The sequence below is a fragment of the Marmota monax genome, unplaced genomic scaffold (genome assembly GCF_021218885.2).
Source record: "Marmota monax isolate L192 unplaced genomic scaffold, Marmota_monax_Labrador192_F-V1.1 WCK01_AAM20220418_F8-fsc00007, whole genome shotgun sequence".
NCBI classification, from domain to species: domain Eukaryota; kingdom Metazoa; phylum Chordata; class Mammalia; order Rodentia; family Sciuridae; genus Marmota; species Marmota monax.
This window is the reverse complement of record NW_026692781.1, coordinates 1,149,123-1,221,211: the sequence shown is the minus strand read 5'-3', so window position 1 is coordinate 1,221,211 and position 72,089 is coordinate 1,149,123. Positions and strand designations below refer to the sequence as shown.

At 37.0% G+C, this 72,089-nt stretch overlaps 1 protein-coding gene across 2 annotated transcripts; it reads left to right on the top strand.

Moving 5' to 3' along the window:
* The first annotated feature begins 31,986 nt into the window (after positions 1-31,986).
* Galnt3 (polypeptide N-acetylgalactosaminyltransferase 3) lies at positions 31,987-68,732 on the top strand. Of its 2 annotated transcripts, XM_058580145.1 has the most exons (12): positions 31,987-32,776; positions 47,541-47,569; positions 48,122-48,745; positions 52,997-53,169; positions 57,208-57,357; positions 59,278-59,512; positions 59,958-60,075; positions 61,555-61,755; positions 63,679-63,810; positions 64,008-64,109; positions 66,581-66,733; positions 67,651-68,732. In XM_058580145.1, exons 3-12 carry the CDS (start codon positions 48,231-48,233, stop codon positions 67,771-67,773), a joined length of 1,902 nt encoding a protein of 633 aa, XP_058436128.1. In that variant the 5' UTR covers positions 31,987-32,776; positions 47,541-47,569; positions 48,122-48,230; the 3' UTR covers positions 67,774-68,732. The 2 variants fall into 2 exon arrangements, with proteins under 2 accessions (XP_058436128.1, XP_046303567.1); XM_046447611.2 differs by lacking the exon at positions 47,541-47,569.
* Positions 68,733-72,089: the final 3,357 nt, after the last annotated feature.

The following is a 72,089-nucleotide window of genomic DNA, read 5'->3' as shown; positions in this document are numbered from 1 at the left end:
TTATGTGATGTTGGCAATTAATACAGACATTTACCAGCTGCCTCCACTTTTACCAATATCATGTGTGAAGAGCCTTTAAAAAAAAGTAAGAATTAGTATATTCCATTTAAATTTTGAAAACATTTGGCTGAATTCTGATTTCAGATTTCTTATTTCTAATTAATCATCCCCCTTCTCCCTTTGTGAACTTGTGTAACTATTCTAATTTGATTGTTTTGGAGTGCTTCCCTTACTATTAATTTCTACTGACATTACTTTTCAGGATTAGTTCAGTAATCTTTACTTTCTTAATTTTATAAAACCCTAAGTTTTGCATTTTTCTTTTTTTTCTTTTTTTTTTAAGAGAGAGAGAGAGAGAGAGAGAGAGAATTTTTTTTTTAATATTTATTTTTAGTTTTTGGCAGACACAACATCTTTGTTTGTATGTGGTGCTGAGGATCGAACCTGGGCCGCAGGCATGCCAGGCGAGCGCGCTACCGCTTGAGCCACATCCCCAGTCCTAGCTTTGCATTTTTCAGCCTTTGAAAAAGCTTTAGTGAAAGCAAATCTTACCCACAGTTTTTGTTGTTTTTTTTGTGTGTGTGTTTATATAGGCATTTGATCATAGCTGGGCAGTTTATATACATTTCCTATTGACTGCTTTTAAAACTGGCCTTCCTATATTTTAATAATTGTATAGTCCTCAATTTCTAATTAATTTTCCAATTCAAATAATATTTTGTGAGTTGCTGAGAGCTGAGAGGATTCAGAGCTACCTTCAGATGTACCAAAAACATCCTTTATATGTTTAGTTAACAGTTTGGATTGTGCAACTAATTAATATGCAAAAGTGTTTGTCTATCTGAAATTTGTCAGACAGAATTCTGACATGTCTTAAATAAACAAACAACCATTTTATATATTTATTTATTGGAGCTGAGATTTCAACCCAGGGCTATATGCATGCTAAGCACACACTGTAGAATTGAGCTCCACATCCAGCCCCCAAAAAGCAATTTTAACATTGATATAGATACATTTTATCAAGCATCTTTATCAGAAATCTGTCAAGGAAATATTTTGCATATCTGTGAAAATACCCTACTAATTTCAGATAACATAAATTATGTTTTTAAAAAATAAATATCACTATATAACACTAAAGTAATTTTAAAAGAGTAATAGAATCTAAAATTATTCTTAAATAAAAATACTCTAAATTTATTTTTAAATTATTTTATAATAAAATGCTTATTTAAAAAAATAATAAGCTAGACATGCTGTTACATGCCTGTAATCCCAGCTACCCAGGAAGCTGAGGCAGGAAGATTGCAAGTTTCAGGCTAGCCTGGGCAACTTGGCAAGACTTTGTCTCAAAATAAATAAAATAAAGACCAGACTAAGACACATCAAGAAAAGAACACTAAAGAAAAATATTCCTTATGAACATAGATGCAAAAATTCTTAATAAACTATTAGAAAACCACTTTCAAAAACACATTAAGCCGATTGCAGTGGGACACGCCTGTAATCCCAGCAACTCTGGAGGCTGAGGCAGGAGGATCATGAGTTCAAACCCAGCCTCAGCAAAAAAGCGAGGTGCTAAGCAACTCAGTGAGACCCTGACTCTAAATAAATACAAAATAGGGCTGGGGAGGTGGCTCCATGGTGGAGTGCCAAATAACTAAGGAATTCAATACCTTTAGCCATAGGAATCAGGAAAGAGAAAGAAATCAAAGAGATACACATAGGAAAAGAAGTCAAATTATCTCTGGTGATGACATAGCCCTATATCTAGAAAACTATAAAACTCTATCAGAAGACTTTTAGAGCTGATAAACAAATTCATCAAAGCAAGATATGATATCAATATGCAAAATCAGTAGCTTTCCTATATTCCAGTAATGTATTTGCTTGGAAAGAAATCAGGAAAACTATCCTATAAACTCAGAAAAAATAATTTGGGGAAACCCATCTAACCAAGGAGGTGAAAGGCCTTTACAATAAAAACTATGGAACACTGAGGAAAGAAATTGAAGAAGACCTTAGAAGATGAAAAGACCTCCCATGTTTTTAGATAGTCAGACTTAATATTGTCAAAATGGCTTTATTACCCCAAAATACTATAAAGATATAATGCAATTCCTGTAAAAATACCAATGGCATTTTTTACAGAACTAGAAAATAAATCAATTTTAAAATTCACTTGGAATAATAAAAGACCCAGAATAGTCAAAGCAATATTGAGTGAGAAGAGTGATGCTGGAGGCATCAATACCTGATCTCAAATTATTCTACAGAGCTACAGTAACAAAAAATATAATGGTATTGGCATTAAAAAAAAAAAAAAAACGTGAAGACCAATAGAATAGAAGACATAGGGCCAAACTCACATAGTAGATGGAGCCTTCTGATACTTGAGAAAGGTGCCAAAAACATGTTGGAGAAAATATAGCCTTTTAAAAAACGGTGCTGGGAAAACTGGATATCCATATGTAGAAGAAGATCCTTATCTCTCACCCTGCATAAAAGTTAAATCACAGTGGACCTAGGAATTAAACCAGGAACTCTGCAACTGCTAGAAGAAAGCGTATGGTCATTACTCCAATATATTGTTGCAGAAACATTCATCCTTAACAAGACCCCTAAAACTCACAAAACAAAACCAAGAATCAATGAGTGTGATAACATCAAGTTAAAAGTCATCTGCACAGCAAAGGAATAATTAAAAGTGTGAAGAGAGAGCCCACAGAATGGGAGAAAATCTTCCCCAGCTGGGAAAGGGGATGAATACGTAGAATATACAAAGAATTTTAAAAATTAGCATCAAAAAATCAATAAATGGGTGAACAAACTAAGCAGACATTTCTAAAAAGAAGAAATACAAATGACCAACAAATATGTGAAAAAATATTCAACATACCTATCGATCAGGAAAACATAAATCAAAACAACATTGAGATTTCACCTTACTCCAGTAAGAATGGCAATCATCAAGATTACAAATAATAATCAATGCTGGACAGAACATGGGGGAAAAGATATACATTATTAGAGTGACTGCAGAGTAGTAAAACTTCTTTGGAAAGCAGTATGGAAATACCTCAAAAAACTAGAAATGGAACCATCCTGTAACCCAGCTATCTTACTCCCTAGTATTTATCCAAAAGCACTAAAATCTGCATACTATAGTAATACAGCCACATCAATATTTGTAGCAGTGCAATTCACAATGGCCTAGTGTGGAACCAGCACTAGTTGAATGCATGATGGAATTTTGGCATATAAACACAATGAACTTTTATTCCACCATAAAAAAAGAATAAAGGTATGACATTTTCTGGTAAATGAATGGAACCAGAGACTATCATGCTAAGTGAAATAAGCTAGACTCAGAAAGTCAAAGGTCAAATGTTTCCTCTCATATGTGGAAGCAAGAGCAAAATAAGGCTAATAAAGAAGGATCCCTTTATTTTATTTTATTATTTATTAATTTATATATTTGTGGTGGTGCTGAGGTTTGAACCCAGAGCCTTGTGCATGCAAGGCAAACACTCCACCAACTGAGCTACCACATGACTGCAGTTATCTTATATTAGGCAAAGGCACACACAAAAAAATGTACATTGGAGAAAAGATAAGCTCTTCAACAAATGGTGCTGGGAAAACTGGAAATCCACATGTAACAAAATGAAATTAAACCTCTATCTCTCACCATGCACAAAACTCAACTCAAGTGGATCAAGGACCTAGGAATTAAACCAGAGACCCTGTGCTTAATCGAAGAAAAAGTAGGTGCAAATCTCCATTATGTCGGATTAGACCCCAACTTACTTAAAAAGATTCATGTAGCATAAGGATTAATATCAAGAATCAATAAATGGGATGGTCCCAAACTAAAAAGCTACTTCTCAGCAAAAGAAACAATCACTGAGGTAAATAGAGAGCCTACAGAATGGGAGCAAATCTTTACCACAAGCACATCAGATAGAGCACTAATCTGTAGGATATATAAAGCACTCAAAAGCCTTAACACCAAAGTAATAATAATAATAATAACCCAATCAATAAATGGGCTAATGAACTGAACAGACACTTCTCAGAAGAACATATACAATCAATCAACAAATATATGGAAAAACATGCAACATCTCTAGCAATTAGAGAGACGCAAATCGAAACTACTCTAAGATTTCATCTCTCTCCAGTCAGAATGGCAGCTATTAAGAGTGCAAACAACAATAAGTGTTGGTGAGGATGTGGGGAAAAAGGCACAATCATATATTGCTGGTGGGACTCAAATGGTTCAGCCAATCTGGAAAGCAGTATGAAGATTCCTTGGAAAACTTGGAATGGAACCACCATTTGACCCAAAGGACTTCAAAACTTAAATACAGGGACACAGCCACATCAATATTTATGGCAGAACAATTCACAAGAGCTAAATTGTGGAACCAACCCAGATGCCCTTCAGTAGATGAATAGATAAGTAAACTTTGATATACATACACAATGGAACATTACTCAGCATTAAAAGAGAATAAATTCATGGCATTTGCAGGTAAATGGATCAAGTTGGAGAAAATAATGCTAAGTGAAGTAAGCCAATCCCCAAAACACAGAGGCCGAATGTTTTCTTTGATATAAGGATTCTGACTCATAATGGCAATGGAGAGGGAACATGGGAGGAATGGAGGAACTTTAGATAGGGCAAAGGGGAGGGAGGGAAAAGGAGGGGACAAAGGGGTTGGAATGTACTGAAAGGGGTAGGAATGACTTAGATGTCATTACACCAAGTACATGTAACATGTATGAAGACACGAATGGTGTGAAAATACTTTGTGTATAGTGACTTGAAAAATTGTGCTCTATATGTGTAATATGAAATGGATTGCATTCATGTATAACATTGCCATCATGTATAACAAATTAGAATAAATAAATAATTAAAATGTTGTATGAAATACTATATATAATGGAAAATAAAATACTGGCTTTTGAATGCTGTGACCAAAAACAAAAGGAAGGATCCCATGAAAATAGAAGGGATATCAGCAGAGTAGAGAAAGGGGATAGAAGAGTATGGAGCAGGGATGGGAAAATGGAGAATCCCCAGAACAGAATGGACCAAATAATGCTATGTACATATATGAATACACCACAGTGAACTTCACGTTTATGTATACCTATAAGTACCATTTTCTAAAAAGCAATAAATAAATGGAAGATCAGTAGAGTGGAGTAAGGGAAACATGGGGAGGGAAGAAAGGAGGGAAAGAGGAAGTGCTTAGGACTAAAGCGGAGTAAATTCCATGCATGTATAATTATATCAAAATGAACCCCATTGTAAAGTATAACTATAATGTGCTAATAAAAAAACATTTTAAAATAAAAAATAAAATGACAAGGGTTAGGGTTGTAGCCCAGTGGTAGAGTGCTTGCCTAGCATGTGTGAAGCCCTTGTGCACAACCCCTGTAATATACACATGAAAAAAGTGATGGAAGAAACATAAACGAAAGCACCAAAGTCCCTTTCTACTCAGGTTTTGCTCTTGCTTCATAAACAACAATGACTTTCTCATTCATATTGAAAACTTCTTTTTCTCCATCAGCTGGTAAGAGAAATGAGGAAAGGAAATAGACTGTTGTTCACTTAAATATTTCTAGCATCTATCACAGTTCCTGGCACACACTGATACCCCATAAATATTTGTTAAATAAATGGTACCACTCCCTACTTCCAAGCCCACAGTGGTTCCCCACTGTCTAAATGGCAAGATTCTTGCCTCCAGAATCTAAGTTTTCATTATCCAAACCCTGTCCCAAACCAACTAGAACAAAACAGGTCATGCCTGCAATACTTTATGCTTTTTGGCTGCAGATCATGGCCTTTGCAACACTCTGACTTTCCACTTCATTTTCCCCCCAAAGATTTATATCATCTTCTTTACAAAGATTCTTCTTGTTTCTCTAGACAACAGGACTTCTTTCCTTTGTACAGTGATACTGTATGTCTCTGATGGCACTTGCCATATTTTGCTTTCAACTCTTTGTATTTGTGTTCATGTATTATTCCCCACTCTACATTGTAAACTCCATGGGACAAAGGATAGAGAGCAAATCCTGATATTACTTCCCATGGCACAGTACACAGAATAATGAGTATATATATCTAATGCTTAGTGTTTGGACTGTGAAACTTCATTGATGTGAGAAGGAAGGTACTAATGGAAGACACATTCGATTAGAGTTGCAAGTTGTAATGAAAGACACAATCTTTTACATCAGTCTGCAGGGAATGACTGCTGCTCAATAGTTTTGCAATCTTGAGTAACTCACATAATCCTCTAAGACTCAATCTCCTCATTTGTAACGTGTTAGTAAGATTACCTACCTCAAAGACCATTTGTGAAAATTAATTAAGACTAGGTTTACAAAATGCTTAGGACTCATTAAAATTATTCATAAATATTCACTTAATATCATTATCATTTGAGCTTTAAATGTTTGATTTTTTTAATGGCTGATATGTTTGCTTTGCAATACTAGGTTGTAGGTTAAAAGCCATCTCTGTTCTGAGTAGGTCTCCAACACAAAGTGAAAACAATAACCAAATAATTTAAAATAACCAGATAATTTACACTTGGCTTGGAAAACTCAGAAAATTTCTGTGATTCTCCATGTAATTTTCAGTAGAGTCTATAATACGTTCTTTATCATATTATTTAATATCTAATAAATTCCTTCTTTGGATAATAGTAATAAGTACCTCTGGTTGCTTAGTATTTAAAAAGCATATTAGTAAAAGCACTGCCCCACTGAATTGAACATATGAAGAGATACATAAGCCACTGCATTTTAATTGCAACATAGAGTTTTGCAGCTTTCTGATTCTAATGTAGTATACCATCAGGGCACACACATAGATCAGCAGAGCACAAGATCTGGGGGCATCAATCAAGGAACGTTCAAGATAATATTAACATTTACCAGATTCTAATTTAGAGTTCTCATAACATTGGGAAGCTTTGAAAAGTAGTATGTTTACATGAAGGGAGTATAATAGATTTTTTTTTGCATTATGCAAAATGTTTCTCTAAAGAATGACACATTCTATGTGCCTGCACTGATTAAAAAAAAAAAACTTTATTATATAAAAATGAGAATTATTTTGGTGGTATTGTACTCAGAGGATTTTAGTCAAGTGAAGTCTAAACCTATAGAGTATTTAAAATATGTCTAGTTGAACAGTTAAGAGGTCTCCTGCAATTTAAAATTTGTAATTATTATAAGAAAAAAAAATGCACCAAAAAAGTTATGGAGGAGATAAAAATATATTAAACTTTTCCAGTGTCCACATTCTGATGACTTTTAGGGCTTATAGCTGAAGAAATACACTCCATTCCTGAAATTGGATTCTTGCACAATGCATTATTTTAAATGTCACCCATCAACCCTGGGACATCTTTAGAACAACCAATATTGAAACTGGAGTGAATGACGATTTAGTCCCTAAAATAAAGACACCAACCATGTAATAGAAGGCAAGTGAAAGGTAAATACACTTGTTTTTACATCTATTAAGACACATCTAAAACATTCTTCCCATTTTTTCCTTAATATTTTGTTTCCTGGCAACAAATAACAAAAATTCCCAATCAACCACAACTCCCACAATCCTTGGATTTTTGAAAAAGCAGCACTAATAATGTCGTTTAGATTTCTGGTATATAAAATTCCTTTCAGAAAAGGAAATGATACACAATAGAACACCAAATATAAACACACACACACACACATTCCCTCACTAATCTGTATATGTAATAGATTAGTAAAGAACTATGCCATTAAGACCATGAGAATGTGTTATATAACCACATTGGAAAACAATTGGGCAATATGGTAAATTTGCTATCCCTTTTCAATTTCACACCTAGGAATTCATCCAAGAAAAACTTTTCCATATACTTTTTCACCAGAAGACAAGTTTAAGAAAATGTTCTCATTTATTTATTTTTGTGGTACTGGGATTAAGCCCAGGGGTGCTATAGCACTGAGCTACATCTCCAGTCCTTTCTGTTTCTTATTTTGAGAAAGGGCCTAACTAAGTTTCTGAGGCTGGCCTTGAATTTGCCATCCTCCTGCCTCAGCCTCCTAAATTGATGGGGTTGTAGGCATGCACAATTATACGGGCTCAAGTATGAGAAGATTCTGTTGGTAATCTCTCTCTCACACATTGCACTGAGAAATTTTTAAAGGTTCATGAAGAACAAAATGGGTAAGCCTAATACAGTGTGCAAATTAACTAACTGGAGCTACATGTAACAAGATGTATAAATCATATGTACAAAATTTTGAGCAAAAAAATCAAAGAGCAATATATACGATACATTTATTAATATATAAATTTCAAAATTTACAAAGTTGATATTTTCTTTATACTTATAAATGTATATGGCAAAATTCTAAAGCAAAGCAAGGGAAATGATAAACATAAATTCAGAATTTGGAGTTGGTAGGACTGAGACTGTCTCACGGTAGATAACAAAATTATATTCTTTTTCTTTAAGTACATTTTAAGTTCTTAGTTTTTCACTGCATCATGATTCTTTGTATATTGCATTTATTTACCAACTGTTCCTTTGACACTGCTTGTTATTCAGTCAAAACCATTTTAAAAGAGTGCTAAACAATTATTGTCACTATTATACCTAAGCAAAATATACTGAAAGTACCTCAACCTTTTAATGACCTGCAAGGTCATTTTCTGATTATGAGATTATGGCAATATTTACTTACTGTTAAGGAAAAAAAAATGAGAAGATGGCAAAACTGGTAAGTCCAGTTTATCCTGGTATGTGAAGCTGCAAAAGGTCAAATTCCATAAAACCAATGGAAAGGTTGAATCATAACTTTTGTTTTTGAAATTTTTAGAAATGAAATATTATCTTGAAATATCTCTCTTGAAAAAAATTGCAAAATATATTTATATACAAGGATTCTTAATTTTGTCAAGAGATAATTTTTATATTACATAATTCTAGAATAATTCCCTAAATGCAATCTAGTCTCTGAAATTCTCTCTCTCTCTCTCTCTCTCTCTCTCTATATATATATATATATATATATATATATATGTGTGTGTGTGTGTGTGTGTGTGTGTGTGCTCCAGTATGATTAAATTATAAAGCTCAAAATTCCATTTTTATATAATAAACTTAACAGTATCTTCTCCTTTCACATTTTTGCTTCTGTCAAGAAATTAGTTAAGAGAAGAGGGGAGGGGAGGGGAGGGGAGGGGGGATAGTAGAGGATAGGAAAGGCAGCAGAACACAACAGACACTACTATGGCAATATGTAAATCAATGGATGTGTAACTGATGTAATTCTGCAATCTGTATATGGGGTAAAAATGGGAGCTCATAACCCACTTGAATCATAGTGTGAAATATGATATATCAAGAACTATGTAATGTTTTGAACAGCCAACAATAAAAAATTAAAAAAAAAAATAAAAACCGCAAAAGTAAAAAAAAAAAAGAAAAAAAGAAATTAATTAAGAATAATTGGTTCCAAAGTCATTCACTTTTAATAATAGTTTATGTATTATTTAAAAGACAAACCCTTATTTTTACATCAAAATGTCAATTTGAGTGTATTTTATTTATATTTTTCTAATTATAACTAAATGTCCAAATTATACCATTAAATATTGTAAAGCATTACTAAGGAGCATTTTGATGTATTTGAAAATACTATTACGAAGGGGAAGGAAGATGGCGGCGAGGGGAATGCATTACCCCCGTGTGCTGCTTCACTGTGTGGGAGTATGACAAGTCAGGACGGCTAAAGGATATCTTGTTAGGAATTTCCAGCAATAGTGGGGTGCGCCGGAACCTGGAGGAAGGATTTCCATCGCAGGAGGATCGGCTACCGGGACTCAAACGCGAGAGGTTTGTCGCACGGAGGGTAAAACTGCTTATTCAGCAAATCGCCCCGCGGCTAGAGTCTGCAACGCGCGCTGGGATAGAGACGCAGGGTTACAGTGCTGCAGTTTCTGCCAGCCGCGCAAGCACCGCACTCAGGGCTGAATTCTGGGTTCGAGACGGGGGAAGGAAGCGGTCCATCTTGGTTCTCCACACGGGTCAGACCACAGAGGAGGCCAGCAGCCACCATGTTGGTAAACTGACGTCACCACACCTGTTTTCGACTGACCGCAGCTCATTCAGCCATAGAACAGGTAATTTCAGGCTGCAATTCGCCTGCGGCTTGCAGACAGATTGCTAGGGTTCAGAGCCTGGGTGCTTCTTAAAATCTGATCTTATCGGAGTGAACACCGAGCGCGGGGCGGCCGAGTTCCGGCTCCCGGAACCGTCCCGGAACCGCCCTGGCTCGGGGCTGCGGAGCCTGCGGAGGCTGCTTCTTGGACCCTGCTACTATCAGAGCATACACCAAGCACTAAGCAGCCGAATTCTGGCTCCCGGAACTGAGCCCGTGGGGGCTGCTTCTTGGAGCTTACACTTATAGGAGCTTACACCGAGCACGGAGCGGCCGAGTTCCGGCTCCCGGAACCGTCCTGGCTCAGGGCTGCGGAGCCTGCGGAGGCTGCTTCTTGGACCCTGCTACTATCAGAGCATACACCAAGCACTAAGCAGCCGAATTCCGACTCCCGGAACTGAGCCCGCGGGGGCTGCTTCTTGGAGCTTACACTTATAGGAGCTTACACCGAGCACGGAGCGGCTGAGTTCCGGCTCCCGGAACCGTCCTGGCTCAGGGCTGCGGAGCCTGCGGAGGCTGCTTCTTGGACCCTGCTACTATCAGAGCATACACCAAGCACTAAGCAGCCGAATTCCGACTCCCGGAACTGAGCCCGCGGGGGCTGCTTCTTGGAGCTTACACTTATAGGAGCTTACACCGAGCACGGAGCGGCCGAGTTCCGGCTCCCGGAACCGTCCCAGAACCGCCCTGGCTCAGGGCTGCAGAGCCTGCGGAGGCTGCTTCTTGGACCCTGCTACTATCAGAGCAAACACCAAGCACTAAGAAGCCGAATTCCGGCTCCCGGAACTGAGCCCGCGGGGACTGCTTCTTGGAGCTTACACTTATAGGAGCTTACACTGAGCACGGAGCGGCCGAGTTCCGGCTCCCGGAACCGTCCCGGAACCGCCCTGGCTCAGGGCTGTGGAGCCTGCGGAGGCTGCTTCTTGGACCCTGCTACTATCAGAGCAAACACCAAGCACTAAGAAGCCGAATTCCGGCTCCCGGAACTGAGCCCGCGGGGACTGCTTCTTGGAGCTTACACTTATAGGAGCTTACACTGAGCACGGAGCGGCCGAGTTCCGGCTCCCGGAACCGTCCCGGAACCGCCCTGGCTCAGGGCTGTGGAGCCTGCGGAGGCTGCTTCTTGGACCCTGCTACTATCAGAGCAAACACCAAGCACTAAGCAGCAGAATTCCGGCTCCCGGAACTGAGCCCACGGGGACTGCTTCTTGGAGCTTACACTTATAGGAGCTTACACCGAGCACAGAGCGGCCGAGTTCCGGCTCCCGGAACTTCCCTGGACCGGGGCTAGGAGCCCGCGGAAACTGCATCTCGGTCCGGGTCCTGCTGAGGGCCGGTCAGGACTCACCTGTTGCTTGGGTTGCCCAGCAAGGGGAACGAAATGCTGCCATTCGCATAGGATACCAACATGGCAGAGATCTGATGTCAGCAGAAAGCGGTGGAGGAGAGATCTTCATCAATACCAGCGGTGACATAAGCAGTTGGTCTCCTGGTAAGGGGGGTGAGGCTCAGTCACCCGAGTCTCCTCAATTTGTCCTCGAGCCAGAGGGAAGGAGCCGGGCCGCCGCCAGCCCCCGGAGCAGGCCCTGCGGCTCGCCAGCGTGGTGACCGCGTGACCCCAATTGGAGAGGGGTCGGAGCGGAGCCGCCACCCACACCCGCCAGGTGGGCAGACCCACGACCCAGTAGTACATGGGCATGGTAGGAGGGGCAGGGCAGAGCCGCCCTTCACGCTTGCAAGGTAAACAGACCTGTGACAGCCTGGCGGGTCAGGCCCAGTGGCCTGCCAGTGTGGTACACACATCATCCCAACTCGAGTAGGGGCAGAGCAGATCCTTCTCCCACGCCCGGATCAGGCCCTGCCAGTGTGGTGGTCACGTGACCCCAATTGGAGTGGGGGCGGAGCGGAACCGCCACCCATGCCCGCAGGGTGAGCAGACCAGTGATCAACCTGCAGATCAGGCCCAGGGGTCCGCAGGCGTGGTAGGAGGGGCAGGGAAGATCTGCCGCCCACGCCTTCAAGGTAGGCAGACCTACAACAGACCAGCGGATCAGGCCCAGGAGCCTGCCGGTGTGGTACAAACACCACCCTAATTGGAGTAGTGACAGAGCAGAGTCACCTCCCTTGCCAGGAACAGGCCCACCGTCCTGCAGGCGGGGTAGTCACGACACCCCAATTGGAGTAGGGGCAGAGCAGAGCCTCCACCCGTGCCCGAAAGGTGGGCAGATCTGCGACCGACCAGCGGGACAGGCCCAGGGGCCTGCCGGTACGACAGACACGTCACCCCATTTGGAGTAGGGGCAGAGTAGAGCTGCCGCCCGCGCCTGCAGGGTAGGCAAACCTGCAACCGACCGGCGGATCAGGCCCGGTGGCCTGCCGGCGTGGTACACTCGTCACCCCAATTGGAGTAGGGGCAGAACAGAGCCGCCACCAGCTCCCAGAACAGGCCCAGTGACCTGCTGGCGTGGTAGCCACGACACCCCAATTGGAATAAGGAGAGAGCAGAGCCGCCGCCTGCACCTGTAGGAAAGATACGCAAGCAGTATGAAAAGACAAGGAAAGAAAGGACCACAAGCAATGCAGGTCAACGCAACTTTAGAAGAGGTAACAGCTGCAGCAGATGGAATGTCAGATAAAGAATTCAGGATATACATGCTTCAGATGATCTGGAGTATCAAGGAAGACATTAAACAGCAAAATCAGACAATGAAAGATCACTTCGACAACGAATTACGCAAACAAATCCAGGAAGCAAAGGATCAACTATACAGGGAGATAGAGGTTATAAAAAACAAGCAATCAGAAATCTTAGAAATGCAGGAAGCAATAAACCAACTTAAAAACTCAATGGAGAATACTACCAGCAGAGTAGAACACTTAGAAGATAGAACATCAGACAATGAAGACAAAGTATTTCAACTTGAAAAGAACATAGACAGCTCAGCAAGACTGTTAAGAAACCATGAGCAGAACATCCAAGAAATATGGGATAACATTAAGAGACCAAACTTAAGAGTCATTGGGATACAGGAAGGTACAGAGCTCCAAACCAAAGGAATGAGCAGTCTATTCAATGAAATAATACAAGAAAACTTCCCAGACTTGAAGAATGAGACAGAATCCCAAATCCTAGAAGCCTACAGGACGCCGAATGTGCAAAATCATAAGAGATCCACACCTAGACACATTATAATGAAGATGCCCAACATACAGAATGAGGAGAGAATTTTAAAAGCTACAAGAGAAAGGAAGCAGATTACATTTAGGGGTAAGCCAATCAGGATAACAGCTGATCTTTCAACACAGACTCTGAAAGCTAGAAGATCCTGGAATAACATATTTCAAACACTGAAAGAAAATGGGTTCCAACCAAGAATTGTGTATCCAGTGAAATTAAGCTTCAGGATGGAGGATGAAATTAAAACCTTCCACGATAAACAAAAGTTTAAAGAATTCGCAGCTAGAAAACCATCTCTTCAAAACATCCTTGGCAAAACATTACAGGAAGAGGAAATGGAAAATAACAATGAAAACCAACAGTGGGAGGTAGTACAGTAAAGGGGGGAAAATAATCAAAGAGGAAAACAAACCATGTTTAGTAACATAAATAAACAAATATGGCTGGAAGAACAACCCATATCTCAATAATAACCCTAAATGTTAATGGCTTAAACTCACCAATTAAGAGACACAGGCTAGTAGAATGGATCACAAAACAAGACCCAACAATATGCTGCCTACAGGAGACGCATTTGATAGGAAAAGACATGCATAGGCTGAAGGTGAAAGGTTGGGAAAAATCATATCACTCATATGGACTTCGGAAACAAGCAGGCGTGTCCATACTCATATCAAATAAAATAGATTTCAAGCCAAAGTTAATCAAAAGAGATAAAGAGGGACACTACATACTGCTTAAGGGAACCATACACCAACAAGACATAACAATCATAAATATTTATGCCCCAAACAATGGTGCAGCTATGTTCATCAAACAAACTCTTCTGAAGTTCAAGAGTCTAATAGACCACCACACCATAATCATGGGAGACTTCAATACACCTCTCTTGCCACTGGACAGATCTTCCAAACAAAAGTTGAATAAGGAAACTATAGAACTCAATAACACTATTAATAACCTAGACCTAATTGACATATATAGAGTATACCACCCAACATCAAGCAGTTACACTTTTTTCTCAGCAGCACATGGATCCTTCTCAAAAATAGATCATATATTATGTCACAGGGCAACTCTTAGACAATATAAAGGAGTAGAGATAATACCATGCATCTTATCTGATCATAATGGAATGAAACTGAAAATCAACGATAAAAGAAGGAAGGAAAAAGCATACATCAATTGGAGAATGAACAATAGGTTACTGAATGATCAATGGGTTATAGAAGACATCAAGGAGGAAATTAAAAAATTCTTAGAGATAAATGAAAACACAGAAACAACATATCAGAATCTATGGGACACATTGAAAGCAGTTCTAAGAGGAAAATTCATTGCTTGGAGTTCATTCCTTAAAAAAAGAGAAAACCAACAAATAAATGATCTCGTACTTCATCTCAAAATCCTTGAAAAAGAAGAGCAAAACAACAGCAAAAGAAGTAGAAGGCAAGAAATAATGAAAATCAGAGCTGAAATTAATGAAATCGAAACAAAAGAAACAATTGAAAAAATTGACAAAACTAAAAGTTGGTTCTTTGAAAAAATAAACAAAATCGACAGACCCTTAGCGATGCTAGCGAAGAGAAGAAGAGAGAGAACTCAAATTACTAGCATACGGGATGAAAAAGGCAATATCAAAACAGACACTTCAGAAATACAGAAGATAATCAAAAACTATTTTGAATCCTTATACTCCAATAAATTAGAAGATAGTGAAGGCATAGATAAATTTCTTAAGTCATATGATCTGCCCAGATTGAGTCAGGAGGATATAGAAAACCTAAACAGACCAATATCAATTGACGAAATAGAAGAAACCATAAAAAGACTACCAACTAAGAAAAGCCCAGGTCCGGATGGGTATACAGCAGAATTTTACAAAACCTTTAAAGAGGAACTAATACCAATACTTTTCAAGCTACTTCAGGAAATAGAAAAGGAGGGAGAACTTCCAAATTCATTCTATGAGGCCAACATCACCCTGATACCTAAACCAGACAAAGACACTTCAAAGAAAGAAAACTACAGACCAATATCTCTAATGAACCTAGATGCAAAAATCCTCAATAAAATTCTGGCGAATAGGATACAAAAACATATCAAAAAAATTGTACACCATGATCAAGTAGGATTCATCCCTGGGATGCAAGGCTGGTTCAATATACGGAAATCAATAAATGTTATTCACCACATCAATAGATTTAAAAATAAGAACCATATGATCATCTCGATAGATGCAGAAAAAGCATTTGACAAAGTACAGCATCCCTTTATGTTCAAAACTCTAGAAAAACTAGGGATAACAGGAACATACCTCAATATTGTAAAAGCAATCTATGCTAAGCCTCAGGCTAGCATCATTCTGAATGGAGAAAAACTGAAGGCATTCCCTCTAAAATCTGGAACAAGACAGGGATGCCCTCTCTCTCCACTTCTCTTCAACATAGTTCTCGAAACACTGGCCAGAGCAATTAGACAGACGAAAGAAATTAAAGGCATAAAAATAGGAAAAGAAGAACTTAAATTATCACTATTTGCAGATGATATGATTCTATACCTAGCAGACCCAAAAGGCTCTACAAATAAACTATTAGAGCTAATAAATGAATTCAGCAAAGTGGCAGGATTTAAAATCAACACGCATAAATCAAAGGCATTCCTGTATATCAGCGACAAATCCTCTGAAATGGAAATCAGGACAACCACTCCATTCAAAATATCTTCAAAAAAAAAATAAAATACTTGGGAATCAACCTAACAAAAGAGGTGAAAGACTTATACAATGAAAACTACAGAACCCTAAAGAGAGAAATTGAAGAAGATCTTAGAAGATGGAAAAATATACCCTGTTCATGGATAGGCAGAACTAACATCATCAAAATGGCGATATTACCAAATTTCTCTATAGGTTTAATGCAATGCCAATCAAAATCCCAATGGCATTTCTTGTAGAAATAGAGAAAGCAATCATGAAATTCATATGGAAAAACAAAAGACCCAGAATAGCAAAAACAATGCTAAGCAAGAAGTGTGAATCAGGCGGTATAGCGATACCAGACTTCAAACTATACTACAGAGCAATAGTAACAAAAACAGCATGGTACTGGTACCAAAACAGGCGGGTGGACCAATGGTACAGAATAGAGGACACAGAAACCAATCGACAAAACTACAACTATCTTATATTTGATAAAGGGGCTAAAAGCATGCAATGGAGGAAGGATAGCATCTTCAACAAATGGTGCTGGGAAAACTGGAAATCCATATGCAACAAAATGAAACTGAATCCCTTTCTCTCACCATGCACAAAAGTGAATTCAAAATGGATCAAGGAGCTTGATATCAAATCAGAGACACGCCTTCTGATAGAAGAAAAAGGTGGCTACGATTTACAGTCGGTGGGGTCGGGCTCCAAATTCCTCAATAGGACACCCATAGCACAAAAGTTAATAACTAGAATCAACAAATGGGACTTACTCAAACTAAAAAGTTTTTTCTCAGCAAAAGAAACAATAAGAGAGGTAAATAGGGAGCCTACACCCTGGGAACAAATCTTTACTCCTCAAACTTCAGATAGAGCCCTAATATCCAGAGTATACAAAGAACTCCAAAAATTAGACAATAAGAGAACAAACCACCCAATCAACAAATGGGCCAAGGACCTGAACAGACACTTCTCAGAGGAGGACATACAGTCAATCAACAAGTACATGAAAAAATGCTCAACATCTCTAGCTGTCAGAGAAATGCAAATCAAAACCACCCTAAGATACCATCTCACTCCAGTAAGATTGGCAGCCATTAGGAAGTCAAACAACAACAAGTGCTGGCGAGGATGTGGGGAAAAGGGTACACTTGTAGATTGCTGGTGGGACTGCAGATTGGTGCAGCAAATTTGGAAAGAAGTATGGAGATTTCTTGGAAAGCTGGGAATGGAGCCACCATTTGACCCAGCTATTCCCCTTCTTGGTCTATTTCCTAAAGACCTAAAAAGAGCATGCTACAGGGACACTGCTACACCGATGTTCATAGCAGCACAGTTCACAATAGCAAGACTGTGGAACCAACCTAGATGCCCTTCAATAGATGAATGGATAAAAAAATATGGCATTTATACACAATGGAGTATTACTCTGCATTAAAAAATGACAAAATCATAGAATTTACAGGGAAATGGATGGCATTAGAGCAGATTATGCTAAGTGAAGCTAGCCAATCCCTAAAAAACAAATGCCAAATGTCTTCTTTGATATAAGGAAAGTAACTAAGAACAGAGTAGGGACGAAGAGCAGGAGAAGAAGATTAACATTTAACAGGGATGAGAGGTGGGAGGGAAAGGGAGAGAGAAGGGAAATTGCACGGTAATGGAAGGAGACCCTCAGGGTTATACAGTGGAGGGGGTAGAGAGAGAGGAGGGGAGGGGAGGGGAGAGGTGGGGAGGGGGGAGGGTGGAGGATGGAAAGGCAGCGGAGCACAACAGACACTAGTATGGCAATTTGTAAATCAATGGATGTGTAACTGATGTGAATCTGCAATCTGTGTATGGGGTGAAGGTGGGAGTTCATAACCCACTTGAATCAAAGTGTGGAATATGATATGTCAAGAAATTTGTAATGTTTTGAACAAGCCACAATAAAAAATTAAAAAAAAAAAGAAAATACTATTACTAAATTATACCAAAATTGTAGCAACCCATTTTAAAAGTCTCATTATACTTCAGTTATATTCATTTATTTTTATTTTATTTCATTTTTCAAGGCTGGGAATCAAATACAAGACCTTGCACATGCTAGGCAAGTGTTCTGCCACTGAGCCACATCTTCAGCCCTTAACTTATATTTAAAGTAACCAAATGAAAAAACATGCTTTTATTGTTAAACGGAGCATGGAATCAATAGTTTTGTTGTACTGCCATTTATCTCCTTGAGATAATACAGTTTTCTGTTCATCTCTATATTCTTCAATGTTTTTATTGAAAAATTGGTGCTAAATTTACTGTTTTGATGTGACATTGTTTTATAGTATCATATACTTTAAGGAAACTTTGATACAAAATTAGTTATTTTGGTTTAATGCATTTAAAAATGCATTGTAAAATTTCTACGTGAAAACAAAATCTTATGTTACTTAACTTTTCTTCATATTATCATTATATAAATGCAACTGTCCATGAATGCCTAAGGACAAACTAGGGATGATAAGTCATCCACCCTGGGACTAAAAGTAAAATCACTTTACAATTCTTTTTTTTTTTTTAATTTTTATTGTTGGTTGTTCAAAATATTACATAGTTCTTGATATATCATATTTCACACTTTGATTCAGGTGGGTTATGAGCTCCTGTTATGAGCTGGGTCAAATGGTGGTTCCATACACATTGCAGAATCACATCTGTTACACATCCATTGATTTACATATTGCCATACTAGTGTCTGTTGTATTCTGCTGCCTTTCCTATCCTCTACTATCCCCCCTCCCCTCCCCTCCCCTCTTCTCTCTCTACCCCATCTACTGTAATTCATTTCTCCCCCTTGTATTTTTTCCCCTTTCCCCTCACTTCCTCTTGTATGTAATTTTGTATAACCCCGAGGGTCTCCTTCCATTTCCATGCAATTTCCCTTCTCTCTCCCTTTCCCTCCCACCTCTCATCCCTGTTTAATGTTTATCTTCTTCTCATGCTCTTCATCCCTACTGTGTTCTTAGTTACTCTCCTTATATCAAAGAAGACATTTGGCATTTGTTTTTTAGGGATTGGCTAGCTTCACTTAGCATAATCTGCTCTAATGCCATCCATTTCCCTGCAAATTCTATGATTTTGTCATTTTTTAATGCAGAGTAATACTCCATTGTGTATAAATGCCACATTTTTTTTTTTTATCCATTCGTCTATTGAAGGGCATCTAGGTTGGTTCCACAGTCTTGCTATTGTGAATTGTGCTGCTATGAACATCGATGTAGCAGTGTCCCTGTAGCATGCTCTTTTTAGGTCTTTAGGGAATAGACCAAGAAGGGGAATAGCTGGGTCAAATGGTGGTTCCATTACCAGCTTTCCAAGAAATCTCCATACTGCTTTCCAGATTGGCCGCACCAATTTACAGTCCCACCAGCAATGTACAAGTGTACCCTTTTCCCCTCATCCTCGCCAGCACTTGTTGTTGTTTGACTTCCTAATGGCTGCCAATCTTACTGGAGTGAGATGGTATCTTAGGGTGGTTTTGATTTGCATTTCACTGACTGCTAGAGATGGTGAGCATTTTTTCATGTACTTGTTGATTGTATGTCCTCCTCTGAGAAGTGTCTGTTCAGGTCCTTGGCCCATTTGTTGATTGAGTTATTTATTTTCTTATTGTTTAATTTTTTGAGTTCTTTGTATACTCTGGATATTAGGGCTCTATCTGAAGTGTGAGGAGTAAAGATTTGTTCCCTGGATGTAGGCTCCCTATTTACCTCTCTTATTGTTTCTTTTGCTGAGAAAAAACTTTTTAGTTTGAGTAAGTCCCATTTGTTGATTCTAGTTATTAACTCTTTTGCTATGGGTGTCCTATTGAGGAATTTGGAGCCCGACCCCACAGTATGTAGATCGTAGCCAACTTTTTCTTCTATCAGAAGGCGTGTCTCTGATTTGATATCAAGCTCCTTGATCCATTTTGAATTCACTTTTGTGCATGGCGAGAGAAAAGGATTCAGTTTCATTTTGTTGCATATGGATTTCCAGTTTTCCCAGCACCATTTGTTGAAGATGCTATCCTTCCTCCATTGCATGCTTTTAGCCCCTTTATCAAATATAAGATAGTTGTAGTTTTGTCGATTGGTTTCTGTGTCCTCTATTCTGTACCATTGGTCCACCCGCCTGTTTTGGTACCAGTACCATGCTGTTTTTGTTACTATTGCTCTGTAGTATAGTTTGAAGTCTGGTATCGCTATACCGCCTGACTCACACTTCCTGCTTAGCATTGTTTTTGCTATTCTGGGTCTTTTATTTTTCCATATTAATTTCATGATTGCTTTCTCTATTTCTACAAGAAATGCCGTTGGGATTTTGATTGGCATTGCATTAAACCTATAGAGAACTTTTGGTAATATCGCCATTTTGATGATGTTAGTTCTGCCTATCCATGAACAGGGTATATTTTTCCATCTTCTAAGATCTTCTTCTATTTCTCTCTTTAGGGTTCTGTAGTTTTCATTGTATAAGTCTTTCACCTCTTTTGTTAGGTTGATACCCAAGTATTTTATTGTTTTTGAAAATATTGTGAATGGAGTGGTTGTCCTCATTTCCATTTCAGAGGATTTGTCGCTGATATACAGGAATGCCTTTTATTTGTGCATGTTGATTTTAAATCCTGCCACTTTGCTGAATTCATTTATTAGCTCTAATAGTTTATTTGTAGACCCTTTTGGGTCTGCTAGGTATAGAATCATGTCATCTGAAAATAGTAATAATTTAAGTTCTTCTTTTCCTATTTTTATGCCTTTAATTTCTTTCGTCTGTCTAATTGCTCTGGCCAGTGTTTCGAGAACTATGTTGAAGAGAAGTGGAGAGAGAGGGCATCCCTGTCTTGTTCCAGATTTTAGAGGGAATGCCTTCAGTTTTTCTCCATTCAGAATGATGCTAGCCTGAGGCTTAGCATAGATTGTTTTTACAATATTGAGGTATGTTCCTGTTATCCCTAGTTTTTCTAGAGTTTTGAACATAAAGGGATGCTGTACTTTGTCAAATGCTTTTTCTGCATCTATCGAGATGATCATATGGTTCTTATTTTTAAGTCTATTGATGTGGTGAATAACATTTATTGATTTCCGTATATTGAACCAGCCTTGCATCCCATGGATGAATCCTACTTGATCATGGTGCACAATTTTTTTGATATGTTTTTGTATCCTATTCGCCAGAATTTTATTGAGGATTTTTGCATCTAGGTTCATTAGAGATATTTGTCTGTAGTTTTCTTTCTTTGCAGTGTCTTTGTCTGGTTTAGGAATCAGGGTGATGTTGGCCTTGTAGAATGAATTTGGAAGTTCTCCCTCCTTTTCTATTTCCCGAAGTAGCTTGAAAAGTATTGGTATTAGTTCCTCTTTAAAGGTTTTGTAAAACTCTGCTGTATACCCATCCGGTCCTGGGTTTTTCTTAGTTGGTAGTCTTTTGATGGTTTCTTCTATTTCCTCAATTGATATTGGTCTGTTTAGGTTTTCTATATCCTCCTGACTCAATCTGGGCAGATCATATGACTTAAGAAATTTATCTATGCCTTCACTATCTTCTAATTTATTGGAGTATAAGGATTCAAAATAATTTTTGATTATCTTCTGTATTTCTGAAGTGTCTGTTGTGATATTGCCTTTTTCATCCCATATGCTAGTAATTTGAGTTCTCTCTCTTCTTCTCTTCGTTAGCATGGCTAAGGATCTGTAGATTTTATTTATTTTTTCAAAGAACCAACTTTTAGTTTTGTCAATTTTTTCAATTGTTTCTTTTGTTTCAATTTCATTAATTTCAGCTCTGATTTTCATTATTTCTTGCCTTCTACTTCTTTTGCTGTTGTTTTGCTCTTCTTTTTCTAGGATTTTAAGATGAAGTATGAGATCATTTATTTGTTGGTTTTTTCTTTTTTTAAGGAATGAACTCCAAGCAATGAATTTTCCTCTTAGAACTGCTTTCAATGTGTCCCATAGATTCCGATATGTTGTGTCTGTGTTTTCATTTTTCTCTAAGAATTTTTTAATTTCCTCCTTGATGTCTTCTATAACCCATTGATCTATTCAGTAACCTATTGTTCATTCTCCAAGTGATGCATGATTTTTCCTTCCTTCTTTTATCGTTGATTTTCAGTTTCATTCCATTATGATCAGATAAGATGCATGGTATTATCTCTACTCCTTTATATTGTCTAAGAGTTGCCCTGTGACATAATATATGATCTATTTTTGAGAAGGATCCATGTGCTGCTGAGAAAAAAGTGTAACTGCTTGATGTTGGGTGGTATATTCTATATATGTCAATTAATTCTAGGTTATTAATTGTGTGATTGAGTTCTATAGTTTCCTTATTCAACTTTTGTTTGGAAGATCTGTGCAGTGGTGAGATAGGTGTGTTGAAGTCTCCCATGATTTTTGTATGGTGGTCTATTAGACTCTTGAATTTGAGAAGAGTTTGTTTGATGAACATAGCTGCACCATTGTTTGGGGCATATATATTTATGATTGTTATGTCTTGTTGGTGTATGGTTCCCTTGAGCAGTATGTAGTGTCCCTCTTTATCTCTTTTGATTAACTTTGGCTTGAAATCTATTTTATTTGATATGAGTATGGACACTCCTGCTTGTTTCCGAAGACCATATGAGTGATATGATTTTTCCCAACCTTTCACCTTCAGTCTATGTATGTCTTTTCCTATCAAATGCGTCTCCTATAGGCAGCATATTGTTGGGTCTTGTTTTGTGATCCATTCTACTAGCCTGTGTCTCTTAATTGGTGAGTTTAAGCCATTAACATTTAGGGTTATTATTGAGATATGGGTTGTTCTTCCAGCCATATTTGTTTATTTATGTTACTAAACATGGTTTGTTTTCCTCTTTGATTATTTTCCCCCCTTTACTGTACTACCTCCCACTGTTGGTTTTCATTGTTATTTTCCATTTCCTCTTCCTGTAATGTTTTGCCGAGGATGTTTTGAAGAGATGGTTTTCTAGCTGCAAATTCTTTTAACTTTTGTTTATCGTGGAATGTTTTAATTTCATCTTCCATCCTGAAACTTAATTTCACTGGATACACAATTCTTGGTTGGAACCCATTTTCTTTCAGTGTTTGAAATATGTTATTCCAGGATCTTCTAGCTTTCAGAGTCTGTGTTGAAAGATCAGCTGTTATCCTGATTGGTTTACCCCTGAATGTAATCTGCTTCCTTTCTCTTGTAACTTTTAAAATTCTCTCCTCATTCTGTATGTTGGGCATCTTCATTATAATGTGTCTAGGTGTGGATCTCTTATGATTTTGCACATTCGGCGTCCTGTAGGCTTCTAGGATTTGGGATTCTGTCTCATTCTTCAAGTCTGGGAAGTTTTCTCGAATTATTTCATTGAATAGATTGCTCATTCCTTTGGTTTGGACCTCTATAACTTCCTGTATCCCAATGACTCTTAAGTTTGGTCTCTTGATGTTATCCCATATTTCTTGGATGTTCTGCTCATGGTTTCTTAACAGTCTTGCTGAGCTGTCTATGTTCTTTTCAAGTTGAAATACTTTGTCTTCATTGTCTGATGTTCTATCTTCTAAGTGTTCTACTCTGCTGGTAGTATTCTCAATTGAGTTTTTAAGTTGGTTTATTGCTTCCTGCATTTCTAGGATTTCTGTTTGTTTTTTATAACCTCTATCTCCCTGTATAGTTGATCTTTTGCTTCTTGGATTTGTTTATGTAATTCATTGTCGAAGTGATCTTTCATTGTCTGATTTTGCTGTCTAATGTCTTCCTTGAGACTCCAGATCATCTGAAGCATGTATATCCTGAATTCTTTATCTGCTGCAGCTATTACCTCTTCTAAAGTTGAGTTGACCTGCATTGCTTGTGGTCCTTTCTTTCCTTTTCATACTGCTCACGTTTCTTTCTTCTTGGTGAAACTGTTGTGTTATTGAATTTTCCCCCTATATATTTATATTGCTCTTGTATAGTTGAAAAATCTCCCTTGCAGGGGCGGGTGGCGGCTGTGCTCCTCCTCCAATTGGGGTGATCTTTCTACCACGCTGGCGGGCCACTGGGCCTGTTCTGCTGGTCGGTCGCAGGTCTGCCTACCTTGCAGGTGCGGGCAGCGGCTCTGATCTGCCCCTCCTCCAATTGGTGTGACATGTCTACCACGCCCGCTGACCGCTGGACCTGTTCTGCTGGTTGGTCACAGGTCTGCCTACCTTGCAGGCGCGGGAGGTGGCTCTGCTCTGCCCTTACTCCAATTGGGGTGACGTGTCTACCACGCCCGCGGGTCTCTGGGCCTGTTCCGGGTGCGGGCGGCGGCTCTGCTCTGCCCCTACTGCAATTGGTGTGACGTGTCTACCATGCCGGTAGGCCGCTGTGCCTGTTCCGCCGGTCGGTCGGTCGCAGGTCTGCCTACCTTGTGGGCGCGTGCGGCGGCTCTGCTCTGCCCTTACTCCAATTGGGGTGACGTGTCTACCACGCCAGAGGGCCGCTGGGCCTGTTCCGGGTGTGGGCAGAGGCTCTGCTCTGCCCCCTTTCCAATTGGGGTGACGTGTCTACCACGCTGGTGGGCCCCTTGGCCTGTTCTGGTCGGTCGCAGGTCTGCCTACCTTGCGGGCGCGGGCATTGGCTCTGCTCTGCCCCTACTCCAATTGGGGTGACGTGACTACCATGCCGGTGGGTCGCTGGGCCTGTTCCCAGTGCGGGTGGAGGGTGGCTTTGAGGTTCCTGCTATATTAGCTGTTCATATATATGAACTTCTCACTGAGGCTCCTCATCATGGGAATATTGCAGGGATTAAACGAGAAAATGTAGGGATAATTTCTGACAGACAGTTAATACTCAGTAAATGTTCTTCCTGCTTCCACACCCCAGTATGAAGTAGGAAGTAAAATTTTCTCAGAATATGAAGTCATGGCAAAGAATTAGGGGCCACTTCCTTCTCATCCTAAACACTTACCAGTCTTGTAACCACTCCCCTACTGCCTCCTCACACTCACTTCTAGAAGTGCTTCTACTCACCAATCTCTTTTATACTTGGAGTTTGGGCAAGGGAGGGAAATAGTTGTCCCAGGAGGGAAGAGTTGGAGGCAACAACAAGGAGCACTGCTGTCACCACTGGTAACATGAATTGCCAATAATATGCTTCCCACAAGAAATGGGAATGCCATCCGGCAGGCTTTTAAGAGACCAGGGAAAAACTTTGAGGCAGAGCATTCAGCAAGTATTTGTTTTGCATTGATTTTGCATTTATCACTATGGAAGCCTTAAGGTACCTGCTAGTTACTGAGTAAGAAAATTAAGTAACATTATTTTTCTCTATCTATACCTAGAGTTAATTTTCCTCTCAAATCCCTGTTATACCATGTGATAATAACCCATTTTAGTAAAATCAGGGATTCTGCTGTTTCACTAAGGATATATTTACATTCCATAAATTCTCCCTAGTGCAAGAGAGGGGCTGACAGGGGTGGAATGGGTTTATGTAAGACTCTCTCTAGGCTGTCATACACTGGTACTCCATCCTGGTCCCAGTGTGTCTTTTGATCATGGTCAACATTTTTTATTTGTGTTTTGTGTTATCATGCAATATTTAAGTTTTCCAGTTTTCTGTGCTTCATCTAAACAAAGTTGTTGTTGTTGTTGTGTGTTTCTACAAAGGGCCGTATAGTAAATATCTTAGCTTTTTCAGACTTTGTGTCTCTGTCACAACCACTCAACACTGCCTTTATAGTGTCAAAGCAGCCATAGTCAATAGGTCAATAGGTCAATGAATGAACATGTCTTGCTTCCACTAAAACTTAATTGATAAAAACATGTACAACTAAAGTCTTTCATTTGCGTGACATTTTGGGGACTTTCTAAGTCTTTCTGAAGCACATGAAGATAGTTGGGCTATCCAAGACCTGTCAGCCTCAAGATCCCATTTAGAAATATTTTCTGTTCTTAAACACGTTGGATAAGGATCATGCTGAGATCTTACTTCTCTGTAGTATAGGACCTATGAGACTAAATTTGAATTTCAGAGTTCCCTCAACAGGGTTATTTCAAGAATCAAAGTCACTTCATTGTACATCTTGTTCTATATGAATGGTGGCACATTCAAAACAGTAAGAGGTTACAGGGGATTTTCTTAGGCATACTGCCAGTGCCTACTTTCTCATCTATCCCCAGTTCTCTTGTCTTTCTCCATTCTGCACACATTTTATCTAGAATTGACCTGGGAATACTACACTGACTCAGACTAAAAAGTATTCTTCCAGATAAATGGCATACAGCATACGTTTGGTACGGAGTCTTTCAAATCTTAGACTTCTAAAATTCCAATAGATCCAAGCGTTTGCATCTCCAGAGTTTTCTCTGTGAATAGGTAGAGTATACAGGATACAGAAATGTAACAAGTGCTTGTTTCTGTTGTGATACCAAACTTAAGTGAAATAGTTAAAAAGATCGCCCAAACTTAGTTGTTTAAAACAATGACACCGTAATATTTCTCATGATTTTGTGGTTGAACAGGCCGTTCTTTTGCAAGTATTTTCCAAGTCTTTTTCATAAGATTGCATTCGGCTGGGAGCTGACTGGGATCTGAGCTCAAATAGAACATCAGGAAAGTGGATCTCTCTACATGCTCTTTTCACCCCGGGCTTCTTCGTGACATGACCACCTCAGGGCAGCATCCCAAGACAGGGAAAGAAACAGGTGAAAAATCCAAGTCCAAGATTTGGAAGTCACACAGTCTCACTTCCACCATATTTTGTTGTTGAAAGCAAAAGCATAGCCACTGTAGAGTTGAAAAGGGAAACAAACTTCACCTCTTACTGGAAAGAGCAGTGAAGTCTCACTGCCAAAGAACATGGTCACCGGAGTGAGAGGAATTTGCAGCTATTGTTTTATAATCTGCCTCTTACCCAAGAGCAAAGTTTTAGCAATGTTTTCATTTTTTATCATGCGGTCATCTGAAGATAGCTGGCTATCAGAGGATGGGGTTATCCTATTTGGACATTGGGTTATATAGTTTGCACCCTAAAGAAGAGCATCTTACAAAAGAGAAAGGATGGCTGAAATGCAGCCCAGGTTCCATTCAGCTAGCTGGATGCCCTAGAGTAAGGAAGGAGTCTTCTATTTACTAAGCCCTGTGCCTATAGGCTGTCTTTGCCCAGTGGTGACATTTTCTAATTTACAAAAAGCTCTGTTTAGGATATAGAGGTCCCGTTGGACACTGTCCTTCTAGGAATCAACTACATGGTGGATTGTGATAAAGACCATTATCTTTACTACAATGCTTAGGTAATGACGTCTTTATAAAGTTTGCGGAAGTTGGGTGTTGCTCCTTGGTTTAGCTCCTCTGCTCCATGTATGATCCCTGGAATGAAGCCACATTGCTCAGCCCTTTACCCCATGGCAAGGGATGTGGCCAAAAAGTTCTCAATAGGCCTTCATAGGACGTCCCACATGGATGACTCCTTTGTGGTCAACTCTTCTCCTTCTTTATTATTTTCTAAGTCCTTTATCTCCTTTCCTTGTGTAATGTCTCCATTCTCGTTCCCCCCTTTTCATAACCTACCAACTCTGTCAACAGAAATACAGAAAATCATTATAAATGTTTCAAGAGATAAATCTGTGATTGTTACAGAACTATGCGTAATAGCAAAGTTTGGAAAGGATATCCATTGTCCAACAGTAAGGACTGATTCAGTGTATCCATACAAAGGGATACCATGCAGCCGTTAAAAACACAATAAATGTTCATTGACAACAAAAGTGTGTTAATTAGAAAACTGTGGCTACAGAACAAGTCTTCCAGGTCATCTTTCTTTTATTTTACAAACATGTCTCTATTTCTCTGTATTAACTATTCCACTTCCCCAATTTCTTCAATAAAAAAAAAAAAAACTATCTGGAAAGATAAACAATGGAAAATATCCCAAGGGCTGTGGACATGGTTCAGTGATAGATTGCTTGCCTGGATTTAATTTCCATCACTGAAAAAAAAAAAAAAGAAGAAGAAGTACTGGGAGACTTGGTGTTGTAGCTCCATGGTAGAGCACAGCATTCAATCCTGTGGATTGAATCCCCAGCACTCTCCCTATCCCCAAACATACACACTCTCACACATTAAAATACTTGTCTAGAAAGGATCTGGTACTGTTATTCAACTTGATATGAACAATTTTGATTACTTTAAAACTAGTTTATTTTATCTTTTTAAAAATCTGTAATGAGCATACATTTCTCTGAAATTAAAAAAAAATCATTTTACAGAAAAAGAAAGATCCATCTAGGAAAAGTGTGATAATACCAAGAGTACACCTCAGAGGTCAATATCATGCAAGACTATTACATATTTTCCCACAAAATATCCTTTGGTGCCACTGTCAAAATTTAGAGCTAGCTAGATTGACTCTTAGTCTGACTCAGCATGGCATTTCTTTTTGCTTTTATGCTAATGCTTAAAAGCTTGAAACACTGCACTCTATTCAATATATTTCATCAAATATTTATTGAACACCTACTATGTGCCAAGCATTAAGTATACAAGATTAATAAGACACAGTTCTGTTACATTTTTAAGTCAATAAGTATCCTCACAGAAATATCTCCCTCTTTGAAACTCTGAGATGGTTGTACTGATAATATTTTTTCAAAAATATTCACACAAAACAGTGTCTAAAAAATGTCCAAACTTGAATAGTCTATTTATGTTTTCACTGCTTTAACTAACACAATGTAGGATTAAACTGAGTTATTATTTTTAAAAACCCACATATTTGTGGCTCTTCACTAAGGCACCACTACTGTTCTCTCCTTTTGAATCAATGGCCTTTCAATTCTTTCACTTCTTTTGGTAAAAATTATTTCAATCTGCTGGTCTTTGAGCCAAATCTCTCAGTCTGACTTTGAGATCCTCTTGAGGAAAACTGTTTTTAAAGTCTAAGGCATGTCATATGTTTCAAACTAAAGTTGCTAAGCCCTGGGTGACCAACAATTAAACAATTAACAAACTGAAACATTTAAATTTGGAGTCAGTGAATTTGCATTCATTGTATGTCACAATTATTTTTATTAATTAGTATTTCATTTCAGTTAAGTAAGTTCACTTTCTTCACCTTTGTTGTCTACTAATTATTATTGTTATATCTAGGAGGGGTTTTGTCATTGTCATTATTTTGCACAACAATTCTCTTAGTAAAATACAGTTAAAGTGTAAAACAGCTTGGAAATCACCCTGTACATACTGGCATTTTATTTTGTGGAAGAGAAAATTTAAGCCTAGAAGCAAATAGTAGGGGTATAAACTACTTTGCATAGTGCCTTATGAAATATCAGTATGTAAGAAGTGGTAGATACTAAAGGCCTGTCCTTCAGATTTCCAATCCATTACTTTTTTAAATTATTTTTATTTTTTTGTAGTTATATATCGACAAAATGACTTTATTTTATTTTATGTGGTGCTAAGGATCAAACTCAGTGTGCCTCACATGTGCCAGGCAATTGCTCTGCCCCTAAGCTACAGCCCCAGCCCCCAATCCATTACTTTTATTTGTAACTTTTTAAATTTAGCTAGACTGCTGTGTTAAGCCATTCTTTAGACCCATAGTTTTCTCAAGACACTATGCATTTGAATTTTTCATAGTATTTGATGGATCAATTTATTCATTTACATATATTTGTTGTACACCTACTATGTACTGGCCAGTACTACTAACTACAAGGCCATGAGCTGGCTTTAAAAGTTACCTGGAAGATTAAATAGTGAGGATTAGGCCGTGTGCAGTGGCACAAGCCTGTAATCCCAGTGGCTCCAGAGGCTGAGACAGGAGGATTGCCAGTTCAAATCTAGCCTCAGCAATGACAAGGCATCAAGTATTCAGTGAAACCCTGTCTCTAATAAAATACAAAATAGGATTGGAAATGTGGCTCAGTGGTTGAGTGCCCCTGAGTTCAATCCCTGGTAACCCCCCACACCTCCAAAAAAAAAATAGTGAGGATTGTTTCAAATCCATATAAACAAGCATTTGGAGTCAGTTATGTGTGTTTGTATACACATGTATCTATGTATGGGAATATGTTTGTCCTTCTTTTTCTTACTTAATTGTCATGATATGCCAAACATGTGCTATTAAAATAAGCTCGTTTCTGGGATGCATATATACACTAAGTCTCCTGGATTTTATTTTATGATAAACTGCTTATTTTATAAAATAATGAATGCTTCATTTCATAATTTTGAATAGAATAGCACTTTCAAATTTCTTTCATCTGATTAGATTTAGGGCATTAAGTGTTTCAGTATAATGATATTTTTGAGCACCTGCAGCATTTTAACTTATTGTGAAGTAGAAAAACTTTCATTAATTTTAAGACTTTGCTTCCAGAAAGATATGACACGATAGTACAAGTAATGTACGAAATAGTACAAGTAATGCCAGATTCAGAAATACTGCTTTCCTTGGTTAAATAACCTGTTTGCCATTGTAAAACTGAAAGTCCTTTTTTTTCAGTAATTTCTGATCATTTTTATATGTTTTTATATGTTTTTCTGTTCACTCCTCATGCAGCAGTTTGGTCCTATTTGCTTGCTCTTTCTTTTTGTAGATCTGCCCTAGCCTCTCTTTTCAATTGTTATTTGATGTTATTAGTCTTGCTGTCACTGATCTCAGTCTTTTCATTCCAGATTGCTATTCTATATCCATCTGCTCTGTCCTGATTGTCAGTGAAAACTGTTGCTCTTTGCCTGGTGGGACATCGAAACTCTGACAATCTTTGGCTTCTGCTTTATGCAGAGATTCAAACTTGCTAGTTATTCATTTAGGATTTTTCACAAATTCCCAAAAGATTAATATGAACCTCTATTTAACAACAAACAGCAAAGAAATTTACAGAACTGACGAGAAAGAGAGAGAGAGAGAGAGAGAGAGAGAGAGAGAGAGAGAGAGAGAGAGAGAGAGAGAGAGTGAATTTATGGAGTTAATGTTTTCAGCTCTCTAGACCTAAGGACAAACACTACCATACCAAGCTAGTTTTGCAAATATCTCCTGAATTTTTTTTGGAAGGGGATTAAAAATTCCTATTATGTACTGCTATTAAAAGGTTCCTTGATGCTTGCAAAATAAACAACATACAAAACAAATAATTATCTAAAGTGTTAAGTCCAACTCAGGGCTGTTATGGCATAAAATTGTACATTGGATTCTACAAACAGTGTCATAGGCCAGTCAAATTACCATACCCCTGCTGATTCTGTACTAATCAGTGGTTTAAACCTTATTTCTAGGTCATATATAACATGAATAAATCAGTCAATAAGCAGCATAAGAAGAAGTGTCCAAATGTAGGAGGAAGGCCACAGATAATCTTTATAGAAAAATCTGTCACCGTGTAATTATGTTACTCCAAAGGTTTTGGACATTTTTCCATTTACATCCCTATATATTTTGAAATAAAGCCAAATAAATGAGTTGGTAGAAATGTAATTTTAATATCTGGTTTTGGGTGTGTAATTGTGACAGCAACATAAGGCTGAAACAGAAAGTTGTAAATGTCATCAAAGGGAAAACTAAGTTAAAAAATAAACTTTTGTCTTAAAAACAACAGCAAAACCTAGATTCTTTCTGGAGTCTGTATTCTCACCTTCCAGAATAGATGTTGAACTTTTAAACAAACCTACAGTAAAAGCAAGCCTTCTCCAGGAAACCACAATCTCTTCCCAAACAAGGACAGCAGGATTCTCTACTGTCGCTGCTTTCCCTCTCATCTGGTAATTGGTTTGTCTTTCGATAGCAACCCAGGAAGGGGAGGTGCGCCCCAAATTGGCGAGGCTCTGCCAAATAGCAGAGGCTCTTCTTTGGAAGATGCAGGAGGCTCCTCCTTTGGACGTGAGGCGCCCCTACCAGAGCGCTGGGTTACAAAAACGGAAACCACTAGCTGCGCTGAAGTGAGTCAAGTGATGAAATCTAGACTACATGGAAGGAAGCTCACAAACCTAACTGGTAACAGAAGCTGCTGAACCCTGCCCGAGGAAACCACATGATCCAACAGTTGCAGCCCTCATGAAGTGGTCCTGGGGGTACCGCACCCCTGTATCTGGGCGAACCGAAGAAGACTGGAGTGTTGGGAGAACCTAGTTTTGGTTCTCCCAAGGACCCAGACTGTGTGTTCTGAAGGTGACCACTGCCACCAGGTCAGTACAGAATTTCTCAAATGTACACCGCCTGGTTGGCAAGATTTTCAGAAAACCAGCCTCGTGGGCTGCGGAGAGAGAAGCTGCTCTGTTGCCGCTTTTAACTGGGACGACGCCCGCGCCCCGCGCGCGCTGGGTCTTCGGTCCTCACCTGGAGCGCTCAGGTAGGGTCTGGGCGGGGCAGAAGCCTGGCGCGCAGGCGCGGGACAGGGGCCTCGCCTCTGCAGACGTCGCCGACTAGAGCTCACCTGGGAGACTCCTAGAGGAAGCAGAGCCTCGGTTCGGCCTCTCCTGGCAACGCGGGAGGCCCAGCGGGAAGGCAGGAGGAGGCGGCGGAGGAGGAGCTCGACTGAGCGGCAACTGTAGCGACAGCAACCCGAGTCTCCGCCTGCCACCACCTGCACCTGGCTCCCGGCCCACGTCCAGCACTCGGCTGGCCGCCGCTTCCCGCCGCCCTGCCCTGCCTACCCGCCAGGTAAGCCGACCGGCCAGCGTAGAGGACGGAGCGGGGGACCGGTGGCCCCTGGGCAGCTACGGGGGATGGTGGGACGTCCGCGGAGCTTCAGCTAGTGGGTAGAGGGCTACGAGTCCCGCGGCCGGTTGGAGAAGGTCTCGAGAGCAGGGCTTCAGTTGCCCCGCGGGAGAGGCCGAAAGGGGCGCCTGAGGCCGTGGGGAGGTGGCATTCCGGTGGAAGACAGGTCACTCTCTTGCTCTAGGTGCCCCCTGTCAATCCCCGTAGGGAGGCTCCAGTCGGAGCCCTGTCAGGGCCAAAGTCCTGTGGCCCCGGACTCGTCCGTGGAAGGGTCTCGGAGTCGGGGACAGGAGCGGGTGTGCCAGTCGCGAAGCAGGCGTTTAATCTCGGATTTGCAGGTTGCCTGTCTCCTCCCTCCCGTGTGCCGGAGAGGGACAAACCCGCGACAGGGAAGGGCACAGCTTTGCTAGGCAACTTTCCCAGCCGGACACCAGACAGTCCTAGGCTGAAAACCGCGGCCGCCCCTAGCCATTTAAATGGTTTCCGACTGGTTTGGAAAGCGCTGTGTGGTCGGGACGCGGACATCCCTCTCGCTGTGGGTCGACTCTACACTTTTCCGGGTGCACTCTCCAAGCCAGAGCTGCGCCCACTTTCCGGTTTGATCGGGAAGACTTCAGTTCTTTTCTTCGTGGCAGGAGGAAATCCAGCTGCCACGCTCCAACTGCGCACCATCTCGTTGGAGGACCTGTTGACTTAAGGACCTGTATATTGAGGTTATGATTTGCCAGTGGCATATGACTCAAAGGTTAAAAAAAAAAAAAAAAAAAAAAAAACTTTGTTTCAGAATTCTGCCACGTCTGAACCTGGGTGTGCCAGGCCCAAATTCCTGTCCTGTCTAATTAGGCTTTTCTGAAGCCTAAGAATTAAGGGTGAAACACGCTTACCTTAGACTTATTTCCTTCTCTCACGAACTCATCAAATAACTATTTCTGCTTTTGGAACCATATCAAGTTACCCATTTTCCTGATTTTTGCAACATGGCATTAAGTTAATATAACTTGCTATGGGAGTTACACTACATAATGAAGACAAATCCAAGTTTTATAGCTAAAAATCAGAAGGTTACTACATTTTAGTTTGAAAATTGCTGGTTGTGAGAAAATCTGTTGCTGTTTTATTGAATTAATTTTTCTTTGAGTTTTTGACTAAAATACATGAAGTTAAAGTCACACCCTGCAATTGGATTTCATTAAATTTATATTTTACTATTAATATCTGAAATCTGCCTACATGTTAATTTTAAAAGTCCGAGCCACTTATTTGTACCAAGCATCTTCCTTCTGATATTATTTTAACCATCATTTTTACATAGAAATTTCTAACAACAAATATCAATTCCACTCCCTTAGTGTTTAGTTCTATCCTTGCTAGTTATTAAAATTTATTTAAATTGCACATTTAACTTAAAGTGCCTTAGGCAATACTTGTGGTTTTAAAAAGAAGGTCAATTAAAAGCTAAAACACCACACCAATCACAGCATAACAAGACAATTACTAATTCAACCAGGACATTCTTAGTTTTCTCAAAAGAACCTTACCTGCCTTCTTAATCTTGTTTTCTTACAAGAAATAAATCTGTTAAATACTCAATAAAATTAGGGTAGGTATTAAAATTTGAATATTGACCTAATATTCATTGTTTATAGGCCAGGTGTTGTCAGACTGTTTTTGTTCTTATTTCCAAGGAGTAATATAATATGTTCTTGTGAGCTAGAGTAACAGTGTGCCTCTATCTAAGTCTGTAAAATGGAGTTGGTGGGGGAGATATGCTTCCCTACATTAAGATAATGTAGGGAATGTCTCGTAGCCCTACATTCTCAGGCTCCTCATCTTGCTTTGGATATCCAGTCCACCCATCCAGCATGTGATAACCTGAAACTGAGAGAGGATTCTCACTTTAGTTCACCTTGAAAATTCATCTAGAGATAACATTATTATTCCAGTTGCTTGACTCAGGGCTCCTGGATCATTACATTTCACCACCCACATGCTCACTTATCAGAAGATGTTTATCTTTTTTTTTCCTTTCATGTAGTTTGTAAGGCCTTTGTAATTATAGAATAGTCAATTGTTCTTGGTCCACCTCTTGGTTTATCCTAATTTCTTCGACTTATCCAAGTAATGCCTGGCTTCATGAAGACTCACCAAGGCCATCATGCTCTTTTTCTCATCGTGATCACATGTATATTGAAGATGCCATGTGGATTGAGATTTTTAAACCTTTCTTGTTATTTCAGAGCCACAGTTAATTTTTTGAGCCAACTTGGACAACATTATTTAGTCTTCTGATCTTTTATTATATTGGCTTGAAACATATTTTATGAGGCAGTGACCCAGTGTCTTCCATCCATTTGTAATACTCTAGACTTTTGGTTTCAAGCATATTTACTTAACACCAGTGTTTTTTAAACATGTTTTTAAGCTGTAGTGCTCAGTTTTTTTTTTTAAAAAAAATGCATTTTATGCTTCAGCTGAGTACACTCTTAAATGTATGCACATATAAGTAGAACAAGTTTCATAAAACAACACTTAACTATATAACATGAATGTCCCCTATTATTTTATTTTAAAAAAACTGGCCTCAGCATACTAGATTGGTTTTATGACAATTAATGGGCTGAAGCATATAATATGAATATGGTGCTATCCTGTTGAATTTACATTTTTTTTAAACAAGGAGTACTTTTTTATATACTTTTGTTTTATTTATTTTTATGTAGTGCTAAGGATTGAACCCAGGGCCTCGATAGGAGAGCACTCTACCGCTGAGCTACAACCCCAGGCCTGAATTTAAGGCTCATTTTAAGGCTTATTTTTCTACAGGTCTTCCCCCACACACAAACACACATTCTCTCTCTCTCTCTCTCTCTCTCTCTCTCATACACACACACACACATTCAAATTAAACTATTTTTTCATATAATCAAACTATAATTCTAATAATTCTAATAGTTAAACATTTCTTGGAGGACTTGAGGCACTAGGATCTGGATGCTCGATTAAATCTCTCAAATATTAGGGACTGCATGAAATCTCATTGAACATTATTGTATTTTAAATGGGTTTTCATCATGCAGCATTGTATGTGGGAACAGAAAAAAACTAGAAATGTTTTTCTGAGTGGATTTTGATAGTAACAATTATCAAGTTGAAGTTTTAGACAGAAAAATAATTTTGCCCAACTTTGTTTTAATTCTAAGTTTAATGGTTGATTTAGAGTTATGGGTAGAATCTGAAAAAAACATAGCCCAGTTTATTGTTTTTTTAATTCTATTAATATTTTTTATCTTTATCTTTTATTATGAAATAGATATAAGAAACAAATGATAGGAATCACACCCTCTCCCCCAAAAAGGGCTAGTTGAGAGATTATTTTAGATATCTAAGAGATTTGCCATGATATAGTCTTAGAAGCTCTGGTTGAATAATTAGTCTTTCATAAATGATTTTTTAACCTCCCTTCACATTCGTACTGAAAATAATTTTTCTGCTAAAGAATGTTACCATATTTAATATTTTGGAAATGGTTGATACCTGTATTATCTTCAGATGTTCTCAGGTCCATAAAGCATAAAAATACATTTGGAATGACAGTTCTTTTATGGATCTAAAAGTGATTGAGAAGAAAGGGGTCCAATTATGTATCAGTCATTATCAGAGTAATTAATATTATACAATTTGGGTAATTTTATCATAATTAATGTGCTGTCAATGGCAACATTGAATTCAAATCAATTCCAGTAATGGCAAGAGACCAAAGTGGCAAAGCAAAGACAAGTAGATCCTAGATTATAGGTCATTAGTGATTATGGACAATTAGATGAAATTTCCTTAAGTCATTCTCAGAATTGGGCTTATATTTCTGGTACTAAATAAACTGTTTCCCTGGGTATACCTTTTCCCTGTATTTGTTTAAATTTCAAAATGTCTAATTTGCTTATTCATATGATACCTTTAATAATAACTGGAGATTGTATACTTGTAAACCAAGACCTTCATTACACCTATTTCAGTTCCTGATTTCTGTCCACATATATTAATTCATTTACCATGTCCTGTCCACAATTCCACAATCAGCCTCCAAAAATCGAAAAATTTAATGTGACTCATTTGTTAGCAAAAATTCAGTTCATTTGCAGAAAACCAAGGGTGAACTGTCAGGAGATTATCTACTGCACTTGGTACTATTAGTACTGAGTTTGATTGTATAATACTGCCCCAGGACTTTCTGAAGTATACTGTTATATTGGGTATGAATGCTATCACCTTTCTAGCATCTAAAAAGTTCTGGAATTTGAAACATATTTGGCTCGATAGATTTGGTGGAATAGATTATGGATATGAACCACTCTCCAGGTGTTGTGCCAGAAATTCAGTGGTCATATAAATGCTCTTTTATTAACTTCACAATGGCTATGGTCTGAATATTTGTGTCCCTCCAAAATTTGTATGCTGAAATTTGCCCTGACTGCGTTGGTATTAAGAGGTGAGAGCCTTTGGTATTGAGAGGTGATAGGTCATCAGGATTCTGCCCTGGAGAATGTGATTAGTACATTTATAAGAGGCCTCAGGGAGTTCATTAGCTTTTGGCTTCTCCACTATGTGAGCATATGTGAGACATGCCATCTATGAGGACTGTGTCCTCACCACACATTGAATCTGATTGTACCTTGGTTTTGGACTCCCCCTGCTCAAGATTGTGAGCAATAAATTTCTATCTATAAATTAGATAGTCCAGAGTGTTTTGTTACAGCCAGCCTGAACAGACTAAGATAGCAATCATCAGATCACTGAATCCCTTTAAATTTTATACCTTCCCACCCCATCACAAATTCCTGACAACACTTCTCCCCAATTTGGGGTCTTCTCAACTCATTACTAGGGCTAGGGTACCATAATATAAATTAGAACTATTGTCTCTTCAGTGTGAAGTCATTCAGCAACTTTCCATAACTCACCAGATAGAACCTGTGGCCCTCAAGTGTTCCCACAGAATCTGACCCTTGTTTACTTCTGGATTTATATTTCATAAAACAAAATTTTATATCACACCAAAAGAGTTTATTGTTCTTCCTGTGCTTTTCTTTTGTACTCTTCCCCGCTGAGAGTACCTTTTCTTTTGCTTCCCTATAACTCTTAATAGTCCTAAAGACTCAACTGACGTCTTGCCTTCTTTAGAAAATTGCACAACCTTCCTATACCTCCGTACACATGCATTTTACATGTGATATATGATGTGTGTGTGTGTGTATATATATATATATATATATATATATATATATATATATATATAGAGAGAGAGAGAGAGAGAGAGAGAGAGAGAGAGAGAGAGAGACTGTTTCCACACCGGTCTCTGTATACAAACACACACATGCATACACACATCACATCTTTCAAATTATTTGCAAAGCATGCAGGTTTTCTTTAAGCCTAATGTGAAGTAAGAAAGTGAGTAAAATTGACAGCATGAACAATGGTGTGTTTTATCCTCAGCATAAAAAAAAAAAAAAATGTCAGGGAGACATCGAGAAGTGACCAAAGAAATTGGGGAATAGGAAACATTTTTTATTGTACTTAGTGTATTTAATTTATATTGCTCTACTCACATCTCATTCCTCTGAATTCCATGTTATTTTGGGGTGTCAATTTGGTTAGTTCTAAGACCTGGTTTTTCCCATTTAGAAGTGAAATGTTAACTATGATTGAAGTATCTTGCAGGTTTTGTTTGTATGTGTATATTGCACAGTTGAGAACATTACTCAGAGTGAGGATCTAAAAGAGAGTAACTTTTACTTAAAGAATTTTATTAGACTAAACCAAAAGAAAACAACAACAATAAAAACAAACTCCCCAAATAAAACAGGGCAAAAAATTCCCTAAAGTTAGTTGTCTTTCAAATCCCTGACTTGTCCTTTGCCAAGCTCTGTTGATTTTACCTTCTAAATAAATGGTTCTCAAATTTGTCCACTGTTCTCTGTTCCTAACACTACTATCATCTCTTGCAATAGACTATTGTAGTGGCCTCCCTATTTGCCTATCAGAACTCTTTCTGGCTTCTTTTGAGTTGATTCCTTCCACTGACATCCAGAGTGATATTTTTCAAAGTATTTGGTCATGATGACCCCCTGCTTAAAGCCCTTCTTGGCCCTTAGAATAAGGTAATTCCTTAACATGGTGTAAAGTTTGGGCGTGATTCAGCGGTTGCCCAGCACACATGACTCTCCTCATTACTGTGCTCTGCCTCTAACAGTTTGGGTTTTATTGCCATGTTCCTCTTGCCTACAGGTCTTTGCGGTGTCTTTCTCTACCCTGTAATATATATTTCTCTTCCATTTTGTCCTATCCAGCTAATACTCAGCCTTCACATTCCCATTTGATGTCCTTTTTTAGCACTAATTATAACTGGAATTTTTCAACTGCCTCCAATCCTAACCTAGAGTAGAGTGAAGACTATAGCATAAAGAAATAAAGTGCTGCTTATTAACCTTTAAAAATTAAAATTTCCTCACAATGGGGTAGACTTTATAGTTTATATTTTTTTAAAAAATAGATTTTTGTTATTAGTGACTTTGTATTTTTATCCAGTGTTCATATTTATCACCATAATAAGTATTGATTTTTTGTTTACTATTTACAATGTGCACTATATACCAGGAATATTTTAAGCAAATTAAATGAGTTAAAGCATTTAATCTTCAAAGCAACCTCTATTATTTTTCTCCCTATTTTAGAGATAGAAAATTGAGAGATTAAATAATTTGCTTCCATCGATAAGGTTGTTGAAATCTTGGGGCTACAATTCAAATCCAAGCTAGTCTGATTCAAAATCCTGCACTTCTAGCCTACTTGTAAATAAAGTAATGCAAATAAAGTTAAATAGAATTATTGAAAGATTTACAACAGCAACGATTCAGTTCCTCCTCTTCCATTTCCCCAGTAACATTGCTTAAAAGCAATGACTCTCACCCTTTTAGATGTTTCTTCCAGTATTTACCTTTTGAAATAATATGCTTATATTGCTGTTTCTTAATGCATCAATATTTGGCATTGTCTACTGACTTCACATTCAAGTAGATAAATATTTATCTCTTTTAACACACACCTCTGTCTCCCTTTCTCAATCAATATCATTCTTACATTCTTTGGTTTGCATATTAATATTTATTTATTATGATTACATAAATATTGTTTGCTACAGAGCCAAATAAGCACATTGTGCATATGATTATTTACTTGAAGAATTTTTATTTTGTTTGTTTGTCTTTTTGGAGGCATATTTCATTATGTTGCTCAGGCTCATCTAAAAGTCTGGGGCTCAAATGATCCTCCAGCCTCAGCCTCTCAAGTAGCTGGGACTAATGGTGCATGGTGCATACCACTGTGAGTTAATAACTAACTAATTTAAGAAAAATTAATTGCCTAATTTTCCCATATGTTTATTGGCATATATATTTCTATGTAGTCTAACATGTCAGTTTCATTTCCCACATAGTGTACCCTTTCAGATTTATTGGTCCCTTCTTTTTTTTTTTTTTTTTTTAAGGGAGGGGAGAGAGAGAGAGAGAGAGAGAGAGAGAGAGAGAGAGAGAGAGAGAGAGAGAGAGAGAGAGAGAGAATTTTAATATTTTATTTTTTAGTTTTCGGCAGACACAACATCTTTGTTTGTATGTGGTGCTGAGGATCCAACCCGTGCCGCACGCATGCCAGGCGAGCGCGCTACCGCTTGAGCCACATCCACAGCCCAATTGGTCCCTTCTTGAAGCTCTCCATTCTCTTGTTTTAATTTGGACTGCTGCTTTCTAGGCCTGTTCCATAGCTTCTTGTGTTTCCCTTTGCTGACATCTCTGATGGACTCTCATTCCATAGACACTATGACTTCTTATTTAATCACTCCCTCATTTGGATGCAGTACATCTTCCACTGGCTTCCTGAGAAATGGAATTAAAAAATTCAAAATATCGAATGCATTAAAAATCTTTTTCCTACCTTTACACATTTTCCTCTCTTATTTATTTATTTATTTAGTAGTTTTTCTATTCATAGGGTCCAGATTTCAGATGAAAAACATAAGTCTTTCTTTCACTGTTGCCCTCTGATACTCAGTTTTTCTTTCAGACAGAGAGCACTGCATTAGTAAGTCCTTTATAACAAGTCAAGAATACTTCCTGTACACACATCATAACCTAGCAACCTCCCCAGCCCCGACATTAATTGATTTGCTGAGTTCAACTAACTCTACCTCCCAAATCCCTTTTCTAAGCCTCCATATCCCTTTTACCCATCTCTTTCCCAGGTTACTTTTAATACTCATTTTTGCCTCCAGTCCCCTATCTGCACCCCATACTCAAATCCATATTCAATACAACTTCAAGAATATAATCATTCTAAATATCCCTTTGGATTAAGTCTTCACCTTGCTTAAAATCCACCAGTGCCTCTCTCCTTTGCCTGAGAAGTATAAGTCATGTGCAATTAGGTAATCCTTCCTTTTCGTTTGGAACTAGGCATTTGACATATTTGTAATAGGCCTCCCTGTTTCTGGTATTTGATGATGCATGGTTCTAAGGAAAATTACCCTGCTTGAGGTTAACTGCTGAAAGAAGAGTTAAATTTTAGACAGAGACTGGTTTACTTGCAACTTAAACCTGTATATCAAAGGAGACTTTTCATACTTTAACTGTGAAGAGTGGGCAATGTAGAAATTTCGGGGGTGGTTGGAAAAGTAAAGGAATAGTTTATATTTAAAATTAGGCACATTTACAGCCTAAGCTTAAAGGTTGGCACTGTTTTTATGTTTAGCAAAAATAATTTGATGTTGTAGATGATTTGTGCAATGTTTACTTTTATTGTTTTACATCTAGGGAGGTAGCAATAATAGGGAAGTGGTGGTAAGGACAGGGAAATTTAAAAGTGTTGAAGTTTAAATCTTAGAATTTCTAGAGCAGGGATTGGGAATTTTACAGCCCTTGGGAAAAATTCCAGAGACACTTGTTTTTGTAAGCAAAGTTTATTTGGAACACAACTATGGCCATTCATTTTTATATTGTCTTTTTTTTTTTTTTTTTTTTGCCCTACAACTATAGAAATGAATAGTTGTAATAGACACCAAATGGCCTGCAAGCAAAAAATAATTTGCTGACTGGCTCTTTATGGAAAGTTTACAGACACTTTTTCTACAAGGTATTGGAAATTGAGAGGTGTCCAGGATGTGTATCTACTAAATGAGTGGTAGGTAAACCTGTAGGAAGGTGCTTGTGAATTAACAATGATTGAGCAGTCCTATTCCTTTGCTCTCCCACTTCCTCATTCTTTAATATACTTGGGGCTTCAAAGGGAGAATTAATGGACAGAAATTGTCTTCTACTTATGAGTTTTTTTATTCCTTCAAAAAAAAGGAATGTTTGATTGGATTTGTTTAGTGTAGCCTGAATGCCCACCCTCAAATAACATTCCATAAAAAAGGACCAGTGGACAAACCTTTCACTAAGATTTTGAGAAATACATTAGCAAGGGAGTCTTTACATCTGTTTTAAAAAAAAAATGCCGTTGCTTTCCTTTGTAGGTCATTGAAATTGCCTTCCTGATTTCAGTGGAGATAATGGGATCCCATAGTAGCAGAAGACAAGTGGCAGCAAGCATTTAACCATCAATGATAGAGTAGGTACATCTTTTAAAATGGAAAGCAAGAACATAGAACTATCAGAGGGCACCAGCCTCTAGGTGATTCTGGTAGCCAAGATACTGGCTTTCACAGAATCATAGTGGTAACTAATGAATAAAATAAAATAAACAGTAATTAGAGTATCACTTATCTAACAGCAAAAACTCTTACTATCTCTGGTTGCAAAAGAAGAAATTGAAGTTGTTATAGCTAAGAGTCAGCCTCACATAGTTCTAGATCTATGTCAACTCACAGACCCAGCACTCTTCTCCAAATGGACCAACAACTATCTACTAGCATCTATGCTTTGGAGAAAAGGAAATACTCTGACTTTTCATATCAATTCCTAGGGAACCAAAACATTAAAGTGAAAACCAACAGCAGTCAAGCAGTAGATGGAGTTGGACTCACAGTGGGCCCAGGTAGTCAGCAAATCCGCCGTGTGCTTATTTCCTCAGTTCCTTAATGGAACTTACTGGATAACTGGCAAAATCTCTATACTAATTCAAGTGAGGACCTTAGAACCTGCCCTCCTTTCTAAAATAACAAATTAGAAGTAATACCATAGCCCGGAGGAAATTGTTTAGATTGATGGAGGGCATCAGTCATAGAAATCTGCTTTGTGGTATCTATCACACTCCCATTTGGCTTGTACAGAGGTTTAGTGGATCTTAGAAACTGTAGACTATCATAAAGCTAATCATTGAGCAACTCCAAATGTGGCTGCTAACCCAACTGTAGTGCCTTTATCAAATTACACAACCCCTGGAATTTTGTATGTAATTATGGGTTTGACTAATAACCTTTTTCTCTATGCTAACTTAAAAGGACCACCAACAGCAATTTGTACACCTTCACAGGCTTGCCTGAGGGCTAGGTCAGTTCTCCAGTTCTCGAGATCTTAATCACCCTAATATCCCACCAATTTTCACAGTGTCTCACTATGTGAATGATGTCATCTTGATTGGATCTGATAAGCAGAGAATAGCAAGTCCTTTAGATGTCTAGTAAAGCACCTGAGAACTAGAGGGTGATAGATTATTCCCACAAAAATTTAGAGGCATAGCATTTCACTAACATGTCTAGGCATTCAGTGGTCACTATACCTGATAGGTCTTTTATGGATTTTGGAAAGATCATAGACCACATTTGAATATGTTACTTCATCACCTACCTACAGAGAACTCATTAGGCTTCCAGTTTCAAATTATGATCAGAGCAAAAGAAAGCTAGACAGAAAGTCCAGTACACAGTGCAAGCTATACCACCACTTTGGCTTTTGAGGCTAACCCATCCAAGATTCTCTTAGTCTCTGAAGCAAATAGGCACGCTGGGTGGAATGGAGGCTTTGGAGAGCACCAAGACCAGCATCAGAGTAAACATCTGTAGGATTCTGAAACAAACATATTTCATCTCCAGATAAATGTTTACCCTTTGACAAACAACCTCTGGCTTGCTACTAGGTAGGTAGTAAATGCATAACCATGGGTTGTCAGGTGGACTGAGCTTCCTATCATTAACTGGGTGTTGTCTGGCCTAGTTAGCTGTAGGTTAGCTATGGACAGCCGCCATCTATCATCAGGTGAAAATGGCATATGAGACAGAGCCTGGGAAGATCTGGAAAGTGCATGTCCAAGTGACTCCAGATCCTTCAAAAACAACTTCCTGTTGCATTGCCTTGTGTGATCATCAGTTTTCCATTACTGTGACAAATACCTAGGATAATTATCTTGGATAAAGAGAAGGTTTAATTTGGCTCACATTCTGGGAGATTTTGGTCCATGATTGGTTGGCTCCACTGCTTTTGGGTCTGTGTTGAGGGAGCACTTCATGGGGACAGTGTGTGGCAAAATTGTTCTACTCGTGGCTGGGGTATGAGAGAGAAAGAGGAAGGAGATGGAGTCCTTCAAGGGCATGTCCCCACTGTCCAGAAGACCTCCCTCCAGGTCCTACCTATTAAATATTACACCTCCTCTGAATAGTGCCATCATACGTGGACTGTCTTTAACTTATGGACCTTTGGGGGATATTTAGCCAAATTATAGCACCTTGTTTCCTTCAACCCATGTTGAAGGCTTCTTGGTATTTACTTAAACTCATTGATAGAGGAAAAAAAAAAACCTCAAGCCTGATTTACAGATGAGTCTACATCATATTTTCATAATGCTTAAGAGTGGAGAGCTGCAGAACTATATATAGTCTTATGCATGGGCAATTGTGAAGTACAGTAGAGATAGAAAATTCCCTCAATAGGCAGAAATTTGAATAGTAGATATGTTTGTCCACTGTGCCTGAAATGAGAGATGATCCACAGTATTAATCTATATTGGTTGATGGGCAGTTGCTACTGATTTATATGGTCAGGGCCTTGACTGGAAGACTAGTGACAGGGAAGTTTGAGGTTAGATAGTGTGGCCTTTCAAAATGTGCAGACCCTGAAAAAATTTGTGTCCTATTGTAATGCCCACCAAAGGATTTTTACTGGAGAGAAGGCTCTTAATCAAGTTGACAAAATGGCACACTCAGGATGTTGGTCAGACTCCCTTCCCAGCTATCTGAGAGTGTGTTCACTGCATCTATGCACAGTGGCCTTAGTGGCAGGAATGGAGGCTAGGTGTGCACGTGCTCAGCAACATTTGACTTTTCTAATGTGTCCTGACTTCTACTGGGTTCCTCATCTTGAATGAACAACATTGAGCCCCTGGGGTGGATCAGTGAAGCTGAATAGTTAGGGTAGATTATGCTGCTTATAAATCTGTTGTTTCTGTCTTCAAGTTGTTGGCCTGTTCCGCAGTAAGGAAGCTGGACCTTGTAAATATTTTTCCTATGCCAACTGGCATGTTAAATCCTGTCAGCAGAGGATACTGAAGGAACACCGAGGGTTAAAGATGGGTTTTCTTTCTAATTTCAGAGATACTCACTTGTCAGGCTCTTTCTGGGCATATTTTTCCTCCCTTGCTCAAGTCCTCACATGGTTTTCTCCAGTGCTGGGTACCTGCAGGGCATGGCTTCCTCTGAAGATGGCAAGCTTCACCCTCTGTATTTTCTCCACAGTTGGATTTGGGCAGTGGTAGTGTGTCCTGGAGCCATTGACATTATGGACCTGCTCCACAGCCCAGGTCACTGCTTGCCAGACATTCTTCCCAGATCCACACATGTGCATACTGGAGGTTCCACTAGATTGGTTGTTGCCCAGGGAGCTGGCTCCCTAACCTTCAATTCCAGAAAGTCAGAGCCATCTTGCTCCCAGCTGCACAAGAAAAGTGCACTTGAGTCCTGCAGAGGACAGCCTCTCAGACTCCAGCAGCCAGCAGTTTTTCTCATCACCTAGCTAGTTCTGGGGTTCTTTGCCCTCTCCATAAATGGCTTTTTCTGAGACTCCTGAGGGCAGATTTTGAGCAATTCCCGCATTTGTTAATTTTGTCACTTTACCCATTCATCTCCTCCTCTTCCCATTCTCTCAACAAGTCCGATTATTTAGTTCCATTTCCTGCTCTTCCTTTCTACCTTCTGGTGCTCCTTATCTCTCCAGTACCACCTTTACTGAAACTGAAAAACTTTAGAATTTTTCTAGAGCCTAAATTTGATTATAATCTCTTCTTAAAATTCATTCAATTATTTTTATTTCGTCCATCTAAAAATTATAAGATGTACCAGGTTCTCCATGAACTCCTCTTTACCTGACCTCTGAGCCTCATTTCCTGCCATTTCCCACCTCTGATTTCCACTACTGCTAACCTAAGGGACTGATCATGTCTTTTCTGGCTTCAGTGACTTTACATCTTTCATTCCTTCTCACTTCACCTTTTTGTTCACTTACCTAAAATTTGTTTACTTTTCAAGAGTCTATTCAACATTATCATCCCTGGGAAATTTTCCATAACATTTCTCAGCCCTCCGTGTTGCTTTCACAGACTATGTTCTCAGCTCATATGCCCCTGGTTTGTGATTGCCTGTTGACTTGCTGTGTTTCACATCAGTCTCTGTTTCTTGAACCTATGGGCTATCTTTAGTTTTGTAGTCACAGCCTAGAACAACATTTGATTCTTAAGAAATTACATAAATATAATTGTGTGGTTCTGCAGCTCCTTATATGAAGTTTTCAAACACAGGGGAAAAAAAAGAAAAATTTAACAAGTCACTCGATTCTTCACATAAAGTTCTTAAAGCAATTGAAGCTCAGAAACATTGGCATATCACTTTTACCAGAAATATACATCAAAATTTCAGGCATCTTTAGAAGTCAAAGTTTTAATTCCATAGTGAAAAGAACATACATAGGCAGTACAATTAGAGATAGTATATAGAACTAAGTTCATCCTATTTTGTACATTCATCTTAAAATTTCTTGCCAAAGGTCAGAGGAATTCATTTTAGAACTTGATTTTCTTATTTTAAATTTAGTTATAACTTTAGAAAAGAAGCTGAATAGTGTCAAAGTTAGTTTGCACTGCTGTAAAGAACATTTCCTTAGGATTGGGGTTGTGGCTCAGTGGTAGAGCGCTTGCCTCTTATGCATGAGGTACTGGGTTCATTCCTCAGCACCGAATAAAAATAAATAAAGAAATTGTGTCCATCTAAAACTAAATAAAACTTTTTTAAAAAGAACATTTCCTTTGAAATATGTTTAGGCTTTAGGGACAACAGGTATTTTCCCTTCCCTTTCTCCTGAAAATTAACTTACTGGATATAATTGTACATATAGTATGCAAGTGACTGAAATTCCTTCACATTACATTTTTTTTAAACATTGTGAGGAAAATCAACCTTCACTGTGATTCAGTCTGTCATCATTGTTCTATTTCCTTTCCTTCTTTTGCTTGTGGTGGTTCATACAAGGGTTTAGCAAACTTGTAACCATGTTTTTACAATCAACTGCAGGCAGTATTCCATCAATCCATATTCTGCCTTTGGAATCCTGGAGACCTTCAAGTGAAGATAGTGTATTTTCTTTTTGCTATTAGATTTTTGTATTTGTATGAGGTATTGAAAATAGCTGTTATGTAACAATGAAATTAAATATTCTTAATTTTCTTACCCTTACAGGGAATGTCAGGATTCACAAATACTATCAGGTGAACAAATCTATGAGAATACCAACTTAATTATTGTCAAAGATGCTGCATTACTTTGGGTAGTTGGAGTTCGAAGGTTAAGGGCAAGCTGTATAAAATGAAGCCATTATAGGTATCAGATGCCTGTTAGGAGCTGTCAGTATACCTTGCTTTTCTATGGATTTTCCCCTCCTAGAATTCCTTAATGAAGCTCTTAGACTTCTTGGTTATCTGCTTAATATGTTCTTTTAAAATAAAACTCAAAATATATTTGTAAAAAATAATCTTATGCAAATAATATAGTAGATGTTACCACCAGAGTTAACAAAAAATATAATTTTTTTTTTCCAGAGAGAAATTCTTAATGTTTTTCAGCTCCAATGAATTGTAGCTAATTATAACAATTGTTCTCTTTCAAAAGTGTAATTTGATTGAGGGCAGAATATCTTTGTATTCTTGTTAACCATAGAGTACATTGTTTGTAGCTTCAGTTCAGTTGTTTGAATGAATAAATTGTACTATGCCTATAAGGAATGAATAGCTACTAATAACATCTATCATTTCTATTTATAGGTTTTACCATTTAAAGAAACCTTCTTGCCAGCAAATCTATGATAAAAAATATAAGTAACAGAGGAAACAATAGCTATTATTTGTCAAGTAACAAGCATTTAATGTCAGAATGGCTCACCTAAAACGACTAGTAAAATTACATTTTAAAAGACATTACCATAAAAAGTTCTGGAAGCTTGGTGCAGTAATTTTTTTCTTTTTAATAGTTTTGATTTTAATGCAAAGAGAAGTAAGTGTTCAATATTCCAAAGAAGAATCAAGGATGGAAAGAAATATGAAAAACAAGAACAAGGTGTTTGATTTAATGCTAGAAGCTGTAAACAATATTAAAGATGCAATGCCAAAAATGCAAATAGGAGCACCTGTCAGGCAAAACATTGATGTTGGTGAGAGACCCTGTTTGCAAGGATATTATACAGCAGCAGAATTGAAACCTGCTCTTGACCGCCCACCACAAGATTCTAACGCACCTGGTGCTTCTGGCAAAGCATTCAAGACAACCAATTTAAGTATTGAAGAGCAAAAGGAAAAAGAACGTGGGGAAGTAAAACACTGTTTTAATGCTTTTGCAAGTGACAGGATTTCTTTACACCGAGATCTTGGACCTGACACCCGACCTCCTGAGTATGTTGAAGACTATTCATTATTTACTCTTTATTATGAGGGTTTGAAGGGGAGAGGCATTAGCTAAGGCATTTGCTTATTCTTTAGCCACTCTGAGGTGGGAAATCAGCAAATACTGTTTTTTTAATCTTTCATTTTTTTTGTTTATAACTATTAAGGATAGCTACCCATATCTCAGCTTGGTACATAGTACAGACATGAAAAGTTATTAGCTTTTAAATTAGAAGCAGAATTCTAGATCTGACTTCTTTACACAAGGAAATCCTTCATTCTTAAATGCTGTGATTTCCATATCTATTTAGAAGGAAATATTGGACAGTTTTTACAGAAAATGTAGGAGGTTGAGAAAGTTTGTTCACTTCTCTGTGTGCTGCTATAGAAAAGAAATTTTTTAAAAATGTGCCAAGATTTTGTAGCTACTAGATAATATTTTATGGATTTATAAACTAAACCTCAGACTTCATGGCTGCTTTGAATGTTTAACTAGGTTTCAGAATGCCCATTTTTTGGTATGCTTTCTCTTAATGAAGTTATTTTAACAATTATTAGTAAAAATCTTTGTCCATAATTTTTTAAAGTTCTCATATCTATAGGGTTGTTTTTCTTTAGATACTAAGAGGGCAAAACTCATTTAGTCACTTTGTTTACAAGTTTTTCTCAAGCATAGGATATTTTGATTAAAATTTCTCTCTGGGACCTAGTGTGCTTTCTCTGTGTCCTTAGTTTTGTTATCAGTAAGGTAATATTCAAATTTGATATTTTAATTGCAAAGGCCAAAATGAATTTTTGAGAATACTTGATTGGCAAATAGCAATCAAGCAACGGCCACCTATTTTGCTTTCCTGTTATAACAGATTATTTTTGGTTGTGAACCTGAAAGAAAAGGACTTTTGGGCTGGGGATGTGGCTCAAGCAGTAGCGCGCTCGCCTGGCATGCGTGCGGCCCGGGTTCGATCCTCAGCACCACATACAAAGATGTTGTATCCGCTGAGAACTAAAAAAAAATAAATATTAAAATTCTCTCTCTCTCTCTCTCTTTAAAAAAAAAAGAAAAGGACTTTTGTGGGCTGGTTTATTGCTTCATTCGGGTTTTTCTAGATTTGTAATGTTGATAACCTGCATCAACTATAGGAGTCCCTTAATGTTGAATTTGTACAGATTAGGCTTCTGTCACTTTGTGGTAATCTGTGTGATCCAAGGTGAAATGATTCATTTTGAAAAGAAATGAATGACTGTAAAATATTTTGTTATAATATGCATAGCTCCTTTCTCAATAGATTCAAATGCAGTATTACATTTTACTGATTTGGAGAGAGTTCTTGACCAAAAAGCAGTCCATACTAAAAATCAATAAGCATGATTTTTATTCTTTGAAATGTCAATATCAGCTCAAGATGAGCTTTTTTTGTTGTAGTCTTACGAGGCTATAGTAATGTTTGTCACTATTAATTGTTAAGTGAGTAAAAAGCAACTAAGCACATTAAGAGCATTTTATTTTTTGGTTATAATTAAAGGTTTGTTTATTTATTACTTTGGAAAGGATTTTGTGGTGATGGTGAAGATTTAATTGTTTGTTAATTTGAAAGTCACCTATATCCATAAGGAAGGTATTTTCCATTCTCATTCCACATATAGATCTAGTCTTTATTAATATGGATAATCATGTGACTAATTTAACCAAGTTTCTATATGCCCAATTTTTCTAATGGTTAACTAGAAAAATGTAGTCACTTTGATAAATTATTTTTTGCACTATTTTAAATAACATGTGAAATGATTTTTAAAGGATGAATCTAACATAAATTGTTTCAAACTGAATAGAGTTTGTAAAATCACACTGTGGAATTTTATCATTTGTATTAATGGTAAAACATGATGCTTTACTCTGGCTGCTCTGCCTTATTTTTAACTTCTAACTACTATTAGTAGTTATCAGTTAAGCAAATAAATCCCTAGCTTAAACCAAAGAAAATCCTTGTAAGATAAAGTAATAACATTTTATTGGTGTGAATGTTTGTGCACATTTATACTTTATATCTTCAGTTTTTTATAATACTTGATTAATGTTGTATTAACTAACTAACTGCATGGCAAATAAAGTTAGGGAAAAAAATTTAATCCCTAAATTTTACTCTCTCTCTCTCTCTCTAAAATGTTTATAAGACAATAAATCATGAAGTGCTTCTTTTCCTTCTTCTTCCTTAAAAAATAAAATACTATTTCATGGAGTTTTTCAGGATTTTTGCTTATTGTTTATGTGGGTTTATAAACCTTTATGTGTTAAAATATGAGCTCATATTTAGTCATTTATTTCTGTGTAATTATTATTCAAGAGAATATATGGTTTGTTTTTGAACTTTATTTGTAATTGGTAGTTTATTCAAAATTCAGCTCAGAATAAATACCTTGCTTTTACTCTAACAAATGAGGAAAAATGTGGTGCTTTACTTCTGACCATGCGCTTGTGTGGCGCTTTGAAATCGTGGAAGCTCTAGAGAGCCAAACCACTTTCACTCGGCACCACTCTCTCCTTTTCCTCTTCAGTGCTGTTGACACCTCCTCTTTGTATTTCACTCCCAACCTAATTCCTTTCTTATCACTATAAACATCCCACTCTGTGGAACTGCTCTTAGAAAAGGCTAAAGACATTCTCACTCAGGTATGGTTCTAAAGTCACTAATGAGATAATGTATGGATCCTTTTAGGGTGGCTTTCCCAGGCCTCCACTGTCAGGCTGGAGGCTACAGTGCCCCCCTATCCTTCAATGGCCCTGGAAAGCAAATGAAGTGTGTTGGGCTCTTATCTCCAAGAGTGAATGGTTTACTTCCTTATCTTTGGTTTTGAGCAGCAGTGTTTGCTTGAGTTCACACACTGTATTCCTAGTGTGGGAGGATTTGACTGGGTAGGAGGATTTTATAGTCTGTTGTCCAAAATTGTACAGCCACATTTGGTATTTAAGTGACTTTAAAGATGCAGTTGCTTTGTTTATCTTTGCCACAGTCCACACATGGTTTGTTTTATGTGCCAGTGTTTTGAAGCCCTCCTCCCGTATGTTAGTCACTTTAACTTCACCTCACTTCAGCGGGCTAGCTGCTGTGATTATCCCCACTTCCATCTCAAAGGCTGGAGGCTGAACATGGCCACTCACACCCAGTGACTTAAATAAAGATTATTTTTTCTGAGGAAATCATTGTTATTAAAATGAATTCAAAATCCATATATATAACTGAGGTTGTTAGCTAATGGATAACACCACTAATCAGAATTACTTGGGATTTTTCTCCCTTTGCCTATCACATTGTAGACAGAAGCACTGTCTTATAAAATGGACTTATAAAACGAATTTAGGTCTTTATTTTAAACTCCTAAATATGTCCTGTTAAAAGAAAATTTTTACATGCAAAAGTAGAGTACATTATTGGAGCAAAATCTCTAAAACACATAGGAAATGGTGTTAAGCATATGTCAAATGATGATCTACGTTCGATCTTTAGTTTGTGGTAGGCTGTCTTCCCCTTTTGATTTCATATGTTGATTAAAGTGATTAAATAAACTTGATAAATAAGAAATACATTACATATTTATGAAAGTTTCTAATAACTTTTAAAAATGAGTATTCAATTTAAAAAGTTGCAAATAAGAAAAATGGATGCTTTCAGCAAGAAAATAGAGAATTTTTTTTTTTTTTTTTACTTGAGCAATTACCAGGATTTTTCATTTTACATGTTTCTTTTTTGGAGGAGGTACCAAGGATGGAATTCAGGGGCACAAAGCCACTGAGCCACATCCCCAGCCCTATTTTGTATTTTATTTAGAGACAGGGTCTCACTGAGTTGCTTAGTGCCTTGCTTTTATTGAAACTGACTCTGAACTTGTGATCCTCCTGCCTCGGCCTCCTGAGCCTCCAGGATTACAGGTGTGCTCCACCATCCCTGGCCATGTTGTTTCTTTTATATGTTATTTTTTATTTAAAATGTTATTTGCTTTTAAATATTATACTGTTGAGAGGCATATAATAAGAAATTGTAGTTTGTATCAGTGGACATGATCTCTGGGTGACTAATCTGCTTGTAAAAATATGTTGCTATCCATTTACACTGATGTAGCATTAAGATTATCTTCCATAGAGAGTATTTGCTGTCTTTTTTTTTTGTGGTAAAGATTAAATAATGATAATTTTAGCAACAGCATAACTGTGAAGTAAACTAATAAAAGTCTTAATTGCTCTTCAACTTTTTTGGCTTCTTCTAGATGTATTGAACAAAAGTTTAAGCGCTGCCCTCCTCTGCCTACCACCAGCGTCATAATAGTTTTTCATAATGAAGCATGGTCCACACTGCTTAGAACTGTCCACAGTGTGCTCTATTCTTCACCTGCAATTCTGCTGAAGGAAATAATTTTGGTGGATGATGCTAGTGTAGATGGTAAGTGAGTACATGCAAATTAGATCGTTTTCTAAGTAAATCCGTGTGGTGGTGCACAAAGTCTACTTGCTTATATTTGCTTTATGTATGCCATCTAGGAACTGGAATATAATAGTTTGGATGGTGTGTATGATGAATGCAAGTAGAATCCAAGTATGTCCATATTCCAATATTTTGGAGTGCAAAAATATATTAAATGACGTTATTCACAACTTTCCAGTTCTCAATGTGTGGCTTTTATTTTAAGGCATAGTGGTTAGGAGCACAGACTTGAACCTGGAGGCAGGTTGCCTTGATTTAAATTCCTGTTTTGATTCTAACCAACTATGTAATTTGGACAAGTTACTTAATCTCTTTGCCTACATTTCTTTATTGATAAAATGAGGATAATATTATATTTATCAAATTTATTATAACATGTCATTAGTTTGTAAACCACTAAAAAGGAAAAAACCCACAGTCAATTAAACTAACATGACAATGATTATAAGAAGTATCTAATTTTGTTGCTGAGAATTAGGGAAATACAGAACTAACACATAATACTATGGTTGTTTTGAAAAATCAATGAGTTAATGTAAGTAACACACCAATTAATAAATAATATAAATCAGTAATTAAAATCAAGAAAGAGTCAATACATCATGTTTTACTTTGGCTTTTTTCTTCAGTGTTGATGTTTAACCTAAATCTCCATGAATGCTAGGTAAACATTTTACCACTGAGCTACATTGTCATCCATTGCCTTTTAAAAATATTGTGATATTATTTTCTAAATTAGCACAATTCTTTAATGCATTTCCACTTAAAATTATAAGTCAGGTACTAAATTACACATTTAAAATTTAAGTCACAAGGGTAATCTAACAAACATTCTAATTTGTTAAATTTTCAAAATAAAAAATACTTTAAGTATCAAACAGATTACCTTAATGACTACAGAATTTACTTCTAAATGAATCCAGGTATGGAGCCAAAATTTTGCAGATCTAATCCCAGCTCATGCACTAAGTAGTTGTTTTCTTATCTATAAAATGGAAATAATACTCTTTTATCAAGTCCAAAGCACTATCATTATTTATACCAATATTTCTTACATATGAGAAAAAAAAATGCTTACATTCTATCAGTTATAAAATATATCCAGATTTCAGACATGGTAATAAATGAAATTATTAACTTGGTTTATTTCATCATTTTTACATACAATTCTAAATGTTTTTATAATTTCAAAATTAAACATTTTGGTAAAATAGCATTATATTCTCAAGATACATGAATATTTAGGCAGAATAAAGTTATTTAACACCAGAGGTTTTTGGCCTGCATGTGAAACTTCCAACTCTAAAAATTGGAGCTTTATAATCCAAATCCCCTGGATTCAGATTATATGTTAGAGAGCTCTAGTTTTCATCTCTAATACCCTTGATCAGGTTAATTTGCCACTTAACCATGATTCACTGGTTTATTTACTACTGGCTCTGTTCTGGTTCCTTATTCTATCTAGTTGGACTATAGTCCATGGGTTTCAAGAGATGTCTGATTGAGTTCTGCTGACCTGCATGTTTTGCCTTTAGAACAAGAATAACAACAAACTTGATCGTAGAATCTCATTCTTTGGTTTCTTGAATGTTTTCTCTCAGACAACTTTTATTTGGGTTGATTTTCGAAAAAACAATAGGGACACGGTAGATTTACTTTTAGTAAGCCTTCATTTGAAGGTACCATTTTTATTTAACTGCACAAAATTTAAAAACTAAAGGAAATCAGAATGAAGAGATACTCATACATAATCTTCCTCCTGTTTCAACCATTTTAATCTTTTCATTTTCTTCTATAATTGCATCTAAATAAACATATAATGTTTATCTTATTATATCCATACCATAAATGTGATTTTGAAAGATGACATTTTCACATAATTTTGTTTATTTTACCTTCAAAACTTTTTTTTCCCATGACCCTGATGGACAGATGTTACTAACCATTCATCTTTCCTTCACACTGTAGCATTACTGTGTCATATGGCAGTGAGTAATATCCTTGAGCCTACATCACTTTCCTTCTTGTGCATTATACCTTTAGATAGTAATTTGGGAGAAATAGGACTGCTTGGTCAAAATATCTGAATATTTTTATAATTCTTTATGACACTTGACAGGAGATATGGGACAGTTTTCTTAGTGAAAGTTATCTTTGCATACTAGTGTCATTTGTCATTAAATCAAAGAACTATCCAATGAATACTACTGTGGGAAATATGTCCCTCTTTGCTGTAAAGGAGCCTGTGAAATAGAAACTAGCCCTTGATTTCAATGTATTTAGAGAAAAGTGCATAAATATGTAGATAGTCGGGTAATAATAAAATAGTTAAATCCCTTGGAGAGCAAACAAAAGAGCATTTTTAGAACATAAACCATAAATTCAGCCCTATCTTAATGCTGTATTTGTGCATTAATCTCTCATTTTATCCTCCCGTCAGTCTACTGTTGATGGGTCCTATTATCCCCATTTTATAGATAAGAATGTAAGGTACAGAAAAGGTGAACCAGCTTGTCCAAATTCATACAACTAAAAGTGATGGTGCCTGTAAATTGAACCCAGGACATCTGGTCCCATATAGGTTTGTGTGCTTAATCTCCAAAAAGAGAAGTATGGGACTAAATTTAGGAAGTATATAAGAATTTATATAAAATTCAGAATAAATTTTTAAAGTTTTTAGTAAATTCAAACAATGAGAGTCTATACTGAAGGGATTATAGTCACTCCTTTTTAAAATGTCAATTCCCATTAAGAACTTTGAAATTTTATAACTCCTTTAAAGTAGAATATATTTATTATTATATATACATATATATGCATATGTGTGTGTATGTGTGTGTTTAATTCTACTCTGAGATAATAGTGTTTAGATGGGTTAAGTTTACTATAAAGGCTGTTCATGAAGTCTCATCTCCCTTAAGAATGCTTAAACTTTAAATTAGCATCTCTCTTTTCTGTATCACCTGAGAACTGAAAAGACATATATATTCCCAGATAAAGTCAATGTCATCTGTACTTGCTTCTGAAGTATGGCAGAAGCAAACATCTACCCCAGGATATTATTGACTTTTTTTTTTTTTTTATTTCTAAATCTTTTTGAGGCTGTGGAATAGGCCCAAGAAAACCACTTGAAGAACTACATTATGTACTTAATGAGGAATCAAGAATTTAATGGCAAAAAGAGTAGGCTCAAGATGTTGTTTAAAAATATGAACAGCACTTGATTGACTTGATTAATGGATTTTTCTTTCACCTACTGTCTCAACTTTTGCTTATTATGTATCTCATCCAAATTGTAATGTTGAGTACCTCAAATTACATACCCATCATTACGGTTCTGCCTGTTTTTCATTTCCTGATTTACATGCTCCTTTTTACTTCTATATTTTTGCTGGAGAAAAATCTGTCAGGAGACTCCAAAACTTCCAAAATTTTTCTGCTGAGTCTTTGTAGAAATGTTCCCAAAATGCTGTGGCTCTGCTTGCCCTTTTCCTCAACATTGTATTCTTAAATCGTTTTGATCATTGCCTAAATATCAGAAAATCAATCCTTTTGATGCAGGTGATTTTTCATTAAGATTTCCAGATGTAAATGCCAATTTTAAAAATCACTGAATATCTTTTTGACCCAATTCCATTTCTTCTACTCCCATAGTCAGTCTGTTCTGAACTCTGAGTTTGTTTGTTTAACTCCTGGGGTCTACTCCATTTAAGTCTCTCACTTTCTTCCAAACACACTGTATTTTTTGTTATGAAGTGTTCACAATAAGCATGTGTAATAATTTTATGTGTTACATCGTTAGTTGTGATTTGCGCATAGAAACACCCCCTCCCCTTTTTCCCAGTAAAGAGTTAAAATAGACTTTTTCATTTTACTGGAAGAAGACATGCAACTATTAATATTATGAATTTGAAGGAGTCATTGTTGTTTCTTTCGTTTTAATATAGTATATATAAATTTAGAAAGCATTAATCCTGATTTTATTTTTCCCTACAGAGTACTTACATGAAAAGTTAGAAGAATATATAAAACAATTTTCTATAGTAAAGATAGTCAGACAAAAAGAAAGGAAAGGTCTGATCACAGCTCGGTTGCTAGGAGCAGCAGTAGCAACAGCTGAGACGCTCACATTTTTAGATGCTCACTGTAAGTATGTGTGTAGATGGAACATCTTCCCTTTCCTTCCCTTCCCTTCCCTCAAATTTAGAGGTTAATTTTATTTAGCTGTCTAATTGCATTATCTTGAACAACATTTTCAACTGATTATAGCAAAGATAAGGGCTCTGCCTAGGAACTTCACTTATATAGCTCTTAGCTCTTCTGTGTTCAAGTTTCCTCAACTTTAATGTTGCCATGACCAACTTTCCCAGTGAGGTATCCTTCCCTAGGATTCTCCCCCCTCCCCCCATATGCATTCTGTCCAAAAAAGAAAAAAAAAATTCCTTGTTATTTTTTAATCCCTACATATTAAAATGAAAATTTATTTAAGTCTAACCAATGCTGTCATTAAACTTTGTCCCAACTGAAACTTTTATACTTCAGTTCTTTTTTAAGACTTATGAACTCCTTCTTATGCCAAGTTATGGGTACCCCTTCCCAATGTCTTTTTCTGTCTCTTCCATGAATATTGTCAGTTTCATCATTTTTTGTTCCTATTAGTTTTTTTCTTTGTATTTTAATATTTTTCAGTGTCAACATTCTGTTTGTATATTTTGCTTTATGTTTTGGTGGTACTGGGATTGAACACAGGGACTTGATCATGCTAGGAATAAGCACTCTGTCACTGACCTACATCCCTAGCCCATAGTGTCAACATTTTAAAAATATTTAGAAAGTATACTTGGACCCAAATGTGCAGTGGGCATGATAAATATCTATAAATGTTATTTAGTCACTTGCACTATATACTTAGTGGGTTTTACTTATTATATGAGTGTTAATCTTTGAACTGGCCAGCCTATAGGTTATGTTTGACACAGTAACCGATTTTGAGTATACATTGATTGTTACAGAAGAACTTTTGGGTTTTCTTGAATTATTTAGAGATGTTGTATCCTGTATTCTCTGAATACTGGGCATTTAAAAGATGAAGAGAGATCTAAAGATACCTTTGTAAAGGAAAACACCGTTCTCTAGCATTTCTTCTTCTGATCCAAATTTTAATGTGATCCGACGGGGCATTCTTACTCTTCTGGGGAATATGTCTAATAGCCTTCTGCACAATGACTGCCAAATATTCCTCAATGGGGATCCCAGAATAGAACTGCATAGGTATTGTTTGGCTTTGCTCAGTATGTGGGACAGCCTATCCCATGATGAAAATCTACACCTTTCATGGGACTCCATGACCCCTACTGTCTTGGTCTGGGGCAGATTTGAATGGCTCTTCTTCAACTGCTAAAATCAGAATATTTTGACTCTTTCACTTACTTTTTCTTAAGCCCTACAGAGAGAAATGAAGTTTTCCGAAGGGACAGGTTTAAATTAGAGTACTTTGGGGACTAGATGGAAAGGTTAACTTTGATTCATATCCTCTTTTAAAGGGACACATATCATTTGAAGCTTAAACACATTAGTATCATTTTGCTTCTTCTAGGAGAAAAAGACCATCTGGAGGAAGATTTTCCTAGCCATGCTCAATCTTCCTTTACCCTTTTCATCCTGTTCTCCTCATGAGAGACATTTGGGAAATACTCTCTTTGGGAGATCTATCATACAACATTGTGACTACAGTATAAATATACTGTGTACTTAAATTTGTCAAGATTATATCTTAAATATTCTCACCAAACACGCACATATGAGATGATGGATATTTTAATTAGCTTGATTGTGACAATTATTTCATGAGTATAAATATATCAAAACTTGACATCATAAATACATAAAGTTATTATTTGTCTATTATAACTTATGAAAGCTGGAAAAAATAAATCACTATTACATACTTGTTCAAAACATAAATTATTTTCTTATTCTCATTTTTCTATAAATTTTCGTGCTAATGACTAAAGGAAAAAACCTTCAGTGTTCTCACTGAATTAACTAAACTTCTGTCTTCTTCAGGTGAGTGTTTCTATGGTTGGTTAGAACCTTTGCTGGCCAGAATAGCTGAAAACAACACTGCGGTGGTGAGTCCAGATATTGCCTCCATAGATATGAACACATTTGAATTCAACAAACCTTCTCCATATGGAGGTAACCATAATCGTGGAAATTTTGACTGGAGCCTTTCATTTGGCTGGGAATCACTTCCTGATCATGAAAAGCAAAGAAGGCAAGATGAAACCTACCCAATTAAGTAAGAGGACTGCTCTCAAAGTCTTATATTCATACTGTAATATCTTATATTAAATATGTACTCTGTATTTGCAGCAGTTGCCCCTGAGGTAATTCATACTAATAAAAGCAAAGAACACAGTTCTGTACATAGAAAATAATAAAGTAATTTACTTAAGCACACATGCATGATATTACTGAATAATAAGTTGGAAGTAAAATTTATCTCATATCTTCCTCATAAATCATCACTTAAGAATATTAAAACAAGTTTAGGAGAAGACACTAACTTTGGAGAAGACACTGAGAACTTATTCCCCCCCCCCCAAAAAAAAAAAACTTGACTTTAAAGACAGTATGTATAGGAAAAATTTGAAATTGTAATATATACCTTATAAAGTTCTTAAATAAGCTACTTAATTTTGTTTCGTTTTTATAACAAAGTTTGACAATGGATTGTTTTTCAGAACACCCACATTTGCGGGAGGCCTTTTTTCCATATCAAAAGAATATTTTGAGCATATTGGACGTTATGATGAAGAAATGGAAATTTGGGGAGGTGAAAATATAGAAATGTCTTTCAGAGTAAGTTTAGGAGACTAAATACAGCACACATGTTAAACAATGAAATGTGTTATGCTCTACTTGGCTGGTACAGATTGTTATGGATGTATGCAGTCTTTACTTCTTTTGCTTTCTAAATTTTAATTGCTGGAAATTTTGAAATAAGAATATTTCCTTTTAAATTGTAACTTGATACATTTATTCATGGTTGCCAATGTAACAAGAGGAATTGGTTAAAATCCCATGTCCAGGCAATAACACCAATTAATGCACTTGTAGCTACTGAATTCCAGCCAAGACAAATATAATTAAACCTAGTGCTTCAGGAAATGAGTTGATTATCAAGGGAGTCTGTGGAAAAACATTTGTGTATACTTTTAAAGTATATTGAACTTAACTCTTTGGATTAAATGAGCTATTTTTTAAAAATATGTGTGTTAAAAGTTAATATGAAAAATCAAAATGAAGATTTTGGATAGTCTCTACATGTATCTTATGTATTCACTTTCATGAGGTTTTTTTTTTTTTTGCTATGACCTTATCATTCATCTATTATCCCTTAGGCTGGAATGTACTGAAAAAAGAAATGAACTAGTTTTAAGTTTGGGCTGTGGGTTCATCACATACTGACAGTGATGATTTTATCCCAGTTTGGACTGCTTAAGGCTAGGGGTCTTGTTTTATTCATTCAGTGTTTTCAGCCCCTAGCCCTTGTATTTTAAGCATAATTTGTCGAATGGAACATATCACTGAGTTTTCTTATTTGTTTAAAGAAGAAAAAAGTGTATGTGATCACTTTCCCTAGTACTAGCATTTACTTTTAAACATGACTTCTTTTCAGATATTTTGCTTGCAATTATTTATGGCAGAACCAATTATTAAGACAGTTGAGTGAAATGTATTCATTTCATGATTTTCTGTTTTATTTGGAATTAGTGCAAATAAGTATAATGACCAACTACTTTACAAATTTACGAGACCATATTTCAGTAATAATGGCTATTTTCAATTGTTTTGCTTTTATATTATCAAATTTAATATATAAAAGATAAAGAGTCAGGGTGCACTTATCCCCAGATTGCTGGCTCATGCCTTAGAAGAGAAGCACTGTGGTTTAAGTGAAGTGACCATGTAAGTTGTATAAGATGGAAGCCAGTGTACAAGAGCCTTTGTTCTTCTGTGTATACTAGAGAACTTGCATGATTGTTTGCAAAAAGTAATTTGGGAATTAATTTTTATGAAAAATCCAAAAATCATTATTTTGTTAACCTACTTTCTGAAGATACATTTTTGTTGTCTTTAGAGTTTATACTGTTTAATAAAATTATTCTTTACATTTACAGAACTTATGTTGAACTGGCAGGGAATAGAGACTATTTGAAATTGGAGTAAACATCTTCTTTGTTTTGTTTTTATTAATATGTTAAAGGTGAATTTAAAAGCAACACTTTGATTTTTCCCCAAATACTGTAAATTTAAACAAATATCATTAATTATCAGGTATGGCAATGTGGTGGGCAGTTGGAGATTATGCCTTGCTCTGTTGTTGGACATGTTTTTCGCAGCAAAAGCCCTCATACCTTTCCAAAAGGCACTCAGGTGATTGCTCGCAACCAAGTTCGCCTTGCAGAAGTCTGGATGGATGAATATAAGGAGATATTTTATAGGAGAAACACAGATGCAGCAAAAATTGTTAAACAAGTAAGTTAAAGCTAAATTATTATGTTATGATAAATAAAAAACCTATACCAATGTCTCATATTCTTTTGCTTGATTGCCTCAAGTACAAAACATTTTGTCAAAATTATTTTTGAAGCTACAATTTTAACTCTTAAAATGTGTAACTGAAGGATGATCATTTTCTCTTTTAAGAAAAAATATTAAGCAAACTACTTTTCAAAATTTCAGACATTCTGCTTGATATTATCATTTTTCATTTGAAAGATATTTTTGTGACAATCTTGTTTCAGTATTTTGCTTTTAAAAATTAGATTAAGTAAAAGTGCTTTTTACTGGTTTTGGGGGATGTGATCGACAACTAAATATTGGTTTTAAGTGCTTTTTCAAACTGAAGGTAGAAAAGATGTCTCAGTGTGGTGCAAGGATGGACAGGAATATCAAGCCTTTTCCCCTTGAAGTTTCAGTTCTGCTACTCTCTGGAGGTGTACCTTGGCAGAGCCCCTTTAGGAACATACGGTGGGGATGGCACTTCATAGAGTGGTGTCTGGGAGCTGGAGGTGGAGTGTGTGACAGGTCTTTTCCTTTCTCCTTGCCTGACTTAAGGGATGGAATACATGCCTTGGCTCTTCCCCAGAGTAGCTGTGAAATAAGAATATGATAACAAACATAGAGTGACCCTGTCTCTAACCTGTCAGAGATCACCTAGTCAGCAAAAACATAATGCTTAGCACATTAGAGCTGAGTTCCATCTACATGAACAGCAGTATGAAAGCACTGGGTGTGGTATAGATTAACCAGACAGTTTCAGAACATGCTTCAGTAAATGGCACCCGAGCCTGTCTTTGTAGGAAACAGCTCTAATTTGAGGTGGTGGTGGTATTTATTGGGAGTCAAGGACATCAACATTTTGAGTGGTAGTAAAGAAAGATTTGGTTAACTGTATGTTCTCGTTGTTCTCTGATGTCTCCCTGTAACATGTCAGTAAGATGCAAATTCAGAGCACTACTGGGTTAGACTGCAATCTTTTTAACTCAAGACCACTAAGACAAATTAGGTAGATTATGTACTGCACAAGATTACTTGGCTAAGGCAGCAAGTGGATGCTAACTAAATGAAGCTCTGCTTGTCACCCACAGAGGGGTGAGTGAGCCATTAGGCACCTCTTCTTGCCATAAAGCACATAAATCTACTTGAGCTAAGCAGAATCCTTAAGAGTCATACATTTTGTCAAACCCTGAGTGCATGACATTGAAGTTGGGATAAGAAAATATTTTCCTTTGTTGAAATGATAAGTTGAGTATTTAGTATTTACTTTTTTGTCATACAGTTAGATATCAAACATAATTTATCTGTGAAAATTTGCCTATTAGGCAAATACATATTTAGTTTAATGATGTTTTCAAAAGAAAGTTCTCTTTTTCTACTAAAAGCCTAGTTTGGAATATTAAGAGTAAGGCTCTTACACTAGAAAAAAGAAATGTATTCCCAATTGTGCTGTTTTGTAGTGGTTGTTTTTGTGTTCTTGACGAGGGAATGGAAATTACACTGTGTATACTGTTTATGTACTCCTACTTTCTCTCACCTTGCTCTACAGACAACTAAGTGTAAAGTTGGGATTAATTTAGAATGCTCCCACTGCCACTCCTGTGCCCACAGAATTTCAGTAGAGATCTTTGTACTGTAGAAAGAAATTTGTGGCACAAATGAAGAATGAAATACTGTCTGGTCAGCACTACAATGATACTTGATTCTCCTTGAAGCCAGGAAGGATTGGGCAAGCATGCTCATTGCCTAAATGAATGGCAAATGCTGTTAAGATGTGTCTTGTATTTTGGACCACAATTTTATTTTTTTCTTCCTAAATATAAACACAAACAGGAGCTTTGAAGTCCATTAGTAGAGCTATTTTGATGAAGCATTCCTTCATTTCTCATCCTTCTCTAGAAATCGTTCGGTGATCTTTCAAAAAGATTTGAAATAAAAAACCGCCTTCAGTGTAAGAACTTTACATGGTATCTGAAAACTATTTATCCAGAAGTGTATGTGCCAGACCTTAATCCTGTTATATCTGGATATGTAAGTATTTTCCTGTTCCTTTACTCCTTGCCACTAATATTTTGTGGTTTAGGGAAAAATGTTGGAATACTTTTTGGTATATTCCTTTTGAGAGTTTACATTTACATTTACAATTTTACAACATTACTTCCTAGGAATTAATTGGAAAATGTAAACTACATAGATTAATTTTTTATGATTTGAAATTTTCCCTTTAGATTAAAAGTGTTAGTCAGCCTCTGTGCCTGGATGTTGGAGAAAATAATCAAGGAGGCAAACCATTGATTCTGTACACATGTCATGGACTTGGGGGAAACCAGGTGAGTGTCAGAAATCCTACCTTCTCACTAGCAACTACAGATACAAGTAAGATGTTACTTATTTTTCAGATGTCCTAACTCATCTTTTTTTATTCCAGTAAGCTAGTGTGTGACATATTTTTAGACTGAGACTGATGACTGATACTGAAGTTGTAAAGTATTTTGCCTTGGTTTCCAATCTGGCTCTGAAAATAATTTGAAGTTGCTTACCCATTCAGTAAAAAGAAAAATGGGAAAATAGCAGAGTACATGCCTTTAGAAATGTTTAGAACATGATCTTTTATATATATTTTTAATGTTTTTGTGACTCTTGACATGGTGATTTAACAAGATTATAAATAAGCCCATGTTTAATGGGATTTAATAGCAAATTATATCCAGTGGTAATAACAACACAGCTACATTGTAAGCTCTTTTTGTGGGCCATGATATTATTTAAGTAACACCCTCTGCTCCCCCCAAATGTATGTTCTTTATTCACTTTAGTCAGATCCCGGCTTGTTACCATCTATCTTACCAGTTAATACTAAAATGCTAAATGTTACTATCTAGCTCTATGGGTAGGTAACATATTACATATTAAGTTTCTGTATTTTATCTTCCTTTCTTTACCATTTTCAAGTTAACTCTCAGAAGGATTAAATTCTCTCTCTCTCGTTTATCATTAATCAAATTCACTGAGTGACCCCTGCATGCCAGATACTCTGAGGGGCTTAAAACCATTTAGATTCTAACTCCTTCAGGAAACCCCTTTCAAAACTGGCAGCTATAGTCAGTATGAAGGGTTTGAGATAAAGCATTCGGAGTGCTGTGGGGTTTGAATTAGACTGGGTACCCATACATTTTCCTGGGAAAGATGACACTGGAAACATGTTTTTGAAGGGTAAGTATGAAAAAGATAGGTAGCTGGTAGAAATGAGAACAAAATGAAGAATGTGAAGAGAGATTTAATAAGAAGTGGAGCCTGGAATGTGTGTTTTCTGGGAACAGAAGGTATTTTGATGTAGAGTCCAGGCTATGTGGTTAGGAGTTTTACAGTATTAAGTACTCATAATATGTAACTGAAGTTTTCAGTTTTAGGAAGAAAGGGTCAATTTATCTCCTGTTCTATTTTCTTCCATACATCTTTCTAATCATTGGGCTTTGCTTAATCCAGTTTTGATCTTTTTTCACCTGAAGTAATCAATCCACTGAGGGTAGATTATATAGATACCAGAAGCCAGTGCCAGTGAACTGGATCTATCACTGTATGGTCAAGGGGTAATTGTGCTAACCCATATTACCTTTAGAAAGTCAACATTATTCAGTATTTGCTCTATAATGGGTGTTCTAAGTAGATACATCAGCTAGTCACACACACAATTTCAATAGTATACTATAGAAAGTAATCTCTAACGTATGTGGGTATGTGGAAGCCTTGAAAAGGTGAAATTTTGTACAATAGGACAAATTCAGGGAGTGCCAAAGAGGGAAGGTAATATTCTAGTTGGTTGCTGAAGGATGAAAAGGAGTCAGGCAGGCAGAAAAGGGTCAGAAGGGCTTTCCAGACATCAGCACAGACTGCAAAGCAAAGCCATAGGTTATGGACGCATGTATTCTGCACTGGTAGAGTTGCATGACAGGAGCAGAGTATACCACTGGGGCAATCATTGATGCAAGATTGAAAATTGGCCATTTCAGGCACCAATTAAGGAAGATGGAGTTTATCTTAGCAACAGCAGTAATGCACTTAAGCTGGGCCAGTAGGGGATCAGACCACTGCTATGAAAGACCAACTGACAGCAGGTAGGACTGCTGCATTACAGGATGAGAAATTGGAGGTAGCTGGAGGCATTGCAGTATAAATTTTTATGGTCTAAGAAAGAAAAGAATACAACAGTAAGAATGGACAGGATGATAACATCTGAGAGGAAAACTCAGAGACTAATTAATTGGGTGCATCAATAATAGTAACAACAGCTTAAAGTGAATCAGCTGCTTACCACTTCATAGTCTTTGTTCTAATCCATTTATCTTCATAATCCTGTGGGAGGAACTCTTAAGTTACCCACTTTACAGTTGAGGAAACAGATACAGAGTGCCTGTAGTTTCTAATTTAGTGCAAGTGCCTTTGATTGAGATGAAGGAGTGAAGGAAAATTTTGAGGAGAGAAGACCAGTCAAGGACTTGATGGAGCTTCAGAGGCCCTTTTTTGCAGTGTGCCTGCCTGTGCTAGTCCAGCTCTACCTGATGACTTAGTTTCTGGTGTGGAGAGAAACACCTTGTTCATTAAGTAACCACTGTTGATGATAGACTGAAGGAGGACTATAGTATCTCCTCTCATAAATGCTCAGCTTATGTTTCTGATAACTTCTTAGTGTAATATTTTGTTGGGGGGCATGCCTTTAGTATTCCTTGAGTGGCTAATTTTGTTTTGCAACCAAACAAACACACCAGGTGCTTTTATCAGTAACGGCACCCTTTTTCCACAGTACTTTGAATATTCGGTGCAGCGTGAAATCCGGCATAACATCCAGAAGGAACTGTGTCTTCATGCTGTCCAAGGCATCGTTCAGCTACAGGCATGTGCCTATAAAGGTCACAAGACAGTTGCTGCTGGAGAACAGATATGGGAGATCCAGAAGGTACCTCAATGCAGTTAACTCACCCACTACTTTATGATTTTGATGAGCTCTAATTGCTTATCTAGGAAAATGCATGAAATATAGTTCATTGTTATCCATTAGAACTTTTCTGCCTTTATTAACTTTCTTATATGTTTCTACCCATGTGATAAGAGAATATACCTATGAATTAAGTACTCCTAGGAACAAAATAATCATAAAGTTGCTTGATTAAAGCATAGTTTATGTATCTCAAGATCTTCTGTGAATTATTAAAAACAGTTACTCCATTTTTATGTTTTAGGGTTTCTTACAATACTTTTTGCAGCAGTCACTATTTTTCTTGGCATGCATAGAAAAAAAACTGTTCATATTTTAATGTGAAGTGATTAATTTTTCTTCTCCATTTTAGTACTTTTTCATTAATGTAGGATTGAGAGGTTGCATGACAAATCTCTTGTTTTAAAACACATCTTAAGGTTTGGCTAGACTATACCACCACTTAACTAAAAAAAAATATTTAGTGCAATACCAGAATATTGTAAGACTGGCTTTTATGATTTATGATTTTTAGGAGTTTCATATATATATATATATATATATATATATATATATATATATATATATATATATATATATATAATCAGTGGATTGTTTTTTGCTTGAAAACTTGATTCAGACCTTGCTCTGTGTACCTCTCTTTCCATTTAATGCCTTATATTAGTTGATCAGTAGTGGTATGCACTGTTGTTTACATCAGAAACCCATCATATTTTATCAAACATGATTCATCTTAGGCAGATTTAAAGTTAAGAAAGATATACATTTGGAATGCAATTCTCCCTTTAGCTTTAATAAGACCATAATGTCATGTTGGTATTTATCACTTAGCTATGAGTCTTGAAACTTAACGTTTGTTGTGTTTTCTTTTATTGCAGGATCAACTTCTATATAATCCATTCTTAAAAATGTGCCTTTCAGCAAATGGAGAGCATCCGAGTTTAGTGTTATGCAATCCATCAGATATACTCCAAAAATGGATTTTTAACCAAAATGATTAAGTGTTCCTTAAAATTAAGGAGTTGAAAAGGAGATATTTTTTCTCATAAAACTGTGACTAGGCATACACTGTAGTTTTTGAAAATTATGCAAAAGCAGCTAATTGTAACTTATTTCCAAGTGCATTTTTCTTATTTATATTCTAAAATGTCTATGTAGCACTGCTACAGAAATCCCATAATTCTCTTTCAAAGCACAATAGCTAGTGATACCAAAGATTATTGTCCAGATATAGAAGAAATGTTTACAGTGTGATGAAAATAATCTTCCTAGGAGAGTGATGTTTGTGTTCTGCACACTTGAGTGTCTGCATAGCTACATTCACACACTCAAGACTTAAAATATTTCCCCTAGTTTTGTGGGGTGATGGAGAAAACTTTGATACTGTATTTTTATAACTACATAGAAATGGATCAATGAAGGCCAAACATTGGCCTTTGTATGCAAACCAGGAACTTTTTGTAGATCTAGAATTTGTAGATCTATTATTTTAAAATGCAGGTAAAATGTTTCTGTCTTTGGTTACTTATCTGTCAAAAATAGTACATGAATTTGAATAAGGAGAAAAATATTTTTAACACTTAAATTTCTGGGCAAATTTAAAACTATTTTGTAATCTGAAGTCTACTCCACCGGATGCACTTAAGTCTTCCCTAAATAGCTTTTCCTAAGTAACTATACTGTGTGTTTTCCCATTGTAATTTTAAAAAACTTCACAGATTATTATATGTTGATAAGGTGTCCTTTTCCTTCCTACTAGTCTTTTTTTATGTTACCAAAAAACACTAATCTTGAAGATTCATGATATTGAATTTCAAATGCAAAATACTTGACTGACTTAATGCTAAATTTTATGTTATTGATTTATTATAGATTGTTTTTGTAATGGATTTTTTTGTCAAAAGAGCCTTATTTTTATCTATGTGGAAAACACAATAAAATATCCAAAACACTATTGTAATCACTTGTTTAAGTTTTTTTCCTTTTCTAGATAAAATATGTAATTGACAGAAGGCGGGGGGACAAAAGAATTTTGTATACTGAATTTCTAGGCCCCTATTATTTGTAGAGCCATCAGATTTTCTTAAGAAAAGTTCAAGTTTTTGATGGGATTGGCATAAAAATTGGAGAATGGAGAAAATGTATGTTAGGTATTTAGAAAATTTTACATGAATTTTTGATAATTTTGAACATCCAATAAATGATGTTTTTTAAAATATGTCATGCTTACTTAAGACATGAAACACTTTTTTCTTTTTGATAATTTTATATAGAGATATCTTATATTCTTATTCCACAGGTGGAATTTGATTGGCTTTGTATTTTAGGTGGTTGGCAGCCAGGCAGAGAATCAATTGTACAAAAGAAAACACTTCTTGATTATGGGTTCCATCTTCTCAATTATAACTTTAAACTTGCATGAAAGTCCTGCACTATTTGATTACAATGCCACCTTTCATTTCAGTTCAGCTAGCACTTATTATTGTGTGTCTAACTTGGATCAGGAGTAAACATAGCAAGTCTTGTCTTTGCCTTTGAGCTCTGCCTCCTGGGGCAAAAATAAATAATTCTGAAATAGTGAGTGCCAGTATGAAGTTACATTTTATGATGCAAATGGCAGCTCTCTATTCATATTTGATATTTCATTAATAAGCAAATATATTTGTCTATTATAGCTCATAATAATCTATGTTGTTAAATGAGTAGTAGGGCCCACTTACATGTGCAATTTTTATTTCTCTGTTGGTTATATTAGACATAAACATCCACTGCCAAATGCTTCTTATAAAGCTTGTTATGTCTCCAGAAATAATACAAAAAACCCCACAATTTTTCAAAGATATCTTATAAATGAACTTAAGTGTGTTTAGAACAACAAAACCAACTGAGTCCTTCCATGTATCAGTCATATGTTGTCATATTGTGATCCAACTGAAATCTATTTAGATTAGTTGGTTTTATTACGGCTGAGTTGAATGCATCCACAGGGAAAGTTCTTACCTGATATGGGAGCCTCAGGCTGTTGCTCAAGTGTCATATCAGTAATTTCATTAAAGATTGGCCCTTTGGGGTGGGTAGTGGCCTTTTTTTAAAGTTTGAGTTTTGGAACAGTGTTAACAGGGAGTTATTTATGGAGCCTGGCTGCCATCCACCTGAACAATTTGAATGTACTCAAGTGTGAAATTGTGGAACTCTTGCTCAATTTGAAGCTGCCATGGCAAATGGTCTAGTTGCTACAGAAGACCTGGCATGTTGCCTTCATTCCAGAGCACCAAGTCCTCAGATCTCTGGGTGAGTAAGAGGCACTGCCAAACCTGCTCGGGTCAACCTGATGGGCAGTCTCACTGAAAGCTGAAATGTGACTACACAAATAGCCTTAAGATAAAATAAGCTATATGATAAAATTGGCTATTACTATGATCAGTGATGATATATTTTAGGTTCCTTTATTACTAGAGAATGGTCTTCATAGTTAAATAACAAAATACTATGTAAACCATCAAAACATAAGTGCAGCCAGGTGCCATAGGCTGAGCCAGGAGGATTGCAAGTGTGGGGTCAGCCTCAACAACTTAACTCGCAGCAATTTAAACCCTATCTCAAAGTAAAAACTTAAAATAGAAAGGTCTGGGGATTTAGCTCAGTGGTAAAGCACCCTGGTTCAATCTCCAGTTACCTCCCCACCCCCAAAAAATGCAAAAAGGAAGGGAACTGCTATTTCTGATAAAATACATTTGAGTAAGTTTGAATTTGACTTTTTAATTGAAATAAAAAACTTAGTGAGATTCTGAACTGAAATTGCTTTACAATTCACTTTAACAAAAACAAAAATAAATGCATCTTTAATGCAGGAAAGATGTAAATTATAAATGATTCTTAAACTTTATTGTACACACCTGGAGAGCTTATTAAAATGCAAATTCTAATGTATTAAGCCTGAGAGGAACTGATAATTCTGTATTTCTAATATGCTCTCAAGTAACATCAAGGGTTTGGTTCTGGAACCACATTTTGCTGCCCTCTGAATCAGTGTCTTAGCTTCTTTGAGACTACAGTGACTCCTACCATGTTTTGTATTCCTTATTACTTTAGGTATCACTGTAAGTTAATACCTATCATTCTTTATTGTCATTATGGTTTCCTGGCAGTTCCTACATCCTTTGCATACACTTAATTTGATAATTCCACTACTACAGACAACAAAAAAATAAGTCTTATAAAGCCTCATATGACATTTACATTCCAGTGTACCCTTACACTTAAATAATAAGTGTAGTAAGTATAGATTTCTTGGTTGGAAATAAATATGTTGAAGGCCTGACTCCATCATTTTCTAAATCACAGTATTGAAAACTCTAATCCATTGATGATTCTTGATTCTTGGTTACTGATCATTATTTTTTTTCTCTCTCTAAGTACTCACAGATCTTCTCTTTGCCCCAATATTCTGAAATTTCACAGGAAGTTTCCTAGTAGTACCCACATTACTATGCTCTTTAAGTACCCATGTCTTTAAATTCTGGAAAAAAAAATTCAAATAGTTCTTAATTCTGTCTCTTTTGTATTCTCAGTATCTTTCTGGAAATCTTATTATATCAGCCCCCAAATATGTTGATTTACTATTCCGTTTGGGGTGGGTAACTTTTCTCACCAATCTTCCATATCTTTGTCTTCTATTCCTATTTTCTAGGAAAGAAAATAAGATGTTTTACATTTTTTTCCTCTAAGCCTTCTACCAAGTCTTATGTTTATATCATTTATAATTTCCAAGATCTCATTCTTATTTTCATAGTGCTTCTTGTATACTATTTTGCTATTATATGGACATATCTTTCTTATCTTTCTAAGGATTTTAATGGTTATTTTCTTTGTCCTAACTCTCCGTCTACTTTCATAGTCTGTTTTCTCCAGACTGGTTTTTGTTTGTTTGTTTGTTTAATTCTATTGGGTTTACTCTCTGCATTTTATAATGGATCCATTTCTCAAATGTCTTGTGATTGTTCATTGACTAACAGAGGGGCCTAGCCTACTTGGTAAATCTTCTTAGATTCTCATAGTGTGGGCAGAGCTTTGTTGACTGTCGTCTTCCCTACATAGTGACCAGATTGGGTCTCTTGTACTGCAAAACTAAATGACAGGTTAAATCCCCAGAGAAGAATCTTCCAGTCTCCTGCCTAGTGGGTATAAGCCTACTGTTATTGAACTGGGATTCATTTTCAGTATGTGACTATTAGCCTCCATTATGCTGCTGTCCCATGCTCTAGAGAACATGCTTTAACCTCTCTGGTGAGAGAATGTCTAGGTTTATGCTTAATGC

Coding starts and splice junctions, on each gene's coding strand:
- Galnt3 (XM_046447611.2), top strand. CDS start 48,231: ATGGCTCACCTAAAACGACTAGTAAAATTACATTTTAAAAGACATTAC. Junction 61,756..63,678: donor CAGCAAAAATTGTTAAACAA/GTAAGTTAAAGC, acceptor ATCCTTCTCTAG/AAATCGTTCGGTGATCTTTC. Junction 64,110..66,580: donor ATGGACTTGGGGGAAACCAG/GTGAGTGTCAGA, acceptor CTTTTTCCACAG/TACTTTGAATATTCGGTGCA.